The 72,089-nt window shown below is 40.1% G+C and overlaps 1 pseudogene; it reads right to left on the bottom strand.

Annotated features, from left to right (window-relative positions):
- Positions 1–16,101: 16,101 nt before the first annotated feature.
- Positions 16,102–58,716, bottom strand: Cdk4-ps4 (cyclin-dependent kinase 4, pseudogene 4; annotated as a pseudogene).
- Between the last annotated feature and the right edge of the window lie 13,373 nt (positions 58,717–72,089).

The raw sequence follows: 72,089 nt of genomic DNA, 5'->3' as shown, positions 1-72,089 counted from the left end.
CCTGTGGAATGAAGGCCATTATGGTTAGAATGGCTAAATGGAAGACTTTAGAGTTGCCCCTATCAAGGAAAGTAGTGAATAAAATCCCATTCTAGCATTCTTGGAGGAATTGCCACAATTAGTACCACCATCAAGGACTTGAATGATGCAGAGGTGATGATTCCCACCACTTCTCCCTTTAACTCTCCTCTCTGATCAGAGCAGAAGATAATGAATCATGGAGAATGACAGTTGACTACCAAAATCTCAGTCAAGTAGTGACTCCAATTATGGCTGTGGTGCCAGATGTGGAGTGTTTACTTGAGCAGAGAAATACATCTACAGATAAATGGTATGCAGCTATTGATCTAGCAAATACCCCTTTCTTGGTACCAGTTCATAAGGACCACTAGAAGCAATTTATTTTCAGTTGGCAAGGCCAGAAGTATAACTTTATAATTTTAACTTAAGACTATATTAACTTTCCAGCCATGTGTCATAACTTAGTTTGAAGGGATCTTTATTATCTGCCTCTTCCATAAAATATCACATTGGTCCACTATATTGACAATGCAATGCTGATTGGATCAAATGAGCAGGAGGTAGCAACCACCTATGTGCTTCAGATGACAGGTAATAAATCCTTAAAGGGCCTTCTAGCTCCATAACATTCTTAAAAATCTAGTGCTGTAGGGCATGCAGAGATATTTCTTCTAAGGTGAAGGGGAAGGTATTGTACCTTCAAGGTAGAAGTACAATGTTTAGTTGGCCTATTTGGATTTAGGAGACAACACATTCTTCACTTGGGTGTGATATTCTAGCCCATAAACCAAGTGATTCAGAATACTACAAGCTTTGGGCTAGTTCTGGAACAGGAAAGGTTTTTCAACAGGTCCAGGCTGCTGTGTAGCTCTACCACTTGGGAACCTATGACATGATTTTACTTAAGTTTTCAATGGAAGATGTGAAATGCTTTTTGGAGCCTTTAACAGGCCCCTACACACAAATCAAAGAAGTGATATTTGGAATTTTAGAAGAAGGATCTACCATCATCTACAAACAACTATTCTTCCTTTGAAAGATAGCTCTTAGACTGCCACTGGGCCTTAGTGAAAACTAAACTTTTGACAATGGGCCACCAAGTTACCATGCAATCTAAGCTGCTCATCGTGAGCTAAGTGTTATCAGACACATGAAGTCATAAAGTAGGACATGCATAGCAGTGATCCATTATAAAATGAAAATGTGTTTTGCCAAAGCAGGCCCTGAAGGCACAATCAAGTTACATAAAAAAAATTTGCCCAAATAGATTCTATTCCCATTATAATGTCTCTGCAACCAAACATGTACCTATAGCCTCAAGGTTATACCCAAAGATCAGTTGACTAAGATAAGACTAGGACCTAGTTTACTGATTGTTCTGTGCTTCATGCAGGTACTGCCCAGAAGTGGACATCTGTAACCCCTGTCTGAGACAATCCAGACACAACTAAAACAAGCAAAGAGAAACCCCCACAGTGGGCAGAACTTTTGGCAGTACACATGGACATACATTTTATTTGGAAGGATAAATGACCAAATATATAATTGTTTACTGACTCATAGACTGTGGCCAAAGGTTTGGTTGGATGGTTAGGAACATGTAAAGAGCATGATTGGAAAATGGTGAGAAAGACATCTGAGGGAGAAATATGTGAATAGATCTCTGAAATGACTGAGGATGTAAAGGCTGCACAGTTCCAGAGACGGGTTAGAGTGTGCACTAGAGAGAACTAGGTGACTGGAAGACATGGCACTGTAGGTCCTGTGTATTTGGCACATGTCATTCTGCAGACTGATTCCCACCCCATCCCCTATTCTATCTCACCTCCCCTACACCCCATTCCAACCCCGACTCCTCACACCCACCCCTGCTACCCCACCTCCCTCATGCACAAGGTGCATCTGCACATTGGAGCTGACAGCAGGTGTGGGGTTGGGAGAGACTGCATGTTTGCCCAGATCTGGGGCAGTCAGAGCAGCTTGGCATGTAGGCCACAAGCAGAGTGCTGATTCTAGAATCAGGTTGAACTGACCCAAGGTGGTGGAGCTAGCCACTGCCAGTTGCTAAACATCAGGGGGAGCATTGGAGACAACACAAATGAAATTCAAGGCCTGAGCACAGATGATCCTCTGATCGGGTTTGGAATTGTGCTTAAGTACTGGAAAAAGAAAAGAAACTGGGTATACAAGTCATAGACAGAAATAAATAGTTAAAAAGTAATAAAATAAAGTACTAAAAATGAATCAATTAAAATTAAAAAGAATAAGACACATAAGGATGAAAAAACCAAATAACACCCATATAGAAACCCAAATATTTGGACCCTACAAAATGCTATCTTAGATGGTTTAAAAACAGAGATAGAAAATGAAAAGACAGATGAGGTAACTGAGTTTGGCTCAATACCAATTATAATTACTATCATTCTGGTCTTTCATATTTTATTCTTTTTTTTTAATTTTTTTTTATTTTTTTTCAGCAACAACAGCAACAACAACAATTTTTTTTTTATTAACTTGAGTATTTCTTATATACATTTCGAGTGTTATTCCCTTTCCCGGTTTCCGGGCAAACATCCCCCTCCCCCCTCCCCTTCCTTATGGGTGTTCCCCTCCCAACCCTCCCCCCATTGCCGCTCTCCCCCCATAGACTAGTTCACTGGGGGTTCAGTCTTAGCAGGACCCAGGGCTTCCCCTTCCACTGGTGCTCTTACTAGGATATTCATTGCTACCTATGGGGTCAGAGTCCAGGGTCAGTCCATGTATAGTCTTTAGGTAGTGGCTTAGTCCCTGGAAGCTCTGGTTGCTTGGCATTGTTGTACTTTTGGGGTCTCGAGCCCCTTCAAGCTCTTCCAGTTCTTTCTCTGATTCCTTCAATAGGGGACCTATTCTCAGTTGAGTGGTTTGCTGCTGGCATTCGCCTCTATATTTGCTGTATTCTGGCTGTGTCTCTCAGGAGCGATCTACATCCGGCTCCTGTCGGTCTGCACTTCTTTGCTTCATCCATCTTGTCTAATTGGGTGGCTGTATATGTATGGGCCACATGTGGGGCAGGCTCTGAATGGGTGTTCCTTCAGTCTCTGTTTTAATCTTTGCCTCTCCCTTCCCTGCCAAGGGTATTCTTTTTCCTCATTTAAAGAAGGAGTGAAGCATTCACATTTTGATCATCCGTCTTGAGTTTCGTTTGTTCTAGGGATCTAGGGTAATTCAAGCATTTGGGCTAATAGCCACTTATCAATGAGTGCATACCATGTATGTCTTTCTGTGATTGGGTTAGCTCACTCAGGATGATATTTTCCAGTTCCAACCATTTGCCTACGAATTTCATAAACTCGTTGTTTTTGATAGCTGAGTAATATTCCATTGTGTAGATGTACCACATTTTCTATCCATTCCTCTGTTGAAGGGCATCTGGGTTCTTTCCATTTTCTGGCTATTATAAATAAGGCTGCGATGAACATAGTGGAGCACGTGTCTCTTTTATATGTTGAGGCATCTTTTGGGTATATGCCCAAGAGAGGTATAGCTGGATCCTCAGGCAGTTCAATGTCCAATTTTCTGAGGAACCTCCAGACTGATTTCCAGAATGGTTTTACCAGTCTGCAATCCCACCAACAATGGAGGAGTGTTCCTCTTTCTCCACATCCTCGCCAGCATCTGCTGTCACCTGAGTTTTTGATCTTAGCCAATCGCACTGGTGTGAGGTGAAATCTCAGGGTTGTTTTGATTTGCATTTCCCTTATGACTAAAGATGTTGAACATTTCTTTAGGTGTTTCTCAGCCATTCGGCATTCCTCAGCTGTGAATTCTTTGTTTAGCTCTGAACCCCATTTTTTAATAGGGTTATTTGTTTCCCTGCGGTCTAACTTCTTGAGTTCTTTGTATATTTTGGATATAAGGCCTCTATCTGTTGTAGGATTGGTAAAGATCTTTTCCCAATCTGTTGGTTGCCGTTTTGTCCTAACCACAGTGTCCTTTGCCTTACAGAAGCTTTGCAGTTTTATGAGATCCCATTTGTCGATTCTTGATCTTAGAGCATAAGCCATTGGTGTTTTGTTCAGGAAATTTTTTCCAGTGCCCATGTGTTCCAGATGCTTCCCTAGTTTTTCTTCTATTAGTTTGAGTGTGTCTGGTTTGATGTGGAGGTCCTTGATCCACTTGGACTTAAGCTTTGTACAAGGTGATAAGCATGGATCGATCTGCATTCTTCTACATGTTGCCCTCCAGTTGAACCAGCACCATTTGCTGAAAATGCTATCTTTTTTCCATTGGATGGTTTTGGCTCCTTTGTCAAAAATCAAGTGACCATAGGTGTGTGGGTTCATTTCTGGGTCTTCAATTCTATTCCATTGGTCTATCTGTCTGTCTCTGTACCAATACCATGCAGTTTTTATCACTATTGCTCTGTAATACTGCTTGAGTTCAGGGATAGTGATTCCCCCTGAAGTCCTTTTATTGTTGAGGATAGCTTTAGCTATCCTGGGTTTTTTGTTATTCCAGATGAATTTGCAAATTGTTCTGTCTAACTCTTTAAAGAATTGGAGTGGTATTTTGATGGGGATTGCATTGAATCTGTAGATTGCTTTTGGTAAAATGGCCATTTTTACCATATTAATCCTGCCAATCCATGAGCATGGGAGATCTTTCCATCTTCTGAGGTCTTCTTCAATTTCTTTCCTCAGTGTCTTGAAGTTCTTATTGTACAGATCTTTTACTTGCTTGGTTAAAGTCACACCGAGGTACTTTATATTATTTGGGTCTATTATGAAGGGTGTCGTTTCCCTAATTTCTTTCTCGGCTTGTTTCTCTTTTGTATAGAGGAAGGCAACTGATTTATTTGAGTTAATTTTATACCCAGCCACTTTGCTGCAGTTGTTTATCAGCTTTAGTAGTTTTCTGGTGGAACTTTTGGGATCACTTAAATATACTATCATGTCATCTGCAAATAGTGATATTTTGACCTCTTCTTTTCCGATCTGTATCCCTTTGATCTCCTTTTGTTGTCTGATTGCTCTGGCTAGAACTTCAAGAACTATATTGAATAAGTAGGGAGAGAGTGGGCAGCCTTGTCTAGTCCCTGATTTTAGTGGGATTGCTTCAAGTTTCTCTCCATTTAGTTTAATGTTAGCAACTGGTTTGCTGTATATGGCTTTTACTATGTTTAGGTATGGGCCTTGAATTCCTATTCTTTCCAGGACTTTTATCATGAAGGGGTGTTGAATTATGTCAAATGCTTTCTCAGCATCTAATGAAATGATCATGTGGTTCTGTTCTTTCAGTTTGTTTATATAATGGATCACGTTGATGGTTTTCCGTATATTAAACCATCCCTGCATGCCTGGGATGAAGCCTACTTGATCATGGTGGAAGATGGTTTTGATGTGCTCTTGAATTCGGTTTGCCAGAATTTTATTGAGTATTTTTGCGTCGATATTCATAAGGGAAATTGGTCTGAAGTTCTCTTTCTTTGTTGTGTCTTTGTGTGGTTTAGGTATAAGAGTAATTGTGGCTTCGTAGAAGGAATTCGGTAGGGCTCCATCTGTTTCAATTTTGTGGAATAGTTTGGATAATATTGGTATGAGGTCTTCTATGAAGGTTTGATAGAATTCTGCACTAAACCCGTCTGGACCTGGGCTCTTTTTGGTTGGGAGACCTTTAATGACTGCTTCTATTTCCTTAGGAGTTATGGGGTTGTTTAACTGGTTTATCTGTTCCTGATTTAACTTCGATACCTGGTATCTGTCTAGGAAATTGTCCATTTCCTGAAGATTTTCAAATTTTGTTGAATATAGGTTTTTATAGTAAGATCTGATGATTTTTTGAATTTCCTCCGAATCTGTAGTTATGTCTCCCTTTTCATTTCTGATTTTGTTAATTTGGACACACTCTCTGTGTCCTCTCATTAGTCTGGCTAAGGGTTTATCTATCTTGTTGATTTTCTCAAAGAACCAACTTTTGGTTCTGTTGATTCTTTCTATGGTCCTTTTTGTTTCTACGTGGTTGATTTCAGCTCTGAGTTTGATTATTTCCTGCCTTCTACTCCTCCTGGGTGTATTTGCTTCTTTTTGTTCTAGAGCTTTTAGGTGTGCTGTCAAGCTGCTGACATATGCTCTTTCCTGTTTCTTTCTGCAGGCACTCAGCGCTATGAGTTTTCCTCTTAGCACAGCTTTCATTGTGTCCCATAAGTTTGAGTATGTTGTATCTTCATTTTCATTAAATTCTAAAAAGTTTTTAATTTCTTTCTTTATTTCTTCCTTGACCAGGTTATCATTGAGTAGAGCATTGTTCAATTTCCACGTATATGTGGGCATTCTTCCTTTATTGTTATTGAAGACCAGTTTTAGGCCGTGGTGGTCCGATAGCACGCATGGGATTATTTCTATCTTTCTGTACCTGTTGAGGCCCGTTTTTTGACCAATTATATGGTCAATTTTGGAGAAAGTACCATGAGGAGCCGAGAAGAAGGTATATCCTTTTGCTTTAGGATAGAATGTTCTATAAATATCCGTTAAGTCCATTTGGCTCATGACTTCTCTTAGTCTGTCTACATCACTGTTTAATTTCTGTTTCCATGATCTGTCCATTGATGAGAGTGGGGTGTTGAAGTCTCCCACTATTATTGTGTGAGGTGCAATGTGTGTTTTGAGCTTTAGTAAGGTTTCTTTTACGTATGTAGGTGCCCTTGTATTTGGGGCATAGATATTTAGGATTGAGAGTTCATCTTGGTGGATTTTTCCTTTGATGAATATGAAGTGTCCTTCCTTATCTTTTTTGATGACTTTTAGTTGGAAATTGATTTTATTTGATATTAGAATGGCTACTCCAGCTTGCTTCTTCTGACCATTTGCTTGGAAAGTTGTTTTCCAGCCTTTCACTCTGAGGTAGTGTCTGTCTTTGTCTCTGAGGTGTGTTTCCTGTAGGCAGCAGAATGCAGGGTCCTCGTTGCGTATCCAGTTTGTTAATCTATGTCTTTTTATTGGGGAGTTGAGGCCATTGATATTGAGAGATATTAAGGAATAGTGATTATTGCTTCCCGTTATATTCATATTTGGATGTGAGGTTATGTTTGTGTGCTTTCATTCTCTTTGTTTTGTTGCCAAGACGATTAGTTTCTTGCTTCTTCTAGGATATAGCTTGCCTCCTTATGTTGGGCTTTACCATTTATTATCCTTTGTAGTGCTGGATTTGTAGAAAGATATTGTGTAAATTTGGTTTTGTCATGGAATATCTTGGTTTCTCCATCAATGTTAATTGAGAGTTTTGCTGGATACAGTAATCTGGGCTGGCATTTGTGTTCTCTTAGGGTCTGTATAACATCAGTCCAGGATCTTTTGGCCTTCATAGTTTCTGGCGAGAAGTCTGGTGTGATTCTGATAGGTCTCCCTTTATATGTTACTTGACCTTTTTCCCTTACTGCTTTTAATATTCTTTCTTAATTTTGTGCGTTTGGTGTTTTGACAATTATGTGACGGGAGGTGTTTCTTTTCTGGTCCAATCTATTTGGAGTTCTGTAGGCTTCTTGTATGTCTATGGGTATCTCTTTTTTTAGGTTAGGGAAGTTTTCTTCTATGATTTTGTTGAAGATATTTACTGGTCCTTTGAGCTGGGGGCCTTCACTCTCTTCTATACCTATTATCCTTAGGTTTGATCTTCTCATTGAGTCCTGGATTTCCTGTATGTTTTGGACCAGTAGCCTTTTCCGCTTTACATTATCTTTGACAGTTGAGTCAATGATTTCTATGGAATCTTCTGCTCCTGAGATTCTCTCTTCCATCTCTTGTATTCTGTTGGTGAAGCTTGTATCTACAGCTCCTTGTCTCTTCTTTTGGTTTTCTATATCCAGGGTTGTTTCCATGTGTTCTTTCTTGATTGCTTCTATTTCCATTTTTAATTCCTTCAACTGTTTGATTGTGTTTTCCTGGAATTCTTTCAGGGATTTTTGCGATTCCTCTCTGTAGGCTTTTACTTGTTTATTAATGTTTTCCTGTGCTTCCCTAAGTGTGTTCAGGTCTTTCTTGAAGTCCTCCAGCATCATGATCAAATATGATTTTGAAACTAGATCTTGCTTTTCTGGTGTGTTTGGATATTCCATGTTTGTTTTGGTGGGAGAATTGGGCTCCGATGATGGCATGTAGTCTTGGTTTCTGTTGCTTGGGTTCCTGCGCTTGCCTCTCGCCATCAGATTATCTCTAGTGTTACTTTGTTCTGCTATTTCTGACAGTGGCTAGACTGTCCTATAAGCCTGTGTGTCAGGAGTGCTGTAGACCTGTTTTCCTCTCTTTCAGTCAGTTATGGGGACAGAGTGTTCTTCTTTCGGGCGTGTAGTTTTTCCTCTCTACAGGTCTTCAGCTGTTCCTGTGGGCCTGTGTCTTGAGTTCACCAGGCAGCTTTCTTGCAGCAGAAAATTTGGTCTTACCTGTGGTCCCGAGGCTCAGGTTTGCTCGTGGGGTGCTGCCCAGGGGCTCTCTGCAGCGGCAGCAACCAGGAAGACCTGTGCCGCCCCTTCCAGGAGCTTCAGTGCACCAGGGTTCCAGATGGTCTTTGGCTTTTTCCTCTGGCGTCCGAGATGTGTGTGCAGGGAGCAGTCTCTTCTGGTTTCCCAGGCTTGTCTGCCTCTCTGAAGGTTTAGCTCTCCCTCCCACGGGATTTGGGTGCAGAGAACTGTTTATCCGGTCTGTTTCCTTCAGGGTCCGGCGGTGTCTCTGGCAGGGGTCCTGCCGCTCCTGGGCCCTCCCCCACGGGAGCCCAGAGGCCTTATACAGTTTCCTCTTGGGCCAGGGATGTGGGCACGGGTGAGCAGTGTTGGTGGTCTCTTCTGCTGTGCAGCCTCAGGAGTGCCCACCTGACCAGGCGGTTGGGTCTCTCTCACCGGGTCTGGGAGCAGAGAGCTGCTCTTCATATTTTATTCTTAAAAGTCATAGTGGCTTTCAATGCCTTCTTAAACAAAAGGATTTAAAGATTTAGAGACACAGGGAAAGGAAAAATGTGAAAAAATGGGAACATGCCTTAGGAAGAAAGTATTAGAAAAAGTTATAAATAAAATGAGAAAGATACTTAGAGACAGAGAAATTAAGACAGGAGCCTACTGTACCAGCATATAATGAAATAAAAGAAGGTCAATCAAAACTAACCTTAGCTTATGCGGTTACTATATGACAAATACTGACAGGCAATATTCACCCCAAAGGTTTTTAAAGAATTTGCATGACATCCTATAGATGTGCTAGATCTTAAAAAAAAACAATCTGTTGCTTAATATGGTATGCATATACCATTTGTGAGGCAGATATTAAATTCTTGGACAATTCAAAATAGAATAATACCCCAAGATTGGAAAGATGTGACAAAAGGAATATTAGAAGCTGGTCTTCAATTACAATACATCATGATGGAAAGAAGAAGCTAAAGAGACAAAAAAAAAAAAAAAAAAAAGAGAAGTACGACAAGAAGCATCAATATTTCCCAAGATCAATTATTTGGTGAAGGTCAATATACTGAGGTACAGATGCCAATTGAATATGAGAAAGCCACTTTGGCATTATGTTGTTTTATGGTAGCTTTAAGTGCTTGTAACTGTTGAAGAAATCGGAAAAAGATTTGAACCATTTACTCAGATTATACAAGGCCCTAAAGAAACATTCACTGACTTTTAACAAAGATTGACTTCATTTGTAAATATCAGATCCAGAAGATAGGAAAGCACTGATTGAATCTTTAGCTTTCTAAAATGCCAGTGTTGAATGCAAAAAGGTTATCAAGTCCTAAAAGACCTAATACTGATAGCAATAGATGAATGGAATAGAAATACAGCTGATACTGGTGTTCATTCACATGATGTAATTTTAATAGAAGAGACCTCCAAAGGTTTTGAGAAACTTTTGAGAAAACTGTCAAATGTCTTAATTGTGGTAAGCAAGATCATTCAAAAGGAATTGTAGGCAAAGCCAACCTAATTCTAAAAGAAGGCCTGAGGCTTCTGGAGTGTGCAGTAAGGTGTGGTAAAAGCCAACCCTGGTCTGTTGTGGATTAGTTCTAATGCTGTTTGTGTTAATTTGGTTCCCCAAATCACTCAGAAACTGGTATGCCTGCCTGTAAGATGCTGAAGGTCCCTGACCCCATCTAGCTCTAATTGGTAAATAAAGTTTCTGGTGGTCAATGGCTGGGTAGAGAGACAGAGGCAAGACTTTAGATTTCCTGGTCAAGGGGTCACAGGAAGCAGTTATTAGAATCGTCATTGCAACAAAAAAATAGGATGCAAGCATGAGAGCTGCAGAAGACAGAACGAGCCCTGTAAGAATTGTGGAAAAGCAGCCCCAGGGGCCAAATCTCCTATTGGGCCTAGGGTAGCAGAGATGAAATATAGAGTTTAAAAAGTAAGAACTCAGGAATATTGGAGGGGGGAGTGAATTAGGCACAAGGAGGTTTGGAAGTACCCAATCATTGAACTGCTTAGGGCACCTTAAAAATAAGCCAGCATGTGCATGTGCATGTGCGTGTGTGCATGTGTATGTGTGTGTTTCTGTGTTTCAGTTTCAAAGATAGAGCATTTTGGTGGGTGATGAGAAGGGTACTTGTACCTGCTGGGGAGTTAACATATAACCACATCACTGGACAAATGAATGCTGATCAACAAAGAACAAACAGGGTAACCCCTTGTCAGGAAATGCTGAAGGGGGTCACTTGTACACCCCGATACCAAATTCAAATTGGCTATTTCAGGTCAGGAGTGGAGAAACTCATCTGCAGAGCAATTAGAGAACACTGTAACAGATATAGACATTAATAAACCAGGTATTTTTCCATCTTTATTGAGTATTTCTTATTTACATTTCGATTATTATTCCCCTTCCCAGTTTCTGGGCCAACGTCCCCCTAACCCCTCCCTCTCCCCTTCTCTATGGGTGTTCCCCTCCCCATCCTTCCCCCATTACTACCCTCCCCCCAACAATCACAATCACTGGGGTTCAGTCTTGGCAGGACCCAGGGCTTCCCCTTCCACTGGTAATCTTACTAGCCTATTCATTGCTACCTATGTGGTTGGAGCCCAGGGTCAGTTCATGTATAGTCTTTGGGTAGTGGCTTAGTCCTGGAAGCTCTGGTTGGTTGGCATTGTTGTTCATATGAGGTCTCAAGCCCCTTCAAGCTCTTTCAGTCCTTTCTAAGATTCCATCAACAGGGGCCCCGTTCTCAGTTCAGTGGATTGTTGCTGGCATTTGCCTATGTATTTGTGTCTCTCCGGAGAGATCTACATCCAGTTCCTGTCAGCCTGCACTTCTTTGCTTCATTCACCTTATCTAATGGGTGGCTGTATATGTATGGGCCACATGTGGGGCAGGCTCTGAGTGGTTCCTTCTGCCTCTGTTCTAAACTTTGCCTCCCTATTCCCTCCCAAGGGTAGTCTTTTTCCCCTTTTAAAGAAGCAGTGAAGCATTCGCATTTTGGTCATCCTTCTTGAGTTTCATGTGTTCTGTGCATCTAGGGTAATTCAGGCATTTGGGCTAATAGCCACTTATCAATGAGTGCATACCGTGTGTGTTTTTATGTGATTGGGTTACCTTACTCAGGATGATATTTTCCAGTTTCATCCATTTGTCTATGAATTTCATAAAGTCATTGAATAAACCAGGTATTAAGGTCAGAGCAACTTCAATAGACAAAACAGAAAATCTGGAAAAAAACCAAAACCAAGAATTTGGCAAACTGCCATAGACAGAGGGTAAAACTATAAGTATTTATAAATAATTTTGAAGTTGAAGGTATTGTAGACATAGGAGCTGATGTAAAAAAATTATATCCAAAATCCCAGCCTCCAGACTGCCAGTTTAGGAGACAGACATTCGATTCTAGGGTTTAGAACTTTATTCCAAATAAAACAGATTGTAAAGTGACTTAAATGTATAGTTCCTGAAGGCCAAATAGGAAAATTAAAGCCATATGAGTCTACTATAGCTATGAATTTATGGGGAAGAATTTATCTATAGCAACAATGATTTAGCCTTGCTCCAACTTCAGGGACAAGCTATATGATAGGAGTTGTTTCTGATGAAAGTATTGAAAAAATTATCAAGAATGGTTATGGACAGTCCATGTTGTCCATAAGCAGGAGACAGAAGAAGCTGACTCCAATTTTATATGGGGGGGGGGGGGCACTGCTGGCAGAACTCTAACATCCCTAACACTAATGTGGTTGACTGATGAGCCTGTTTGGATAGAACAATGGCCCATAGCAAAAGAAAAATTATAGGCACTAGAGTAGTCCAAGTGCTGCTAGAGCCCAACAGGTAGAAGAGTCTACCAGTCCTTGGATTTCTCCTATATTTATCATGAAAAAGAATCTGGAAAATGGAGGATATGAGAACAATCAATAAAATCATCCAGTCAACGGGCTCTTTATAGGATGAAATCCCATTGCCTTCTTTGATATCTAAGGCATAGCTTATTATAGTGATTGATTTAAATGACTACCGTTTCATAATTTGCTTTCTCAATACCTACTTATAATTGTTGTCCAATAAAAATGTACCATTGGGGTTTGATATGTAATTTAAGCTCTAACAATATTTCTTTTACAAATGTGGGTGCTCTTGTGTTTCGGGAATAGATGTTCAGAATTAAGGTATCATCTTGATAGTTTTTTTTTCTTTGATGAAGTGTCCTTTGTGAAGTGTCCTTCCCTGTCTATTTTAATTTTGGTTAAAAGTGTATTTTATTAGATATGTGACTGTCCCAGTTCGCTTCATGAGTCTGTTAGTTGGAAAAACTTTTTCCAGCCCTTTTCTCTAAGGTATTGACTATTTCTTTTGCTGATGTGTATTTCTTTTATGCAGCATAATGATGGATCCTGTTTTCACACCCATTCTCTTTGCCTATTTCTTCTTATTGGGGAATTCAGTCCACTAATGTTGAGAGATATTAACGACCAGTGATTATTAGTTCTTGTTATTTTGATGCTGGTGGTGGTGGTGGTGGTGGTGGTGGTGGTGTGTGTGTGTGTGTGTGTGTGTGTCTGTGTGTGTGTGTGTGTGTGTGTGTGTGTGTGTGTGTTTCCTTTATTTTTCTGGTATGGAATTACTTATTTATTGTGTTTTCTTGGATGTAGTTTTCTCCTTGGGGTGGAGTTTTCCTTCTAGTATCTTTTGTAGAGTAGGATTTGTGGATACTCTTTAATTTAGGTTTTGTCTTAAAATATCTTGTTTTCTCCATCTATAGTCACTGAGAGTTTGGCAGAGTATAATAGTCTTCATTGGCATCTGTGGTTTTGGTGGTTGTTGTTGTTGTTGTTTTTCTTTTTTTTTTTTAGAGGTTTAATGACACAAATGTCTCTTGACTGTCACTTCTAAAGCAAACAGTTGTGTCTACTGTCCTGTGGGCAGTCTGTGAATAGGGTAGTATGTAATGTACCACAGGAAGGGCACTAGAAGAGGAGGTGCAAAATAGGGGATCATAAGTTTAATGAAAGACATTGTACTCCACTGGAAAAATACAGTGCAATTCTGCTTACTGGAAGCTGGAAGAAAAGGGGAATCTCAGCTAGAGAAATACAGATAAATGTGAGGATTTAATTAAATCATTGATAAAATGTTCTGCAGTTTTAGGTCAGGATCTTGACAATGCTAGGACTTAGAGTTTAAAAATCTCTGAATATACCATAGGGAAATCTCTGGTTCATTTCATAGTGCCATCACAGATTCACCTTGATATGCATTTAATGCCAACATTTGTAACATTTATTTTTCTATATTTATTTTTAATGATGGCAAGGATCAAACTAGAGCCACAGACATTCCAAGTAAGGATTCACAAGTGAACTACACCCCCAGGTTGTGTTTATTTAAAGAATATGTATTTTTTATTTAATTTAAAAACCTGTCTTTGTATGTGTGATATGTTGGTAGTTTATGTACACATGTGTGTAATTTTTTATTTTGTTGTCTTTTGTATTCCTGACCTCTCCAGGACTTTTCTTATCAAGGGATGTTAGATTTTGTCAAAGTCTGTTTTTTTATCTAGTGAGATGAATGTGTGTGTGTGTTTGTGTATGTGTGTGTGTGTGTGTGTGTGTGTGTGTGTGTTTCCTCTTGGTTTGTTTATCTGGTGAATTATGTTTATTAATTTTCATATATTGAACCATCTCTGTATTTCTAAGGTGAAATCAACTTGATTGTGGTAAATAATTTTTATGTGTTCCTCGACCCAGTTTATAAAGATAGTTACATATTTTTGCATCTATATTCACAAAAGAAATTGGTCAGTAATTCTTTTTCCTGGTTAGCCTTTATATGACTTGGGTTATCAGGGTTAAGTGTGGCCTCATATTTTGTCCTGTTCCTTCTGTATATATTTTGTGGGACAATTTGAGAAGGTTTGGCATTGACTTTTGTCTAAAAGTCTTATAGACTTCTGTGCTAAAACCATCCGGCCCTGTCCTTTTAAAAATTAATTAATATATTCACTTTATATAATGATTAAAACCCCCCCACTACTTCCAGTCCTCCCTTACATAGTCATCTTCCATTCCCCTCCTCTTTTCTTCTGATAGGAAGAGGTTCCCCTGGGCACCAACCCACCCTGCATATCAAGTCACTGCCCACTGAGGTCATACAAGGCAGGCAATATAGTCATGGACAGTCCCAGCTTTACTTTTGAACACACATAAAGACAAAGCTGCACATCTGCTACATGTATGCAGGGGTGGGCAGCTAAGGTCCAGCCCTCATATGCTCTTTGTTTGATGGTTCAGTTTCTGGGAGCTCACAAGGGACCAGGTTAGTTGAGTCTCTTGGCCTTCTTGTAGAGTCCCTATCCCCTCTGAATTCTTCAATCCTTCCTCTAACTGTTCCATGGTAATGAAAGGTTTCTAACTAAACCCTGAGCTGTTTCGCTGTGGGTCTCTGCATCTGTTTCTGTTAGCTACCAAGTGGAGCCTCTCAGAGGACAGTTATGCTAGACTCCTGTCTGTAAGCACGACAGAATATTTTTAACACTGTCAGTGATTGGTTTTTACTCAAAGGATGGGTCTCAAGTTGGGCCAGCCACTGTTTGGTTGTTCCCTCAGCATCTGCTCCAACTTTGCCCCTGTACTTCTGGTAGGCAGGACAAATTTCAGGTCAAAGTTTTGTGGGTGGGTTGGTGTCCTTATCCCTTCCACTAGGAGTCCTTCCTGGCTACAGGAGATAGCCACTGAGGTTCCAAATCCCTCACTATTAGGAATCTCATCTAGAGTTACTCTTATAGATTACCTGGAGCCTCCCCCATCCCAGGTCTCTGCTGACAATTTTCAGTTTACTCTCCAGTCCTTCTCTCACTGGCTCTTTACCTGATCCACCATCCCTTTCCCTTCTCCATACTTTCTTATAGCCTGTTCCCTCCCTCCATCTATTTTTTGTGGTGGCATTTAATAGCTGCTTCAATTTCCTTAGGGGATATATTTTTAATTGCTTATCTGATCCTGTTTTAACTATGGTAAATGGTATGTATCAAGAAAATTATCCAGCTCTTCTGAAGAGCTAGATACATTTGTCCCAAAGCACTCAAGTTAGAGGAAAGATTGGTGCTGACCAATAAAGCTTCTGTGATGCTCTTTATGAAAGGAAACAAACAGGAAGCAAAATGTAGATTAAGCAAACAAATTCAGAAAATACTGAATAGTACTGGGGTTGAACTTTTGATATACTGGAGGATGAAGAAATGCGTTAGGGATTAAAAGCATTTTCAAATTGGCCAACCCACTCTCAGCTATATGTGAGAGGGGATCTTGTTGGAAGATTAGATATTGTCAAGGAACTAAAAGATAACAGTGAATTGCTGCCTGTACTGAAAGGAGAAAATTAGTGAACATTAAGCATGTTATCCAAGACTGCAATAAGTATTTAATTACCATGGAACAGTTGATAACTTGAGAAGTTACTGAAAAGTGGACTGAGAGTACAAATATGACACACTCAGTTGTGCTCAATGTGCGTCACAGAGTTGTGCTGAAGAAACAAGTTACATTTTCCATGAAGCATAGAAGGCAATAAACTCTTCAGATTCATCTAGAAATGAAAAAAAGTAAATTATTCATTTCTTTTAGATTATCAAATTTGATAGAATACAGAGCTTTAAAGTATGTCCTAAAGATTCTCTGCATTTCCTTTCATTGTAGTTTATTGTTTGTGTTCCCTTTATCTCTAATTTTGTTAATTTTGATGTTTGCGCTCTGCCTTTTACTGAAATTGGATAAGGATTTGTCAGTCTTACTGATTTTTTTCAAAAACCAATCCATTGTTTCATTGATTAGTTGCATTTTTCTACTTTATTGATTTCAGCCCCAAGCTTGATCATTTCTTACAGTCTACTCCATTATATTGTAATTTCTTCTTTCATTCTATAACTTTAGATGTCCTGCTATTTCTGCTATAAACTGCCTCTAAGAACTTTTGGTCCTTGTGTTCCATTAACTTGAGTGTATAGTGATTAATTTTTATTCGATTATAGAAAGTCTTTAGTTCATTTCTTGATTAATACATTAAACAATTTTTCACTTAATAGAAAGTTGTTCAGTTTCTGTGATTTTGCAACCATTCTACAGTTTGTGTTGTTGATATACAGCTTTAATATGTGGTGTTCTGGTAGGAGGCAGGGTGCTATATAAATTTTCTTGTATTTATTGAGACTTGCCTTGTGTCATAAAATATCAATTTTGGGGAAAGTTTCATTAATTACAGAGAAATAATGTATATTATTTTGTGTTTGGATGAAATGTTCTATAATTATCTATTAGGTCCATTTGATCTATAGCATCAATTTCTTCCAGTATTTCTCTGTGTAATTTGCCTGTGTTACCTGTTTATAGTTTAGAGTGGGTTATTAAAGTCTTCCACTCTCAGTGCGTGAGGGTCAATATGAAATTTAAGCTGTAGTCATGTTTCTTTTATAGACTTTGGAGCAGTTCTGTTTGGCATAGATGTTAAGAATTGAAATGTCATTTGCCCTTTGATGGATATGTAGTGTTCCTCGCTATTTCTTCTGGTTAGTTTTTGTTTGGTCTATTTTGTTAGTTATTAAAATTATTTCCCAGTTTTTTCCTTAAGTCCACTTACTTGGGATACATTTTTCAAATCCTTCATCCTGAAATAATGTCTACCTTTGATGTTAAGGTATGTTTCTTGGATGCAAAAAAGGATGGGTGCTTTCCCCCCATTCACTCTGTTAGTCTATGTCTTTTTATTGGGAGTTGAGACCACTGATATTGAAAGATTCCAATGACCAATGATTGTTTGCTGAATCTTGTTATTTTGTTATTGCTTTTTGTGGTAGTGTATGTGTGTGCACATGTGTTTCCCTCCCTTTAGTTTTGGTGGTTTGGAATTATTTATTTATTTCTTGTTTCAAGGTTTTCTTGAAGTTCTTTGAGTAAGAAACTTTTAGCATCTTTTCTAGGACTGGATTTATAGATATATATTCCTTAAATTTTATTTTCATCATGGAGTATCTTATTTTCACCATATATGTTTTGAATTTTTTTCAGGGTATAGTAGTGTGGCCTAGCATGTATGGTCTCTTAGCATCTGTAGCACACCTGTCCAGGACTTTCTGGCTTTAGAGTTTCCATTGTGAAGTCAAGTGAACTTCTGAAATGTTTGCTTTTAGATGTTACTTGGTATTTTTCCCTTGCAGTTTTTAATATTTGTCCTTTGTTCTGTATATTTAGTTTTTTCATTATTATGTGCTAAGGAGACTTTGTTTTCTTGTCCAATCTATTTGTTGTTCTGAATGTTTCTTGTACCTTTTATAGGCATCTCTTTCTTTAGGTTAAAAAATGCTCTTCTATGATTTTGTTGAAGATATTTTCTGATCATTTAATCTGATTTTTTTCCTTTATTCTTATTACTCTTAGATTTGTTCTTTTCACAGTGTACCATATTTCCTGGGGTTTTATGTTATAAAAGTTTTAGACCTAACAGTTTCTTTAACCAATATATCTATTTTTTTTCCAATAGTGTCTTGAATGAATGAAATTCTGCCTTAAGTCTCTTTTATATTCTGTAGTTTCTTTTCAAATATGCAAATTTTTTATTTCCATAATTTGCTCGGTTTGGTTTTTTCTCATTACTTGTACTTCCTTCTTTAAATCTTGAGCAGTTCTATTTCTCTCTTTTCCTGCATGGTTTGTTGTGGCTTTCTGGATTTCTTTAAAGGATTTATTAATTCCTTCACATGGTAAATTTTTGTTTTCCTAGATTTCTTTAAGCAATTAAAAAAAAGTCTTGTTTAAATATCTCTAGGATCCTCATGAATGCTGTTTTCATATGTGTGTCTTGGGCTTCAGCACTTGCTATTGTATTGTTACTGGACTCCAATGGAGATACATTATGCTGGCTGTTACTCTTTGTGTTTTTATGCTGATGTCTAGGCCTGTGGGATTGGGATTATTACAGGACTGGGTGATGGTATCTTCAGTTTCTGTTGGGTGTTGTTGTTTTCCTTGGTTTCTCCTTTTTTCCTGTACTTTAGGAGAGTGTGGTGGCTGTATGCTACCTAGCAGAAAAGTTTCTGTGGACCTGTTTCCATGACCTGCTCACCTGGTGGCTTCCTAGTTTATACCTGCTGGTGTTGGAGGCTGGACAATGGGGTGAGGTGGGGGAAGAAAGGTTGAAAATTTGGGACCTGTTGGAAATGGGGTAAGAGAGACCACAGACCACAGAGCTGGATATAAGCCTGGGAGAATTGGAAGCTGGAGGAGCAGAAGTAGAGATATAGATCTGCCATCAGTTACTTGATACCCTGGCAGGAGGGGCCCTTGAGTTGGCAGGAGTGCTGGGGGCTGGGACTGATCCAAGTGTAATGGGAAGGAGGTTAGAAGTGGAAGATTGGTGAGATCAACAGGAGGGTTGCAGGGAAGGCTGACAGAGGTGTTCTACTGAAGCGCTAGGGGCGAGACTGGAGGATTGGATCTGGAGAAAGAGTTATTAAAACTTAATTAACTGAACAGAAACTTGAAATAGGAACATGCTCAGATTTATTGCAGCTGTTCAGTGTAACCAAGTAGCCTGTGGTTGTTTTTGCATCTATAGACTTTACATGTGAACTACCACCTAATAATCCAGACACTGACAAATGCCCCTAGGACATGTAGCTATCTGGACTACAGTTAATCATGCTGATACCCCAGTGATCAGGAAGCTTGCTTCCACATCTCACTTTTCTTTCTTTTCCTAGTTGCTACTTCTGCTCACTCTAGGCCTGGGCCAGGGGTCTGCTCTGAAGGCTACCAAATCTGTGAGCAGATCATTGTTTAAACCCTGTGAAATATAGGTTGGTAGTTTCAACATGACTGGGAGAATTTTGCCCTTTCACAATGGACTCTTAGGTGATCCCATACTATACGGTCATCTTGTCTTTGGACAGAGTTCACATGTCCTAGGAGTTTTGTCAGGGATTTTGCTGGAATATGAGAACTCTGGCCACTCATTTGGTCTACATTCACTTCTCAGACACAAATTCTTCACATTTGACTAAGATCATCATTTAGATGTTTTTTAACCTGGCAGTTTTGCTTGGTACTTTGGGAATTTTTTCTAGACTAATGAGACTTCGTGGGCTCATTGTCAATCTATGTGTCTAAATATGCAACTGCTTCCCAGGGAGTATACTTCTACAGAAAGATTCTAAAACCAGCCCTGGATTCTTAATGCTTTCCCAGCTCCAGAGTTGAGGAATTGGAACTTTGGGAAGTAGTTATGTCATGAGAGCAGTACCCGGATTAAGAAGATAAGTAATCCAATAAAAGAACATCTAGGGAAGTATCCATTCATGAGTCACAAAATAACCCTCAGCAGTCACAGAAAGTACAAGGGCCTTGAACTCAGACTTCTTGTCTTTAGAACTGTGAGCAAACAGTATCTTCTGATGAGAAGCTACGGGCCTGAGATATAGCAGCTCACATGGCTCATGTAGTCCCAGGAATGAGTATCATTGGAGACACTGGTGAATTCCAGGGAAACAGCACTGAGGGAAGTACCACTCGAGCAGCTAGCCCTGCAGAAGCACCAAGCTTCTGTGATCCTACAATCTTGTAGCTAGAGATGACTGTCAGTATACTTGATTTCCTGTTAGAACAGCTAATCCTTTAAATCGAGGAGGCAGGAGGCAAACTTTCATGGTTTTGAACTACTTTGTAGATGCATGTGTATCCTTGCATGTGTGATCTCTTGGGCCCATATATCCACAAGTAGGCAATTGTTTATCGTTTGTTCACCAGGGCAGTAGCAGTGAGAGGGAAAAAATTAGAGAGATGATCGTCTTCTCATCCTCATGGAGTACTTGTTTCATTACCATAGGGGTGAATTTGCTGCCTTTATGCCATATAACAACATGGTGTTTATTGCTCACTTCTGAGCTACAATTCACCATGTAAGAGAAAAACAGCAAGTATTTGGGAAACCAGATTCCAGATGCTGGCTTCTCTTGCTTTATCTTTTCACTTGCAGAACTGAGAAAGTACATTTCTTTCTCCTCTTCCTCCTCTTCTTCTTCTTTCTTTCTTCCTCTCTCTCTCTCTCTCTCTCTCTCTCTCTCTCTCTCTCTCTCTCCATTTTTGGTAATTTCTTAGTCTGCGATGTGTTGTTGAGACTCACATCATATATATAATCTCATAACTTTATTCTGAAGTATTTAGCTGGCCTAGAGGCTATAAAATAGTTTTCAACTTTGAGTCCTACTTTTTCTAAGTGTAAGCTCCTTCATTTTTCTAGATAAGCTGATATTTTGATACACTACCTTCTAATTTTAGTAGTATAGCTATTGATTTCAAGAGATCACTGTTATAGACCACTGCCATTGATCTTGATGTTGTACCAGAACCTGAAGATAAGACCCCATTGCTGGAAACTCTACATGTTTTTGTCATAGGACATGGCAAAGTCAAATGGATCCTGAACAGATGCTTTCTCCATGCTAAATGGCTTCTATAGTACAGAAATGTTCTTTGTAGGTTGATTCATTTGTCCACTAGAACTTTCCTCCAGCTATGTACCTGTGATATGTGTGTGTGTGTGTGTATACATATGTATATATATACACATCTATAACTATCCTATACCTATAAAACTTATAGAAGAAAGATTAAAGCCTTAAAGATTCATATGAGTTCATGGGGTTATCAGGACAGAGATCACAGCAACAGATTGTCATGCATGGTACTTGAATGATAGTTGAATGCTCTTATCTTGAGACAATAAGCATGAAGCAGAGTGAAATCTCAACGTCCACCATTAATGACACATCTCTTCCTACCATGCAATATCTCCTAATAATACATTCCAACCATTGGCCCCAAGTGGTACCTGATTTTTCAAGCATGGGACCATTCTCACTGAAAACACCAGAGTGTAACCACTTTCTGGTTGGAATTAAGATCAAATTCACAGGCGAAAAAGCAAGCTTCAAACTGTCAAGCTGGAGAAGAACCTGTCTGAACCTACCACAATTTCTGTTAAACAGCCTATCAAAGTTTCCTCTGAATGCATATCTCTATGAATTCAAACCAAGTCAGAGAAGATTTTTAGTGGAAGGAACTGTGTTTAACACCACAAACTGTCCAAATGCAAAGAGAATGTCTGTGGGATTCCTAGGCATGTATGTGAGATTACGTCTTTTACTAAGTCTTAGAGACATCTTAGTTTTATGTCAGAAACCTTAGAATTAACATTTTCTTTGACAGATATATCAGTTTCTTCTATCATATCTTCAATGCTTAGATAGACTTAGATTCTCTGTTCCATCTCTTGTATTTCTCTGTTCAATTTCTTATATTCTGTTATGATTGCTTGCCTCTGTTGTTCCTGGTGTTTTTTTTTTAACCTTTGTCTCCAGGATTCCCCAGTTTGTGTTTTCTTTATTGCTATTTCCATTTCCACATCTTGAACAATTTTTGTTCATTCTTCACCTATTTGTATTTTCCTGTAGTTCTATAATATATCACTCATTTCCTGCGTAAAGGTCTATATCATCTTCATAAAATTGGATGTAATTTTTATTGTACTTTGAATGTGTAGTGGTAGCCAGGGCTTGCTGTCGTAGGATAGCTGGGTTCTTATGATGCCACATTTCCCTGGATCTTGATTGTGTTTTTTATGCTGGCCTTTAGCCAACTGGGTTTTGCAGTTATGATAGGGTAGATGTTGATTTCTGAGTTTATCTTTGGTAAGTATTTACCCAACTCTGTTCTATTTCCTCTCTGTCGTCTAGTCTGAGTGGCCTGGGGTTCTGATGACTAGTTAGTTAGTCTTCATGTCTGGTAGGGTATCTTCCCTGGGGTTTTTGTGGCCTGTGTTGCCTCTGTGCTATTGGGTGCTAACCTTGACTCCTTGGTGCCTAGTACCAGCATGGCCTAGAATCCTTGGTGCCAGAAGGGTCTGCAGAAGAGCAGTCAGATTTGTGGGCCAGAAAATAAAGTGTGAGGACAGGGTGCAGAGAGGCTTCAACCAGAAATTGATGGGAAACTGATGCAGAGCCCACAGTCAGACACTAAGTGGAAAGTAAAGCATCCTGCTGTGGAGGAGGCAGAAGGATTGAAGGAGCCAGAGAGATCAAAGACCACAAGAAAACCTACAGAATCCACTAACATGGGCCCAAGGGGCTCATAGAAAGGGAACTGCAACTAGACAGCACGCATGGGACCGACTAGGCTCGTCACATGTGTGTAACAGTTGTGCAGCTGAGTCTTCATGGAGAACTCCTTAAGTGGAAGGAGGAGCTGTTTTTGGCTACATTGCATGCCTTTGTATCCCTTTCCCCTGACTGGACTGCCTTATTTAGCCTCAATAGAAGAAGATGTGCCTATTCTTACTGCAACTTGATATGTCAAGGCTAGCAATATAAGGCGGGTCTTCTGGTTTCTTAGGGCAAGTTTAAGGGGGATGGGAGGGTGGGGGAAGAGAGCAAGAGGGACTTGGAGGAGGTAGTGGGGTGTGCTTATTGAGGTTCAGGTTCAATAAGGACCATACCAGAGCTGACAATGATCCAGAGTAGTGTCCCTCCCACTTTGGTACAAATAACTGTTTGGTTCATGAACAGTTGCAGAACTGTTCATGAACCAAACAGTTATTTGCAGAGCCTCATGTGCAATTCCTGGCCTGGTAATCATTGTGTAACCAGAAAGCGTGGGATGAATGACAGACATGTGCTCCCTTAGCCACCAAGGCTAATAAATGCTAAGCTAGTTTGCACCTAAGTCTCCAAGATGCAGGGGCTTACACAGCAGAAAGGCTGGTGTGTCCTGGGCTTACTTCAAGAATACAGATGGGCTTAATACAGATGGATCCTGAGTTTATCTCAGTACTGTGTATATTTCCATTAGTGTCCAATATTTTCATCATTGTCTTTGTTATCTTTCCTTTGCTGTGATAAACTTTTTAAGTAGCTTTTCTCAGGGTATTTTGTTTGGCTTTCCCACTTGAGGTTACAGATCATAAGGATGGAGAAGTCACAGTAGGAGGAGACTGAGGCAGGCAAGTCACATTGCATTCACGGTCTGGGTTCAGGAAGCAACAGACACTCATGCTCGGTTCTCCCTTTCTGCCCACAGGTTGGTACAATGCACCTTGGACAGGACCAGGGCAGGCTGTACTTCCCACCTCACTTCTTTAGGATGACTCCCCCATAGACTTGCCCAGATGTTTGTCTTCCAGGAGATGCTAGATATCTTAAGTTGACAATTAAAAATAGGCATCACACTGGTCTAGAGTATATGGTTGTTAGCTTTTCTGGTATAGGTATATGTGTTCTCTAGTTCCTATTGCTTGCTTGACCTCTGCATGATGGGCCTACCACTGTGCTCTTAAGATCCCTCCTCTGGTTCTCATGTCCTGGTCTTCAGTGGGTGGGGTTTTATTCCTGCTTCTGCTGCCCAAGGTTAGAGAAGAGTGATGGAAAGAGCTACTTGGCCTAACAGTTCTAGTAGCCCAGACCATAGGTATTGACTTAGTAGATAGGGACTTTTCCAAGCACTGGATTTAATGCCTGGTGACAGGTTTCAGTTGTAGAGGTGAGTCATGATTTTCCCTTCCTGAGGTAGGAGCTGTCAACATGTTACAGACTGTTTTGGGAGAAGCAATGCTGCTGGCAACTTTTTTCCTTTCTGTGTTCTTCAGCATGTCTTCTCATTATGTTACACTAAAGCAAGAATTATGGTTTTCTCTGGACTCCTCAGTTCTTGTAGAGGCACTACTCACCAGTAGTGTGGCCACAGCTTGGTTTCTCTGTGCAGAGAGGGTCATTGACAGATGTTACTCAGTTGCATCTTTCTTTGTTTCTCTCATGATTATATCAGGAAGGATGGGTAACAAAACTGCAGAGTGGGACATGATTACCTACCTTTTGCAGGCATAGCCTGAAAGTAGAAGTGGCCTCTTGTATTTAGTATAAAATATAGGTCAGAACATAAATGGTAAGGGAGAATTTTATATTAAAATAAATGTTTATAACTAAATTCATGGAGAAAACATGGAATCAATGAAGAAGTTTAGGTATCTTTAACTTTATTAAAATCCATTCCTACCTATCACCAGGATAGGGAGTCAATACAAAGAAGGAAAGATATGATAGAAGCACAGAGTAGGGAAGTAGAAATGGAGGTGGAGCCTGGGGGAGTGTTTGTGAAGCAGTCAGAGTCAGACTCCCTGATTGGTGACTGGAGTGTAGGTAGAGCAAAGCAGTCCAGCTGAGTTGGCTTACCCATCCTGGGATCTGGTCTTCCTGCTTGCATTCTACTTTTAAAAACAATTTTAATGGATTTTTTATGTTTTTACATTTCAAATGTCATCCCATTTCCCAGTTCCCCCTCTCCCATTCCTCTTCCCACTGCTTCTATGAGGATGCTCCCACTCCCTCCCACCCACTCTTACCTCACCACCCAGGAATTCCCCTAAACTGGGGACCAAGGGCTTCTCCTCCTGTTGATGCCAGACAATGCATTCCTTTGCTGCATATGCAGGTGGAGTCATGGGTACTCTTTGGTTGGTGGTTTAGTCCCTGGGCACTCAGGGGGGTTTGGTTGGTTGATATTGTTCTTCTTCCTATGGGGTTGAAAACCTCTTCAGCTTCTTCAGTCCTTTCTCCATTGGGAATCCAGTGCACAGTCTGTGAGTTACCATGCAAGTATCCTCATATGTATCGATAAGGATCTGGCAGGAGCCTATCAGGAAACATCCATATCAAATTCCTGTTAGCAAGCACTTCTTGGCATCAGCAATAGTAACTGGGTTTGGTGGCTGTGTATGAAATGGATCCAGAGGTGGGGCACTCTATTGATGGCCTTTCCTAAAGTCTCTGCTCCACTCTTTGTGCCTGTATTTCTTCCCATGAATATTTTGTTCCCTTTCTAAGAAGGAATGAAGTATCCACATTTTGGTCTTCCTTCTTCTTGAGCTTCATTTGGTCTGTGAATTGTATCTTGGGTATTATAAGCTTTGGGCTAATAGCAACTTATCAATGAGTAATACCATGTATGTTCTATTGCAACTGGGTACCTCACTCTGGATATTTTCTAGTTTCATCCACTTGCCTATGAATTTCATGAAGTCATTGCTTTTAATAGCTGGGAAGTACTACATTGTATAAATGAACCACATTTTCTGTATCCATTCCTCTGTTGAAGGACATCTGGGTTCTTTCTAGCTTCTGGCTATTATAAATAAGGCTGCTATGAATATAGTGGAGTATGTGTCCTTGTTATATGTTGGAGTATCTTTTGGTTATACATCCAGAAGTGGTATAGCTTGGTCCTCAGATAGTACTATTTCCAATTTTCTGAGGAACCTCCAGACTGATTTCCAGAGTGGTTGTACCAGTTTGCAATCCCACCAACTCTGGAGGAGTGTTCCTATTTCTCCACATCCTCACCAGCATGTGCTTTCACCTGAGTTTTTGATCTTAGCTATTCTGACTGGTATGAGGTGGAATCTCAGGGTTGTTTTGGTTTTCATTTCCCTGATGACTAAGGATGTTGAACATTTCTTTAGGTGCTTCTCAGTTGTTCAATATTATTCAGTTTAGAATTCTTTGTTTAGCTTTGTACTCCATTTTTAATAGGGTTGTTTGGTTGTCTGGAGTCAAACTTCTTGAGTTCTTTGTATATGTTAGGTATCAGCCCTCTGTCAGATGTAGGATTAGTAAAGATCTTTTCCCAATCTGTTGGTTGCCTTTTTGTCCTAATGACAGTGTCCTTTGCTTTACAGAAGCTTTGCAGTTTTATGAGGTCTCATTTGTTGATTCTTGATCTTAGAGCATAAGCCATTGGTGTTCTTTTCAGGAAATTTCCCCCTGTGCCCATGTTTTCCAGGCTCTTGCCCACTTTCTCTTGTATTAGTTTGAGTCTACCTGGTTTTATGTGGAGGTCCTTGATTCACTTGGACTTGAGTTATGTACAAGGAGATAAGAATGGATCAATATGCATTCTTCTATTTGTTGATTGCCAGTTGAAGCAGGACCATTTTTAAAAATGCTTTCTTTTTTTTTACTGGATGGTTTTAGCTCCTTTGTCAAAGATCAAGGGACCACAGGTGTGTGAGTTCATTTCTGGGTCTTCAATTCTATCACATTGATCTACCTGCCTGTCTCTGTACTAATACCATACAGTTTTTTTTAAAATCAATATTGCTCTGTGATACAGCTTTAGGTCAGAGATGGTGATTTCCCCCCAAAATTCTTTTATGTTGAGAGTAGTTTTCACAATCCTGAGTATTTTGTTACACCAAATGAATTTGCAGAATGCTCTCCCTAACTCTATAAAGAATTGAATTGGAAGTTTGATGGGGATTGAATTGAATCTGTAGATTGTTTGAGGCAAGATGGCCATTTTTACTATATTAATCTTGCCAATCCATGAGCATGGGAGATCTTTCCATCTTCCGAGATCTTCTTCGATTTCTTTCTTCAAAGACTTGAAGTTTTTGGCATACAGAACTTTTATTTGCTCGGTTAGAGTCGCACCAAGGTATTTTATGTTTGCGACTATTGTGAAGGGTGTCCTTTCCCTAATTTCTTTCTCAGTCTGTTTATCTTTTGAGTAGAGGAAGGCTACTCTATTTTATAGCCAGTCACTTTGCTGAATTTTTTTTTATCAAGTTTAGGAGTTCTCTGGTGAACTGTGGGGATCACTTAAGTATACTATCATATTATTTGCCAATAGTGATATTTTGACTTCTTCTTTTCCAATATGTATCCCTTTGACCCCGTTTTTTTTGTCTAATTGCACTGGCTAAGACTTCAAATGCTATATTGAATAGGTGGGGAGAGAGTAGGCAGCCTTGTCTCATCCCTGATTTTAGTGGGATTGCTTCAAGTTTCTCTCCATTTACTTTGATGCTGGCTACTGGTTTGCTGAATATTGCTTTTACTATGTTCAGGTATAGACCTTGAATTCCTGATCTTGAAGGGGTGTTGAATTTTGTGAAATGCTTTCTCAGCATCTAATGAGATGATCATGTGAGTTTTTTCTTTGAGTTTATTTGTATAGTGGATTAAGTTGACAGATTTATCTATATTGAACCATTCTTGCATCCCTGGGATGAATCCTATTTCTTCATTCTAAATGATCATTTTGATGTGTTCTTGTATTTGGTTTGTCGGAATTTTTATTGAATATTTTGCATTGATATTCATAAGGGAAATTGATCTGATGTTCTCTTTGTTAGGTCTTTGTGTAGTTTAGGTGTAAGTGTAATTGTGGCTTCATAGAAAGAATTAGGTAGTGTTCCTTTTGTTTCTATTTTGTGGAGTAGTTTGAAGAGTATTGGTATTAGTGCTTCTTTGAAGGTCTAATAGAATTATGCATTAAACCCATCTCTTCCTGGGAATTTTACAGTTGGGAGACTTTTAATGACTGTTTTTACTTCTTTAGGGATATGGAATTGGTTAGATGGTTTATCTGATCCTGATTTAACTTTGATAGCTGGTATCTGTCTAGAAATCATCCAAATTTTCTAGTAGTTTTTTTTTTTTGAGTATAGGCTTTTGTAGTAGGATCTGATAATTTTTTTGAATTTGCTCAGTTTCTGTTGTTATGTCTTCCTTTTCATTTCCAATCTTGTTAATTTGGATACTGTCTCTGTGCCCTCTGATTAGTCTGGCTAAGGGTTTATCTTGTTGATTTTCTCAAAGAATCAGCTCCTGGTTTTGTTGATTCTCTGTATAGTTCTTTTCACTTCTACTTGGTTGATTTCAGCTCTGAGTTTGATTATTTCCTGCCATTTACTCCTTTTGGGTGTATTTTCTTCTTTTTGTTCTAGAGCTTTCAGATGTGCTGTCAAGCTCTTAGTGTAGGTGGTATCCAGTTTCTGTTTGGAGGCACTCAGAGCTATGAGTTTTCCTCTTGCCACTGCTTTCATTGTGTCCCATAAATTTGGGTATGTTGTGCATTCTTTCTCATTAAAATTTAAAAGTCTGTAATTTTTCTTTATTTCTTCCCTGACCAAGTTATCATAGAGTAGAGAGATGTTCAGCTTCCATGTATATGTGGGCTTTCTGATGTTTTTGTTGTTATTTAAGACCAGCCTTAGTCTGAGGTGATCTGGTAAGATACATGGGATTATCTTCAATATGTTCAAGCCTGCTTTGTGACCAGTTATATGGTCAATTTTGGAGAAAGTACTATGAGGTGCTGAGAATGAATATATATATATATATATATACATATATATATATGTATATATATTCATTTATATATGTATATGTATGTGTATATGTATATGTATATATAGTTTTAGGATGAACTGTTCTATAGAAAACTGTTAAATCCATTTGGTTCATAACTTTTGCTAGTTTCCCTGTGTCTCTGCTTATTTTCTGTTTCCTTGATCTGTCCTTTGCTGAGAGTGGGTTGTTGAAGTCTCACCCTATTATTGTATGTGGTGCAATGTATGATTTGAGCTTTAGTAAAGTTTCTTTTATGAATGTGGGTACCCTTGCATTTGGAGTATAGATGTTCAGAATTGACAGTTCATCTTGGTAGATTTTTTTTCCTTTGATGAGTATAAAGTGTCCTTTCTTAACTTTTTTTTATAACTTTTGGCTGAAAGTTGATTTTATTCGATATTAGAATGGCTACTCCACCTTGTTTCTTGTGATCATTTGCTTGGAAAAATTTTTCCAGCTGTTTACTCTGAGGTAGTGTCTTTCTTTGTTATTGAGGTGTGTTTCCTGTATGCAACAAAATGCTGGGTCCTATTTATGTATCCAGTTTGTTAATCTATGTTGTTTTACTAGGGAATTGAGTTCATTGATGTTAAGAGATTAAGATTAAGGAAAAGTGATTGTTGTCTTCTGTTATTTTTGTTGTTAGAGGTAGAATTATGTTTGTGTGACTCTCTTCTTTTGGGTTTGTTGAAAGATTACTTTATTGCTTTTTCTAGGGTGTAGTTTCCCTCATTGTTTAAATTTGGCTTTGTTGTGGAATATCTTGGTTTCTCCATTTATGTTAATTGAGAGTTTTGCTGGGTAAAGTAGCCTGGGCTGTCATTTGTGTTCTCTTAGGGTCTATATGACATTTGCCAAGGATATTCTGGCTTTCATAATCTCTGTTGAGAAGTCTGGTGTAATTGTGATAGGTCTGCCTTTATTTGTTACTTGACCTTTTTCCCTTACTGCTTTTAATATTCTTTCTTTGTTTTCTGCATTTGGTGTTTTGACTATTATGTGACAGTAGAAATTTCTTTTCTGGTCCAATCTATTTGGAGTTCTGTAGGCTTCTTTATGTTCATGGACATGTCTTTCTTTAGGTTAGGGACATTTTCTTTTATAATTTTGTTCAAGGTATTTACTTGTCCTTTAATCTTTACTCTCGTCTATTTTTTTTTTTTTATCCTTAGTTTGGTCTTCTCATTGTGTCCTGAATTTCCTGGATGGTTTGGGTTAGGAATTTTTTTGCATTTTCTCTTACTATTGTGTCAATATTTTCTATGGTATCTTCTGCCCCTGAGATTTACTCTTCTATCTCGTGTATTCTGTTGGTGTTCCTTGCATCTATGACTCCTGATCTCTTTCCCAGGTTTTCTATCTTCAAGGTTGTCTTTTTTTGTGTGATTTCTTTATTGTTTCTATTTCCATTTTTAGATCTGGGATGCTTTTGTTCAATTCCTTACCCTGTTTGGTTGTGTTCTCCTATAAATCTTTAAGGAATTTCTGTGTTTCATCTTTAAGGGCTTGTACCTGTTTACCTGTGTTCTCCTATATTTATTTTTCTTTATTTTTCCTGTATAAAAAAGATATCAACATAAATTAGGTAGTGAAGAAGACAGATAAGCCTGCTCTTTAATGTAGAGAAATGGGAGGGTAAGGGGGTAAAACCTTGTAAGGAGAGGTCGGAAATTGTCATTTAAGGCTCAAAATATTCTCTATAAAGAAAAACAAAACAAAAAAACCCCAACAAAAAAACAAACAAACAAAAACAAACAAACAAACAAACAAACAAACAAACAAACCTGGAGGGCTTTCCACAGCCTCAGGGTAAGGCAGTGGCTGCTTCTTCAATGAGCTTCTCCCACTGAGTGTTCAAAACTGGAAAAGGCAGCCCCTCTTTTCACTCTGGGCCACTTTCCTTCTTGTTCAGGTAAGAGTGCTGACAGACTCAGAAGGCAGAGGAGATTCACTCATGTGGCCTAAAGGTTCGTATTTCAGCAGCAGCTGCTCTCCATGTTCCTCCATCTCTGGCACCACTAGCAGCACTGACCAAGGCCCTCTAGGGGCAAAAGCTCCTTGAGGTAGAGATACCTCCCAGGGGCAGTCACCTTCTGGAGGCAATCCAATGAAATCAGAGATTTTGCCCAACTGGTCAGCTTCATAGTTTCTACAGAAGAGCAGCTTCTGACCAAACACCTCTTTGAAAATACAGCCAATGCTCCATATGTCTACAGGTGTTGGCTGTGTAGACTACAGAAGAACTTCAGGAGCCCAGTACCAGATTGTAACAACCACAGGAATGAAGGTCATCTGGCTAGTTCAAAGGCAGCTCTCTTGACCGTCCCATTACTTGTCACTAGAATGAATGTTCTCTGGTCCCAGTGAATAATGCAGTTTGCATGAAGAAAATCTTAGGGCACCTAGAAACTGATGCATCAGATCCCTAGTGGTTTCAACTGGCAAGCCTGTCAGAGGTGCTTTGTCCAGGAATGTCCTCAGGTCCTAGTCTATACTCTCAAACACTAGGGAGTCCTTGATATCCAAATCAGTTCAGGAAGTAGCACAGATATCCATCAGCTGCACAACAGTGGTATGTTCCAAGGCCTCCAGCCTCCTTAACAAGGCTACCTCATGAACTGTGTGGATGGGAAGGCCCCCTCCAGTTGCTGCTCCATTAGGAACTCTCACACTCCATAGGCATCATCACCAATTTCAGCCATTGGTTCATATCGAGTGGTAGCCATTCTTGGACCAGGGGATCTTATGCTCAGCAAAGAGCTGTGGAGTTGACCCTTTATCTGGATCCAGGAGCTGGTTCTTGCAGCACCAACACCGGGGTTCAGTCCTGGGGAGCTGGATGCTTCAGGACAGACCATAGACACAGGCTGCAAGCTAGAGAGGCCTTCTCACTCCACCCTGACCATATGACTATCTCTTTCCTGTATTTCTTTAAGGGAAGTTATTTATGTTAGTTATTTATTGGTCATCATCATGAAATGTGATTTTAAATCCAAATCTTGCTTTTCCTGTGTGTTGAAGTATCCAGGACTTGCTGTGTTAGGAGAACTGGGTTTTGATGATGCCGAGTAGCCTTGGTTTCTGTTGCTTAGGTTCTTGTGCTTGCTTCTCACCATCTGGTTATCTCTGGTGTTAGATGGTCTTGTTGTCTCTGACTGGAGCTTGTCCCTCCTGAGTGCCTGTGAGCCTGTAATCTTAGGAGTGAGAGAGCAATCCTGTAAGAACATCTCTCTTCAGGTGGGATTTGGGTATGGAGGGCTGTGGGACAGCCTTAGCTCTGGGTGCAGATGAAGACCAGAAGGATCCTGTCCCAGGTTGTTTACCACTTCTTGTGCCCTATGTGCTCCTGAAGGGTCCCTCTTTGGACAGGTATTCAAGCAAAAGTTATAGTCTCTCCTGTGAGCTGTGGGCTTAGGAGTGAGAGCACTCCTGGGAGACCAGCTCTTTCTGGCAGGATTTGGGTACAGAAGTATGTGGGACAGCCTTAGCTCTGGGGACAGATGGAGACCAGAAGGATCTTGTCCCCACCCTGTCTACATTCTTAATAGACCTCATCAGTTGTCTTGTGCAGCAGTGCATTGGGGATTCTAGTATAGCTCTCATTAATATAGAAGGTTTGATTGAGTCCATACAGTTGTTCTTAGAAGGAGCAGATATGCATCTTGGAGAGAGGATCTTGCCATCCCAGGGTCCTGCTGCTGCTGCATCTTCTAGGCCACTGCTGTGCTGCTGGTTCACCACCACCTGCTGGCTCCTATGGGACTCACAGACTTCCACCACACAAGTTGCTGTTGCAGCCTTGCAGGACATACAGACTTCTACGTGAGCTGCTGCTTGCCATGGTCCACCACATGGTGCTAGCTCTTGCCACAAAGGTCACTTAGACAGGCCCTCACCAACCATACCATTTCATGTTTCCTGCTACCAGACCACTAAAATCTCACACAAACACCAGCAGTTTGGTAGGTTTTTTTCCTCCAGTTGGCAAGGACCACCCCTAATTTCCCAGACAGGGCTTGGCCAGCGTTTATGAGCCAGGGCTTGGTCCTCCACAGCCAAGGTCCAAGATAAGACTTCGAACATTGGGTGAATATTCCCTCGAAAGCAGTTCCTCTCTTCCTTCCCACTCCAGGCTCTTGCAGCCGATTAACTGATTACATCCCAGGCCTGGGTAGGGATGCTTTCTGGTGGGTCCAGGACTTGCCATTCATAGCCTCCAGGAATCTAAGTGGTGACTCAGACACCCGGCCTGGCAGAGTGCTGTTATTGAATTTCTCACTGGGATGCACGAATAATTCAATAAGTCCTCAATAGTTAATTCATTGTCTCTGAATATGCCTTCAGGGTCTGCACTGGGATATCTCCTAGAAAATTTCAAATCTCTGAAATTAATGCCCCTCCTTCAGGGTATCAAAACTGATATACCTTTGCAATAAGGTCTGGACCCAGTACCCATTAGACAATGTCTCTAAATGGCCACTTAATGGCACACTAGTTCCTATAATCTTAAGGGATCTTCATATATACTGCCAGCGATCTGGTAATGGAAGGAGGTCCTTTATGTTCAAACATTCATCTACCTTCGCTCCAACCCCTCTCTGTGCTCCTCCTGCAGCCCCACTCAATTTCTCTTAGCTATGAGACACTCACCAGATGACAATATAATCCTTGATCAGCTAATGAATAGTCTCCTCTCCATTGCAGACCTGTTTTCATGCCTCTGTAAAACCAAGCCACAACTCAGTTTCTCTTTCTCACCAGGCTATCCCAGAGCCTCCTTGCTCGACCTCTTCAGACTCTTCTCCTCCTGTGCTAGCTGCAGGATGCTCCAATCACCCTGCATTGGCACTCCTCCAATCAACCTCCCCAAGGCCACAGCCAAATCCTCCAGTCCTTCCCCAACAGGGACACTTGACCCAGCACTGGTCCTTCCACTAAGGGAAGTTGCTGGGCTAGATGGTCTTGTCAGGGTACATGTTCCTTTTTCACTAAATGAACTTTCTCAGACAGAAAGCAGACTGGGTTCCCATACCTCTAACTCATCTGCCTTTACTAAAGAGTTTCAGTACATTAGTCAGTCTTACAGTTTGACTTTCTACCATGTACATATACATATGATCCTTATTAATTTACTTCCTGAGGAATGCCAGGGAGTTTGGGAGCAGGCAAGAATACATGCAGACAAGAACCATCAAACAGATGGAACAAATCCAATTGGATCTGAGGCAGTACTTGACTAAGATCCCTGATGGATTTATCATTCACAGGTGGTATTTTAGCCAGAGATAGATTCATAACCTGCCTCCTTCTGGTCTTCACCATCCAGTCTTACAACCAGTAAAAATGTAAAAACTCCAGGAGGTCATCCAGGAAAACTCATCTCAATTTTTTAGAAAGCCTCACAAAGGCTTTATTGTAGTACACTAATCTGGACCCTGAAAACCCAGAAGGCAAGCAACTTCTGATGACCTATTTTTTTCTTCAGTGCTACCCTGACATAAAAGACAAACTTAAAAAGCTAGAGAGGTGGTCCCTAACTCCACAGGCAGAAGTTTTGGTGGTGGCCACTTCACAAAAGGGATGAGAAGACTCACAGACAAAAATACCATATGCTGACAAAGGCTGTCCAAGCAGCCCCAGCCACTGCCCCAAACTCCTGTTCTTCTAAGGCTAAGAGACCACCAGGCTCCTGCCACAAATGTGGTCAACAAGGTCATTGGGTGAGGGCTTTCCCTAACTTTCGCAAGCCAGAGGCCATGTCCTAGGTACTATCAGGAGGGACACTGGGCTGTTGATTGACTGCCCTTGTGTTGCACAGGACAGAGGCACATCACTCCCAGATAATTCTCCAGCTAATCTCCTAGGTTTGGCTATGAACAACTGAAGGATCCCAAGCTCTCTTGACCCAACCACCACCATCACCAGCAGGGAGCCCCTGGTAGCCATCATGGTATGTGGGCAACCCATCTCCTTCCTGTTGGACACTGGGGGCATCTACTCAGCCCTAATGGAGTTTTGGGGACCCACCTCTCTCTCCCATTCTATTGTCAGGGTAGGACGACAACCTTACCTTCCTCACCAAACCCCACAACTTAGTTGGATTTTTAGGGGTGTACCTCTCACTCATTCCTTTTTGGTAGTGCCAACATGCCTGGTCCCCATATTGGGAAGGGATCTTCTATAGTTGGGAGCCTCTATTTCCTTTGCTCCACCCATTCACCTAAACCCAAGCTCACCAGCAGCCCCTCTGCTCCTTCTTCTAGCCAGCCAACCTACTAACATGAATATGTTGTTTCCTTTACCAGCTTCTCAGGTAGACCCTGAGTCTGGAACGTCCAGAGCCCCCCTGCTGCTAAACATCATTCTCCTGTTGCCATACAATTACTGGACCCTGCCAGGTACATAGCCGAAGCTCATTGGGATTGTCCACAACAGATACCACCAGGCAGATGACTCTATTGTGTCCAAGGGAAACAACCAAGCCAACTAAACAGCAAGAGCTGCAGTCCTTAGGAGCCTAGACTTGTCTCACCCTCCCCAGGACATTCTTATCCTGCAACCCAAAACTCCAATTTCACCCCTGACACTTGCCAAACTCTGTCCTATCTTCACCAACCCTTTCATCCTAACAACCAAGCAATGTCTATTTGGTTAAGATCCACCTACAGCCCACTCCTGGGGATTTAAGTTTTTTAAAAACTATCATTGCTTCTTGCAAAATCTGCCGGATATCAGACTCCAACTCAAGGTATCATAGCGCCCCTTTCTCTACCCATCAGGCCAGGGGTTCTTTCCCTGGAACCAACTGACAACTTGACTTTATCCACATGCCCACTGTTAAACCTGCCAAGTACCTCCTGGTCTTGGTAGACACCTTCTTGGGGTAGTAGAGGCATTTCCCACAACTAACAAAAGGGCTTAGCCTCTGATCTTCTCTTCCGAGAGATCATTCCCAATTTGGTGTCCCAGCTTCCCTTCAGTCAGAGAAGGTCCTAAATTTACCTCCCAAATCTCTCAAATTCTGTCTAAGGCCCTAGACATCCCTTGGCATTTTCATATTTCCCACCATCCTCAATCTTCAGGAAAGGTAGAATTAATGGCTCTTTAAAAACCACTTTTGTCAAGCTGTCACAGGAACTTTACCTTGATTGGGTAAAACTTCTACCCCTGGCTCTCTTCAGACTATGAGCTCTTCCTAAGCCACCTCTCCAAGTCTCACTTTTTGAACTCATATATGGACACCCAGTCCTACCTCCTGGTCTTTCACCTAAATGCTCTCCCTCTCAGACCATCTACTCACCCCATTACTTTGACACCCTCTCTCTATCCTATGGAACTTTGCTGACCACCATCTACCTCGGCCACACTGTCCCTTGTCCACTGCCTATCAACATTGGAGACTAAGTTCTTCTGTCTCTTCCAAACCATGGACCCTCACTCCTCTCCTCTAAATGGCAGGGCCTTTTAAGGTGATTCTCATGACAGCTACAGCTGTTAACAAGAGGGACTCTCTGATTGTGTCCACCTGTCTCACCTCAAACCATTTATTCCTCTATGAAAACATTGTTCATATACATCGACACTAACAGGACCATGCTCTGTTAAGCCCCAGAAGATGTCTAGACCACCCATCTTGTCTCCAATTCCAGAAAATGAGACTCCACTCCAACAGTTGCTCTCAACACCACTGGATTAGACATGGACTTCTCATCCTCCCCCTGCTGTTTGTTTCCATCCAGGGTAGCCCTTTTATCTGGAGATTCAAGGTTCAAGAAACCCCCACAGATAACAGTCTTTCCAAATAGGGTCTCAAAACTGTTCCATGGCCAGATGCCAGGAACCGATCCAAATTGCTGTCATCTCTGTATTGGTTATCCCATCTAAGTATTATGATCTCTTTATTTGCTTTCTCTTTGACCAGACCAAAAAATTGTAAAAAAAATGGCCAGACAAATATGGGGGTTGTCCATATTGGTCTTGTCAGATACATTGATCATGGACCAATCACTTCTATCAACACTCGAGACACTCTTTTTCTATATACAAGACCCATGGAATCCCATGTGGTAAGCTCTACCATAAAAATCAAGCAGGGTCTCCAATAAGTACTATTCACATTCAGAGAAAATGTCTCAATTGCCCAACCTCTAGATATCAGAAAAGTAGGAGAAGTAATCAAACACTCTTCTGAGGTCTTTATCTCTTTGACATCCCCCCTCATAAGTGGCACTAACTTGCCATTTCACCTTTTGCTTCAGACCCTTACTTCAGCATACCAACTCCTTCCTTTATGTCACTGTACCTGGTCTTTTTAAAGATTGCTGGCTATATGTACCCCCAGGAACTAATGCATGGCTGCTGCTTACAGACTCTCCAGTGATACTGCCCAATAACCTCATCTCACCTTTTGTCAGCTGCCCTGACTCTGATGTTGCCATGACTCTATAGCTTTTCTCTATACCTCTTTTTCACATGGCAAACTGTTTTAAGACATCTAGGACACATTCTGTAGGAATGTTAGGCTCCCTAACCTGCAATAGATCCATAACCCTTGATACCCATCTCTTGCATGATGCCTGGCAATCCAGAACACATCAATCCTTTGTGGTACTCAGGTATAACATCTTCTACCTGAGGCTGGTCAGGAGTTTACAAATTGGTACTCCTTTTCCCTGAACTAGGAGTAATCCAGGGAAAGGAACCCTGCCAATCTCAATTGTAGATATGTTAGCTGCCCAATATAAGAAGACAGTTCACATTGTGCCACCCTTCGTCACTGCAGGAATAGCCATAAGCACTGGCACTGGGATAATTACTTCAATGACCCAATATAATAAGTTCACTTACGAGATTAACAATGGTTTTCAAAACAATGTCTGAAAACATGCTTACTACCCAAAAACAGATCGATTCTCTGGCAGCTGTGGTGCTTCAGAACCAACAGGGTCTGGATGTCCTGACAGCTAAAGAAGGTGGTCTTTGATTGTTCCTCCAAGAAGAATGATGTTTCTATGTCAACCAATCTGGGATAGTGAGAAATAAAATCCAGGAGCTACAATCAGACACACAAAATTTCAAGGACTGCCAGGCCTCCAATTTCTAGATTTTTGAAAATCCTACATGGAAGTGGATGCTCCCTTTCATAACGCCTTTCCTAGTCATCTTCCTGGCATTACTATTCGCTCCCTGCCTCATTAATTTTAACGACAGATATAGAACATTTCTAACCAAACTATTAATCAGTTCCTGTTACAGGATTACTGTCTACTGTCCACAGAAGAGCCTGTTATGAATGTTTACCAAATAAAGCCTGATGGTGAAAGTCAGCTATACCCTGAAATTGACAATGTCCCAAGATAGCAGGAAGTAGCCTAAGAGACATGGCGCCCCTATTCCCCTTTCACCATTGGCTTCCCCCTCACCTTTTCCTTCTTTTTTTGATAAGAAAAAAGAGGTATGTTGGTATCAAGAGCTGCTTTCACCTCCAGCAGTGACATCACCTGGTCACCTGTACATCTGTTGCCATGGCAAGAGCCATATATTCCCAGCATACTTTTGGTTCAGCTCCCACCTTCACTTGGGAGCAGTTACATAACATTTTAAATAAAAGGCAGACCTATGTTGCCCATTTCCTCTTTCTCTCTCTTCTCCCTCTCTTACCCACCACGCTGTTGTCTTTGCCATGCCAATAAACCTCTCCATGTGGAACTGTGTTGACCTGGTGTAGTTTGTCCAAACTTGAGTTGTGATTTCCATCCCAACTTCTATGCTAGCAACTTAACAGCACACCTGAAAGCTCTAGAACAAAAAGAAGCAAACACACCCAAGAGGAGGAGAAGGCAGGAAATAGTCAAACTCAGGGCCAAAATCAGCCAAATAAAAAGAAAGAAAGGGAACTCTATAAAGGAGCAACAAAATCAAAAGCTGGTTCTTTAAGAAAATCAGCATAATAGACAAACCCATTAGCCAAACTAAAGGGCACAGAGATAGTAATCAAATTTACAAAATCAGAAATGAAAAGAACAGAACTGAGGAAATTAAAAAATTCTCATATACCAGCACAAAAGCCTATACTCAACAAAACTGGAAAATCTAGATGAAATGGCTGACTTTCTAGACAGATCCAATGTACCAAAGTTAAATCAAGAGCAGGTAACTATCTAAATAGTCCCATATCCCATAAGGAAATAGAAGTCATTACCTCCAGACCCCCAACCAAAAACCAAGACCCAGATGGGTTTGGGGCAGAATTCTACCAGACCATCAAAGAAGAGCTAAAACCAACACTCTACAAACTATTTGATAATATAGAAACAGAGGAAACACTACCTAATTCAATCTGTGAAGCCACAGTTACTCTGATACCTAAACTACACAAAGACCCAACAAAGAAAGAGAACTTCAGACCAAAATGCAAAAATACTCGATAAAATTCTAGTGAACCAAATCCAAGAACACATCAAAACCAGCATTCACTACCATCAAGTAGGCTTCATCATAGGGATGCAGGGTTGGTTCAATATATGAAAATCCATTAATGTATTCCACTATATAAACAAAATCAAAAAATCACATGATCATCCCATTAGATGATGAAAAAGCATTTGACAAAATACAAGACCTCTTCATCTTAAAAGTATTGGAGAGATCAGGAATTCAAGGCCCATATCTAAACATAATAAAAACAATATACAGCAAAACAAAAGCCAATATCAAATGAAGAAATACTTGAAGCAATTCCATTAAAATCATGGACAAGACTGCCAGCTCTCTCCATATTTATTCAATATAGTACATAAAGTTTTAGCTAGAGAAATAAGACAACAATAGGAGATAAAGGGGATACAAATTGTCAAAGAAGAAGTCAAGGTATCACTATTTGCAGATGATATAGTAGTGTACAGAAGCAACCCCAAAATTCTACCAGAGAACTTCTACAGCTGATAAACAACTTCAGCAAAGTGGCTGGATATAAAGTTAACTCAAGCAAATCAGTAGCCTTTCTTTATACAAATGATAAATGGAATGAGAAAGAAAATAGAGAAACAACACCCTACACAATAAACACAAATAAAATAAAATATCTTCGTGTGACTCTAACTAAACAAGTGAAAGATCTGTATGACAAGAACCTCAAGTCCCTGAAGAAAGAAACTGAAGAAGCCCCTCAGAAAATTGAGAGCTCTCCCATGCTCATGGATTGGTAGGATTAACATAGTAAACAATGGCCATTCTATCAAAAGCAATCTACAGATTTAATGCAATCTCAATCAAAATTCCAACACAATTCTTCACAAACATGGAAAGAAAATACTCAAATTCATATGGAAAAACAAAAAGCCCAGAATAGCAAAAACAATTCTCAACAATAAAAGAACTTCTTGAGAAATCACCATCCCTGATCTCAAGCTGTACTACAGAGCAATAGTGGTAAAAACTGCATGATATTTGATAAAGAGACAGACTGGTTGTTTAATAGAATAGAATTGAAGAACCAGAAGTAAATCCATATACTTACAGACACTTGATCTTTGACAAAGAAGCCAAAAATGTACACTGGAAAAAAGGAAAGCATCTCCAATAAAGAATGCTGGTCTAATTGACAGTCTGCATGTAGAAAATGAAAATAAATCCATATTTGTCACCTTGCACAAAGCTCAAGTCCAAGTGAATTGAGGAGTTCAACATAAAATTAGATATGCTGAATCTGATTGAAGAGAAATTATGAAAGAGCCTTGAACTCATTGGCACAGGATAGAGAGCGGGGGGGGGGGGGATTTCCTAAACAGAACTCCAATTGCTTATGCTCTAAGATCAAAAATTGACAAATGGGACCTCATGAAACTAAAAAGCTTCTGTAAGGCAAAAGACATAGTCAATGGAACAAATTGGCAACCTAGAAATTGGGGGAAAAATCTTCACTAACCTTACATCCCATAGAAGGCTATTATCCTAAATATATGAAGAACTCAAGAAGCTCACCTCTAAAGAACCAAACAACCCAATCAAAAATGGAGTATAGAGCTAAACAGAGAATTCACAACAGAGGATCTCAGATGGCTGAGAAGCACTTAAATGTTCAACATCCTCAGACATCAGGGTAAATGCAAGTCAAATGTCCCTGAGATTCCACCTTACACCAATCAGAATGACTAAGATAAAAAACTCAGGTGACAGTACATGTTGGTGAGGATATGGAGAAAGAGGAATACTCTTCCATTGCTGGTGAGATTGTAAACTGTTACACCCATTCTGGAAATCAATCTGGAAGTTCATCAGTAAATTTGAAATAGATCTACCTGAAGACCCAGCAATACCACTCTTGGGCATATACCCAAAGATGCCCCACCATACTACAGGGGCACATGTTCCACTATGTTCATAGCAGCTTGATCTGTGATATCCAGAAGCTGGAAATGATCCAGATGTACCACACCAGAAGAATGGATACAGAACATATGGTTCATTTACATGATGGAATACTATTCCACTATTAAGAATGAAGACATTGTGAGTTTTGTAGGCAAATGGATGGAACTAGATGAGTTACCTCATCCTGGGCCCTCGCTCAAACCCAATAGGACATGCATTGTATGTACTTACTAAGTAATAAGTGGATATTAGCCAAAAAGTGCAGAATGTCTAGGATACAATCCATAGAACTCAAGTACTTTAACAAGAAGAAAAACCCAAGTGAGGATGGTTCAATCCCACTTAGAAGGGAGGAAAAAATTATCATGGGAGGCAGAGAGATGGAGGGGCCTAAGTGAGAGAGAGGAGGGGGAGGGGAAAAGGTAAAATAACCAAGTATTGGGGGGGGGGCAGGAGAGAAGCTCTAAAGGCCTGCGGAATTAATGGAAATATTTAACCTTGGAGGAGGGAGAAGGAAGAGGTACCCTTTAGAAAGTACCAGAGATCTGGGAAGTGAAAGACTATCAGGACACAAAGGGAGGAACCTTAGATGAAATGCCCAACAATAGGGAGAGGGAACTCAGAGTCCACCTCCAGTAGAAACATGGGGCATTAAGTGGAGGGATGGGGTTGCCATCCCACAGTCAAAAACTCTGACCCAGAATTGTTCCTTTCTAAAAGAACTGTAGGACAAAAATGGAAAAGAGACTGACGGAAAGGCAGTCCAGTGACCGGCCCAAATTGGGATCCATCTAAATTCCTTTAGTATTAGGCTCCAATTGGGGCCTAATACTATTACTGGTGATATGGTGTGTTTACAGACAGGAACCTGGCATGACTGTCCCCTGAGAGGCACAACAAGTAGCTGACTGAGACAGACCATTGCATTGAGGTTGAGGACCCCCGTGGTTGAATTAGAGAAAGGCTGGAAGAAGTGAAGATGAGGGTGGCCCCACTGAGAGACCAACAGTCTCAACTAACCTGGACCCCTGAGATGTCTCAGACCCTGAGCCACCAATCAGATAGAATACATGAATTAGTCCGAGGACCCCACACATATATAGAAGAGGACTGCCTAGTCTGGCCTCAGTGGGAGAAGGCAAGCGTAACCCTTTAGGAACTTGAGGCCCTAGGGAGTAGGGAGGCCTGATGGTGGGCACTATCCTCTTGGAAACAGGAGAGGAGAAATGGGATGAGGAACTGTGGGAGGGAGGACCAGGAGGACGACAATGGCTCGACTGTAAAAAAAATATAAGTAATAACAATAACCAAAACAAACAAAAAAACTAAGTCTATTAAATAAAAGATGAATAAACACTAACAGACACAGATGGAGTGAGTTTGGGCAGAGGGTAGTGAATGTACTAAGTAAGATTAGGGTTTCTCATGTCTCTGGTACTCTGGAGTTGCTGTACATAATGCACTAACCATTTTCTTTAAAAGTTTTGTCCTGGTTTGCTTTTCTTTTGCTTTGACAAAGGACAGATCAAAACAAACTTAGGTGGAGCATTTTATTTTATCTTACAACTTTCAGGACATACTATACCATTGAGTCTACTCAGTGAAGGAACTCCAGCTGGAACAGAGGCAGAACCCATGGAGGAAAGCTGCATGCTGGCTAGCTCAGCTTCCCTCTCCACACAACCCAATTAGGTAGGGGTGATACCACTGACAGGGGCCCGAGGTCACCATATCAATCACCAATTAAGAAAATATCACTACAGACAGGTCCACAGCAATGAGGCAGTTCCTCAATTGAGGATCTCTCTTCCCAGATGACTCCACATTAGTTGTTTTTATTCAAACATGTCCTGCACTAGTTTCAAGGGAAATTTGAATGTTTGATTGTAAAGAAACAGTAACATTTGAGGAGATACATCCACACTTGAACATTATGCAATGTGTACTTGTGTCAAAACATGGCATCCATAAATATGCAAAAGTTTTAGGTAGCAGTTAAAATTAATTAAGAGGCTATACATAGTGGCATAGTCAAGCCACTTATCCTTTTGACTTATTTAGTACAAAGTAAATTTACTTACTTTGCTGCTAAAGGTACAGGATAGGATCAAAGGAAAATTTCATAATTAAATGGAACAAGAATAGGTCTTTACTATGTCACCATCAATTAAAGAATGAGACCATCATTTCTGTAGTGTGTTGTGATGAATACTCCTTGGAATGTGCAGCACAAAGCCTTTGGTTTGATGGGAAATGATGAATGCTAATTTGAGAGTGAGGATCAGAAAGGGAAGCTTCTAAAAATTCCATAGGAGAGAAGCCTGTTTAATTTGATTTAGCTTAAGTCTTTCCTAAAAGGTGAGTTTCCCCACACTCTACTTAGCTATTTATCTCTCTCGAAAATTATGACAGAAAACAATTTTTGTGAGATACTAAGTGGTGTAGTGTTATAAATGTATTGAAATGTCAATATTAATGAGTAGCAAAATGTAATCTCTATTGAAATTTATCCGTTTGATGACACAAATGACTCATGACTGTCATTCAAAGGCAAACAGATGTTTTCACTATCATATCTGCCAGTGATGTAGAGTGAAAGCCACCATAGGAAGGACACCAGGAGAGACAGGATGGAAGAGGGACCTAAGCTTAAGGAAAGACATACTAATCCACGGGAGGAACTCAGTGAAATTCTGCTTTTGAAGCTAGAAGAAAAGAAAAAAAGTATTGCAGGCTGAGGAAATAAAACTCAATGTGAAGATTTTATTAAACTCATTGATGTGAATTTTAGGTCATGTTTTGAAGATGAGAGGACTGGCTTCCAGTTCCTGCCTGTGCTGAGTTGACCTGCTCTCTTGGCAAGAATATATCAAAACAACCATCCATCATGATCAAGTAGGTTTCATCGCAGGGATGCAGGGATGGTATAATATAAAGACATCCATCAAAGTAATCCGCTAGGTAAAAAACACAAAGAAATGAAAAAACATGATCACCTCATTAGATGCTGAGAAAGCATTTAACAAAATTCAACACCCCTTCATGTTAAAAGTCTTGGAAAGATCAGGAATTCAAGGACCGTACCTAAACATAGTAAAAAGCAATGTATAGCAAACCAGTAGCCAACATCAACCTAAATGCAGAGAAACCTGAAGCAATTCCACTAAAATCAGGGACTAGACAAAGCTGCCCACTCTGTCCTTACTTATTCAATATAGTACTCGAAGTCCTAGCCAGAGCAGACAACAAAGGGAAGTTAAAGGAATACAAATTGGAAAGGAAGAAGTAAAAATAGCATTATTTGCAGATGATATGATAGTATACTTAAGTGACCCCAAAAGTTCCACCAGAGAAATACTCAGCCTGGTAAACAACTTCAGCAAAGTGACTGGATATAAAATTAACTCAAACAAATCAGTAGCCTTGCTCTACTTAAAGGATAAACAGGCTGAGAAAGAAATTAGGGAAAGGACACCCTTCACAATAGTCACAAATATCATAAGGTACCTTGGTGTGACTCTAATCAAGCAAGTGAAAAGATCTGTATGACAAGAACTTCAAGTTTCTGAAGAAAGAAATTGAAGAAGACCTCAGAAGATGGAAATTTCTTCCATGCTCATGGATTGACAGGATAATATAGTGAAAATCACCATTTTGCCAAAAGCAATCTACAGATTCAGTGCAATACCCATGAAAATCCCAACTCAATTCTTCATAGAATTAGAAAGAGCAATTTGCAAATTCATTTGTAATAACAAAAAACTTAGGATATTAAAAACTATTCTCAACAATAAAAGAACTTCTGGGGGAACCATCATCCCTGACTTCAAGCTGTATTAAAGAGCAATAGAGATTATTGGTACAGAGACAGGCAGGTAGATTAATGGAATAGAATTGAAGACCCAGAAATGAATGCACATACCTATGGTCACTTGATCTTTGACAAAGGAGCTAAACCATCCAGTGAAATATAGATAGCATTTTCAACAATTAGTGCTGGTTCAACTGACATTCAGCATGTAGAAGAATGCAAATTGATCCATTCTTATTGCCCTGTAGAAAACTTAAGCCCAAGTGGATCAAGGACCTCCACATAAAACCAGATACACTAACACTTATAGAAGAAAAAGGGGGAAGAGCCTTGAATACATGGACATTGGGGGAAAATTTCCTCAATAGAACACCAATGGCTTATGCTCTAAGATCAAGAATCAACAAATGAGACCTCAAAAAATTGCAAAGCTTCTGTAAGGAAAAGGACACTCTAATTAGGACAAAATGGCAACCAACAGATTGGGAAAAGATCTTTACCAATCCTATATCTGATAGAGGGCTACTATCCAATATATATAAAGAACTAAAGAAGTTAGACTCCAGAAAGCCAAATATCCTTATCAAAAATGTGGATAGAGCTAAACCAAGAATTCTCAGATGAGGAATATTGAGTGACTGAGAAGCACCTAAAGAAATGTTCAATCCCCATCAAAATACCAATCCAATTCTTCAAAGAGTTAGACAGAACAATTTGCAAATTCATCTGGAATAACAAAAAACCCAGGACAGCTAAAACTATCCTCAACAATAAAAGGACTTCAGGGGGAATCACTATCCCTGAACTCAAGCAGTATTACAGAGCAATCATGATGAAAACTGGATGGTATTGGTACAGAGACAGACAGATAGACCAATGGAACAGAATTGAAGACCCAGAAATGAACCCACACACCTATGGGCACTTGATTTTTGACAAAGGAGCCAAAACCATCCAATGGAAAAAAGATAGCATTTTCAGCAAATGGTGCTGGTTCAACTGGAGGTCAACATGTAGAAGAATGCAGATCGATCCATGCTTATCACCCTGTACAAAGCTTAAGTCCAAGTGGATCAAGGACCTCCACATCAAACCAGATACACTCAAACTAATAGAAGAAAAACGAGGGAAGCATCTGGAACACATGGGCACTGGAAAAAATTTCCTGAACAAAACACCAATGGCTTATGCTCTAAGATCAAGAATCGACAAATGGGATCTCATAAAACTGCAAAGCTTCTGTAAGGCAAAGGATACTGTGGTTAGGACAAAACGGCATCCAACACATGGGAAAAGATCTTTACCAATCCTACAACAGATAGAGGCCTTATATCCAAAATATACAAAGAACTCAAGAAGTTAGAGTGCAGGGAGACAAATAACCCTATTAAAAAATGGGGTTCAGAGCTAAACAAAGAATTCACAGCTGAGGAATGCCGAATGGCTGAGAAACACCTAAAGTAATGTTCAACATCTTTAGTTATAAGGGAAATGCAAATCAAAACAACCCTGAGATTTCACCTCACACCAGTGAGAATGGCTAAGATCAAAAACTCAGGGGACAGCAGATGCTGGCGAGGATGCGGAGAAAGAGGAACACTCATCCATTGTTGGTGGGATTGCAGAGTGGTACAACCATTCTGGAAATCAGTCTGGAGGTTCCTCAGAAAATTGGACATTGAACTGCCTGAGAATCCAGCTATACCTCTCTTGGGCATATACCCAAAAGATACCCCAACATATAAAAAAGACACGTGCTCCACTATGTTCATCACAGCCTTATTTATAATAGCCAGAAGCTGGAAAGAACCCAGATGCCCTTTAACAGAGGAATGGATACAGAAAATGTGGTACATCTACACAATGGAATATTACTCAGCTATCAAAAACAATGACTTTATGAAATTCGTAGGCATGGTCAGAACTGGAAAATATCATCCTGAGTGAGGTAACCCAATCACAGAAAAACACACATGGTATGCACTCATTGATAAGTGGCTATTAGTCCAAATGCTTGAATTACCCTAGATGCCTAGAACAAATGAAACTCAAGACGGATGATCAAAATGTGAATGCTTCACTCCTTCTTTAAAAGGGGAACAAGAATACCCTTGGGAGGGAATAAGGAGGCAAAGTTTAGAATAGAGGCAGAAGGAACACCGATTCAGAGCCTGCCCCACATGTGGCCCATGCATATACATCCATCCAATTAGACAAGATGGATGAAGCAAAGAAGTTCAGGCCAACAGGAGCCGGATGTAGATCTCTCCCGAGAGACACAGCCAGAATACAGCAAACACAGAGGCGTATGCCAGCAGCAAACCACTGAATTGAGAATAGGACCCCCGTTGAAGGAATCAGAGAAAGAACTGGAAGAGCTTGAAGGGGCTCGAGACCCCATATGTACAACAATGCCAAGCAACCAGAGCTTCCAGGGACTAAGCCACTACCTAAAGACTATACATGGACTGACCCTGGACTCTGACCCCATAGGTAGCAATGAGTATCCTAGTAAAAGCACCAGTGGAAGGGGAAGCCCTGGGTCCTGCTAAGACTGAACCCCCAGTGAACGTGATTGTTGGGGGGAGGGCGGCAAGGGGGGGAGGATGGGGAGGGGAACACCCATAAAGAAGGGGAGGGGGGAGTGGGATGTTTGCCCAGAAACGGGGAAAGGGAATAACACTTGAAATGTATATAAGAAATACTCAAGTTAATAAAAAAAATAAAAAAAAGAATGTTCAACATCTTTAGTCATCAGGGAAATGCAGATCAAAACATCCCTAAGATTCAATCTCATATCAGTCAGAATGGCTAAGATAAGAAACTCAGGTGACAGCACATGGTGGTGAGGATGTGGAGAAAGAGGAACACTCCTCCCGAGTTGGTGGGATTGCAAACTGGTACAGCTACTCTGAAAATCAGTCTGGACATAGTACTACCTGAGGACCCAGCTATACCACTCCTGGGCATATACTCAAATGATGCTCCAACATATAACAAGGACACATGCTACACTATGTTCGTAGCAGCCTTATTTCTAATAGCCAGAAGCTGGAAAGAACTCAGATGACCTTCAACAGAGGAATGGATACAGAAAACATACATGTATACAATAGAGTACTACTCAACTATCAAAAACAATGACTTCATGGAATTCATAGGCAAATTCATGGAGCTAGAAAATATCATCCTGAGTAAGGTAACATAGTCACAGAAGAACACACGTGGTATGCACTCACTGATAAGTAGATATTAGCCCAAAAGCTCAAATTACCCAAGATATAATCCATAAACCACATGAAGATCAAGAAGAAGGATGACCAAAGTGCAAATGTTTCAGTCATTTTTAAAAGGCAGAACAAAAGTATTCATAGGAGCTCTCTGCTCCCAGACCCCGTGGGAGAGAGACCCGACCGCCTGGTCAGGTGGGCACTCCTGAGGCTGCAGAGCAGAAGAGACCACCAACACTGCCCACCCCTGCCCACATCCCTGGCCCAAGAGGCAACTGTATAAGGCCTCTGGGTTCCCGTGGGGGAGGGCCCAGGAGCGGCAGGACCGCTGCCTCTGAGACACCGCCGCCGGAACCTGAGGGAAACAGACCGGATAAACAGTTCTCTGCACCCAAATCCCGTGGGAGGGAGAGCTAAACCTTCAGAGAGGCAGACACACCTGGGAAACCAGAAGAGACTGCACTCTGCATACACATCTCAGACGCCAGAGGAAAACACCAAACGCCATCTGGAACCCTGGTGCACTGAAGCTCCCGGAAACGGCGGCACCTTCCTGGTTGCTGCTGCCGCGGAGAGCTCTTGGGCAGCACCCCGCGAGCAAACTTGAGCCTCGGGACCACAGCTAAGACCAACTTTTCTGCTGCAAGTGACCTGTCTGGTGAACTCAAGACACAGGCCCACAGGAACAGCTGAAGACCTGTAGAGAGGGAAAACTACACGCCCAAAAGCAGAACACTCTGTCGTCATAACAGGCTGAAAGAAACCAGGAAAACAGGTCTACAGCACTCCTGACACACAGGCAAAGATTAAATCAGACACAGAAGGAACACCCATTCAGAGCCTGCCCCACATGTGGCCCATACATATACAGCCACCCAATTAGACAAGATGGATGAAGCAAAGAAGTGCAGACAGACAGGAGCCGGATGTAGATCGCTCCTGAGAGACACAGCCAGAATACAGCAAATACAGAGGCGAATGCCAGCAGCAAACCACTGAATTGAGAATAGGACCCCCACTGAAGGAATCAGAGAAAGAACTGGAAGAGCTTGAAGGAGCTCGAGGCGCCATATGTACAACAATGCCAAGCAACCAGAGCTTCCAGGGACTAAGCCACTACCTAAAGACTATACATGGACTGACCCTGGACTCTGACCCCATAGGTAGCAATGAATATCCTAGTAAGAGCACCAGTGGAAGGGGAAGCCCTGGGTCCTGCTAAGACTGAACCCCCAGTGAACGTGATTGTTGCGGGGAGGGCGGCAAGGGGGGGAGGATGGGGAGGGGAACACCCATAAAGAAGGGGAGGGGGGAGGTGGATGTTTGCCCGGAAACCGGGAAAGGGAATAACACTCGAAATGTATATAAGAAATACTCAAGTTAATAAAAAAAAAGAGAATTAAGAAGCCATCTATTTGTCTATATAGCATCACTGCAAGACAGTACATCCACAAAGTACTGGAGAGATCTTTGCAAAAGGGTGGACTAATACCTAGTGATTGTTATATGTGTTTAATAAAAACAGGAAAAGCATATTAATCGCAGGAACTTTTCCTACAATGATTTTCTCCTGGGCCTTGCCTATTAAAGCTTCATTGAATATTTTTAATCCAAGGACAAGTCATCTCAGGCAGATCACTTGCTAGTTAGTAGCTTGTCTTATGATAGCTTCTTACAAAGGGGCTTTTGCATTTTCTCAAAGCTTTTTTGGCAGCCTAATTAGATGAGACAATCACATTTTATTTTCAGTTTTTTTATACAGTGGAATACATTTATTGATATTTGTATATTAAACTATGCCTGCATCTCTGGGACAATGCCTACTTGTTCATGGTGGATGATCTTTCTTATGTGCTCTTCAAGGTACTTCACGATTATCATGTTGAATATTTTCACGTCTGTCCATAAGAAACATTGTTTTGTAATTTTCTTTTTTTGGTTGGTCTTTTCTGGTTTAGGGATCAGGAAAACTTGTCCTCATAAAATAAACTGTGCAATGTTCCTTCTGTTGGTACTTTGTGGAATAAATTGAGTAGTGTTGGCATTAACTGTTTAAAAGTCTGGTAGAATTCTTTGTCAAAAATCATCTTTTCTGGGCTTTTTTTTAAAAGAGACTTTTAATGTCTGCTTCCTTTCCCCTATGGATTATTGGCTTTTTTCAATTGCTTATGTGACCTTAGTTTAACTTTGGATAATCTATGTATCTAGAAAGGGAGGCATTTGTTTTAGATTTTCTAGTTTGGTAGAGTACAGGTTTTTAAGGCATGTCCTTACTATTCTGTTTCCTTGGTATCTATTGTTATGTGCCACTTTTCATCCATAACTTTTTTAGTTTCAGTCTTCTTTCTTTGCCTTTTAATGAAATTGGCTGATAGTTTGTCAGTCTTACTGAGATTCTCAAACAACCAACTAACAGTTTCATTGATGCTTTGTATTATTTTATTGATTTCAACCTGAGCTTGATCATTTCTTGCAGTCTTCTTCTTTGTGTTGTGATTCCCCCAGGTTTGTTTTAGAGTTGGCTAGTGCTGTTAAGTAGCATGAAATAACTCCAATTTTTTAAAAAATATTGTCCGTGAGTACTGTGAACTGCCTCTTAGGCCTTTCTTCATTTCTCCATGGATTTGGATATGTTTTGCTTCCATTATTATTCAGTCTTAGAAAGCGTTTATTTTTCATTTCTGCCTTGACATACCTTATTTGATACAGAGTTTTTCAGTTTCTATTAGTTTGCAAGTTTTATATTGTTTTTGGTGGTGGTGGTGTCCAGCATTAGTCCCTGGTGGTCAGGCAGGATGAAGACTGTTATTTCAATTTGTATGGGTTGATTCAAAAATCTGGTTGTTACCAATATTGAGGAATTTCTATAAGTTTCTGAGAAGATGGTAGAGTATTTTGTATTTGGGTAAACTCTTCTGTAAATATTTTTTAGGTCCACCTCATTTTGCTATGTTTGCTGCAGTACTTCTCAGTTTAGTTTTTGTCTGGATGATATATCTACAGGTACTTGAAGTCTCCCACTGTTAGAGTGTGAGGGTCACTCTGATTTTTCCTCGTGGACTGTTTCTTTTAATGTTGGATACCTATGTGTTAAGAATTGAATTGTCCTTTGATTGATTTTTCCTTTGATGGCTATGTAGTGTTCTTCTGTATCTCCTTTTATTAGTTTTGAGGTGAAGTCTAAATTGTTAGATATTAAAATGGCATTGGGAGCTTGAATGTTAGCTCCATTTACATGGAATATCTTTTTCCTACCCTTCACCCTGAGGTAATATCTATCCTTAATGTGAAGGTGTGTTTCTTGAATACAGTAAAAGGATATGTCCTGTTTTTGCATGCAGTCTATTAGTCTGTGTCTTTTATTCAATAATTGAGACTATTGATATCAAGACATCAATGAGCAATTACTTTGTTGATTTCTGTCATTTCTTGTTTCATTTGATGGCAGTGATGGTGGTGGTGATGATGGTGATACCTGTCTGTGTGTTGTGGTTTCATTCCTTTGATTTTGGTAGTCTGGAATTATTCATTCCCTGTGGTTTCATAGTTGTAATTTATTTCCTAGTTTAGAATTTTCCTTTTAGCATATTCTATTTATGATCTTCTATTTCTTCTGTAGATTCATAGATAAATATTGCTTAAATTTGTTTTTACCATGGACTATCTTATTTCCCTATCAATGGTGACTAAAAGTTTTGGTGCATTTTTATAGGATACATATATAATACATTTTTATAGGATATATATAATAATTCCTGGCTTTCTGGAAACTGGCAGTTTCGACTACCTGCATACATCTGAAACAAAAGGCAGATGACAGATCTGCTGATCCTTTCAGAAGCTAGGTGTGCTTGTAGCCTTCTCTTCTGTGTTGCCTTCCTTACAGGTGAAGGCAGCATAGTAGGGATGGATTTTAATATATGAGATGGGGCTTGGACATATGTATACATATTATGGAAGATGTAAAATTATTTTCCTTTATTTGTAGTATTCCAGATCAGACTTGGACACAGAGGATCCCTTGGGTGCAACCCACACTCCCTTGATCCCATGGTGTGCCCATGCTCTTTGATATTCATGGGTGGTACAGATTACTTAAATGTATTGATGTTGTCTTGACACACTTGAGGTGAGTTGGTAGAATGGTGGATACAGCCCACAGATCACAGGTGTACCAAAAGGATCTTGTAGATTGGTTTCATTTGGAGATTACAGGCTGTGATATGATCAACATTGAGTCCAAATTTCTTAACAATGGCATGGAGTGGGTCATAATTTGTTGAAGAAATTAAATTTATGTGAGACAATGCCTGGTTTCTGATCATGGCAGGGTCATAGTTGTATCTATTTCATATGATCATTCAATTGAGGCTTGGCCCCTTTAAGGCCTGGCTCCTTTGTGGTGGAATTGTGTCCAGTGGTGGATAGAGGATGTGACTCAAATACCCTTGTTGACAGTCAGAGTCCAGGGTACTTGGTATTCAAGGAGGTTCAATGTCCCCGTCAGCGGGGACCCAGTTATTCAGGGTCCCGAAGGGGCGCTACCCTTGGGCCTAAATGGGGGGTGAGAGAAGAAGGAGACCAAGCAAGATTCTGTTGTCAAGGTCTCGTTTATTGGGGTGAATGTTACAGCTTTTAAGGCTTTCAGGTAGGGGGAGTGTCCTTTGTGAAACACAGAGGAGGGGGAGGTGCGGATATAGGTAGTGATAGCTGGAGGCAAAGAGGTCAGGCGGTAGATGATGAGGTCAGGTGGTGGAGACACTGGGTGTTGATTCAGGAGGTAACAGGTATCTGCTAAGGGAGCTGAGGCATCCCTTGAATGTTATCTTCCTGTGCCATAAATTCATGGGAGAGGCTTTCATTCAACAATCTTAAGACTTAATGCAGTCATCTTAGGGGTGAGTCTCTGTGGCCAAACAGCCCAAAGTCACCTAGCCACTTTGAGCCATGCAGTCAAAAAGCGGCTAGGCCCAAATCCAATATGGCTCCGTGCAGTTCAAGATTTTCTTTGAGGCCTATTCATGGCCTTGTACCTCATTTGATCACCATCAAATCTGCTTCCTGGAGAAAAAAAGTGTCCATATGTCAGTTACTCAGAAGACCAATCTTATGTTAGTCAGAGATTCTTGCTGAAGAAGCTGTGGCCTGAGTTATATTTGAAAATTAATTGTTCCTAAAGAACAGTTGAAGTCAAGATAAGTTCTTGCCTCAGAAAGGTACACAGTGAAGTATAACAAGCCTTTTTTACATGGTAAGTCCATATTGATAGGTGATTGGCACATTATAGTAATTGTGTCACTCTAGCTTGTATGCACTGAGGATGTGGTTGAGCGAAGTAGTATGTGATTCATATCCCTTGTACTCAGGACGACAGCTTACATCAGTCATCAGTATAGATAGGGAGCACCTTATGTGAGTCAGTCCATGATTATGGAGGGACAACTGGGAGTGTCTGCATCGATGCCTCGATTGGTTGTAAAATGAGAATTTAAATTAAGGTCATGAACCAGAGTGCTCAAACTGCAATGATGTTTCTTAGTTTTGGCCTGGGCACAGCTCTTTGTTTGGGATGGTGAACCTGGACTAACTTTATATTAGCATTTTGGCATGGGCATCCTGAATTTCAGTGATTCATTCAGCCATCGTACAGATTTTTGGTTCTGCTGGGGTCTCTCATTTTAGGATTTTTCCCTTCTTGTTTGTTTTCCCTTCTTGTTTCCCTTCTTGGTTAGGATTTATCTTCTTGTTTGGGGCCCTGGATAGGCGCATTCCACATTTATTTTGCTTTTGGTCCAGGATTCTTCTGTTTCAGCTTTGGCTTAGACATGCTCCTGTTTTGTGATTGTCCTGGTCCTCTTTATTCAGTAGTTTACCCATCCACAGATCTTCTGTTACTGAGCTCGAGGTTCTTCAGCGTCAGAGTTGTTCTGCATATACCACTTTCCTAGGATTTTATTTTTAAGTCATGTTTGAGGCCTTGGCACGAAGCCAAGTATTTTCTCTTTTTTGGGGGCTGGGCTTTTTCAGGCTCAGAAATTGGCCCAGGCCTGCACTTTTTTTTTTTTTTTGAGGTGGGGATTCTTTAGGGGCAAGCTCTGCCTTAACACACTTTAGGGGTGTGTGTGTGTGAGGGTGTGGTGGCCTGGGCCTCTTTCATATGAAGGGATGGCCCAAGCCCATGTATTTTCAATATTTGGACATGGCCAGTTCAGGGTTTTTCACTTCTTGATTTGGGCCTGGGCACCTGAGGGTTAGAAATTGTCTCAGGTACAAATCCATTCTTGGTGGGAGCAGACATCTTAAGGGTCAGGTGTTGGCCCAGGTCCACATATCTATGTCTTTCAGCCTAGGCCTTGTCATTTTTAAAGATAGGCTCAAGCCCATATTTCTTCTTACTTTAGACCCAGGCTTCTTCAGTGGTAGGGATTGGCCCAGGCCCACATCTCTTCTTGCTTTGGGCCTGGGCTTCTTCATGATCAGGGATTTGTCTAGGCCCACATCTCTTTCTCGTTGGGCCCAGGCCCATACTTTTTCTTCTTTGGGCCTAAGCCGCTTCAGGGTTTAGGATAGGCCTAAGTCCACATATCTTATTGCTTTGAGCCCAGGCTATGTCTGGGTTAGGTTTAGGCCTAGTCCCATGTTTATTTTTTCTTGTCCTGGGCTTCTTCAGGGTCAGTGATTGGTCTAGTTCCACATCTATTCTTCTTTGGACCTGGGCCTCTCCAGGTTTTAGGGATAAGCCCAGGCCCACATCTCTTTTGGCTTTGGGCCTGGGCCTCTTCATCAGGGTAGAGAGTGACCCAGGCAAATCCTTCCCTTAATTTTCCTAGGGCCTCTTTCATTTGAGGCACTGTTGCAGGCCCATATATCTTATCCTCAGGGGCGGAATTTCTGGTTTTCTTTAGGTTGATGTAGTGAATCCTTTTGAATTCATGCAAGTGGAAACTTTTACTTTCAAATATGATCACCATTGGAAAAAACATTTTTTTAAAAAAAAGCAACAAAACTAGACTTGTGAATTTGTATACAGCAAAATACTTGGTAACCTAAATGTACTCAGAATATCATTGACCTTTCCTCAGGGAAACATGGACAGACAACTAAAGCCCAGAATCCAGATGAAACAAATTATACATCAAATATTTAGGGGAATGGTGAGGAAAAGACTCTCTCGTTGCCCAGGTGACTGTGCCTGTGGTTGATTAGGCCCATGAACTGATGTGGAAAGATTGATGTTTTTAAGTTATGAGACCCACAAGAGAGTCCCTATATGATGGCACCATGATGCATTTTTTACCTTTTGTGTTGAAGTATCGTGGTGAAATATCACAAGTAGGCAAGAGAAAAAATAGAAATTAGTCCTCCAAAGTCTAAAGGGTGCCTTGCTAAAGTGTTGAATGCTTAAATGGAGATCTTCACACGACCCTTTTTACCCTGTGTGCAAGTGGTTTCTGTGCTCCCTAAGTTTGCCTGGCCATGGTGTTTGAAAGTGTCTCTGAGGTTTTTGTTACTGCAATTCTTCTCAAGATAACATCTGTCTTGTATATCAAAAACCCCTAGACACTGAATTTTACCTCTCTCACCCATTTTATAAAGCCCCTTAGCAAGTACTTATACTGACGTGAGATCACATCTTTACCCAAAGAATTCTCTGCACTGACTTAACTGAAAGGCATCCTTGACTACCTTCTCCTGGTTTCAAGTCCTAGCCATAGCCAACTCAAGTAGACTATGCTGCTTGTAGAACTAGGACATGTAATAACCATGACAATGATTTGTATGTGAAGTCATAGAAGACAGGCCTCAGTTGGTTTGGGAAAGCTGAAAGTTTGTCCAGGCACACAGGTGTCTTTTGGACTGGGATTTAAGGGCAGAACCTGATGTCTTATGGCCATTTTATGGAAACAGGTTCACTTCCAGTCTTTCACTGTGGGGAACTTCACCCCTAGTGCCAGAGCACAAAAACATGATTGAAGGAGTGAAGGTGATTATACGAAAGGTTAAAAGAAGGTGCAAGAGATGGATATGGGAGGGCTGCTGGTCAATACAATGCCAACAACAGGTGTATTTTCTCAGTGTCTTTTAAAGACTGGAAACAGAAAGCATGACCAATTCCAGGAAGATAAACAATGGCCACAAATGCTTTATGTGGTAAGTTTATGATATACAATTTTGATGTTTAACTAAGGTCATTTCTTTTAGGCTCGGACAATCTTTCAATGAAGTATGAGTAAGTTGATAAACTTAGCAGGGTATACTGTAAGTCTTAATTAAAAACAAAAATGTATATCAGCACACTCATTCATAATTAACCACAGCAAGAAGTCGGCCACAGTTAACTCCGTAGGTGTTCTCCACATGACCCCTTTATGTATACAAGCCAACGCTGTCTCAGCTATTGACACAGGATGACTGTGCTTGTTTTAGGCATCCACTCAAGAAGTGTGGACCTTACCCATCATCAGTACATGAGTCCTAGCATTCATTTCATGTCTTAGGTTGATCCATCTCTGAGAGAATCTTATCTGTCTTTTTTATCTATAAGAGCCACACACTATTGGTCATGGAGCAGAAAGTTGTGACTGTCTTAGGTTGTCATCTGAAAACACAGCTCTTAACTGTCATTGGCATTTGAATAATCTTGTATTTACTCTTTCTTAAGTCGAAAAGGTTTTTAAGATGATCTTATCTGTCATTGGCGAATAATTTCTGCTAAGGAAGACATTGAAGCTTGAACTTATGTATCTCTGCTTTGACATCTGTAAAAGTTTTGATGATTTCTCTTAAAGGAACAGGTAATAGACAAGCTATAGAAAGGATCATAAAGTCAAGTCCTGCTATACACAATGAGAAATGTAAATGAGTAGCATGAAGGAAAAATGACCTTTAATTTTTTCAGAATATCGTTTGTAAGGTTAGCAGCATAAAAAGACAAAGGCTTTTCATTTTTAAACTTACAACCTCCTTATTCAGGGCTAATAAATCTAAATAAGCATTAGTATTATGCCATATACCTTGAAGGTGCCTTTTTACTTTGGTCCAATTATGCTGAACTCATTATACATTTTTGGAGTTTAACAAATCTGTAGGTGTTAAGTCTGACATTCCAAATGGTTTCTGACTTACATTCCTTGTATCTCGTCTCCCGTGATCTTCACTATATCATATAATGTGTCAATTCTTTGTTCTAGCTCTATCCAAATCCTCTTGAATGCTCAGGGCATTGATTACATTTTCTGCAAAACGATTAACTAGTTGTTTGTATCTCTTGTACTAAAACTAATACAGAAGAAATAGCTATAAGTGTTAGGAAAGAAACAACACCATCAATGATCAGCCCAACCATAAATGCTTCTTGCCAGAGCGTGATCTAATTCCTCTAATATTTGTAAGCCTTTTTAAGAATACCAGGATTCAGATAAATTTACAGGATAAAAGCTGGTTGATCAACTATCATTAATAATTGACCATCATACAGTGCAGAAATGTAATTGGACAAAAGACAATTAAAACAAGAAACACTGAATTCACTAACAGAGCCTACAACAGGTAAAATAACCAATTAGTAAAAAATTGGGTAGGGTAACACAGGATGTCACATTTACCTAAACCCCAGAGCCTGTTCCATTTTATCCACAACAAGCATTATACAAGGCAGCTGTCAATTTCCAAATATGTCTCTGAAAATGTCCAGAACCAAACTTCCAAATGCCCACTGTCATTTTGTTTTGTCCAATATTGGATTGATTTCCAGACTAGTTCATGATTCTGTCAGAATAACTGGTCACATTAAAGGAAAGAGGAGAGTCATTATAACAACTTCTCAATTTGATTGACTTCTTGAAGGCAGGTTCCACAGTTTCTGTGTTCATTGTCTCACAAGGTCTAAAAGCCCAAGACAAGACAGCTTTTCCAGTCTGAGAGATAGGCCTTCCCATTTTCATGCTTTGCACTGCAGTCTTAGAAATATTCTTTTAAGTTTGAGGGTTCACAGAAATACATCCAGCATTGGTAGTATTTCTAGTAAAGCAAATAGGTAGGCCCTGGCCCATAGCAGTGTAATTCATTAATTTGAAATACTTTTTACTCTCAGACCAAGGAAATCCTAACAGCTGAACATTATTAGAGGTCACAAGTACTTCTGGCCTTGACCCACTATTAATTCCATAAGGATTAATGAATTTGAGGCCAGTCTCTTCTATGGAGCAAGTTCCAGGGTAGACCTGGCTACACAGAGAAACCCTTTCTAGAAAAACAAAACAGAAAAAAACAGAAAAAAGTAATTGTACATAGTCTCCAGGGTTAGGTAGAGTACTAGAATGCTCTTTCCTATTGAGTTCTTTACTTTAGTCATGATGGGGACTACTCAAGGATTGCTACTTTGAAGAAGTCCCTCAGTATGTTTCAGTCTCCTTATCCCATAAAGAACCTAATGAAAAATTGCCTCACACTAAGTGAGTTACTCACATGATGAATTTTGGGTAATGTTCATCCCAGAAAACAGCCAAACCTGTGTAAATCGATGTACTTGCTGTAAATCCCAGGCCTCCTTGCAGGACTCTGAGTTGTCCTCAGGGTATGAATACTGTTGTTACTAGGGCAGCGATTTACTCTGTGAGATCACAGAGGCCTCATCCCCCACTTCACTCTGAGAATCACAAGGAGCATCCAGACATCAGTTATCTCCCAGCTCTGCCCATGGTTTCAATCATGCATGGAAACATTAGATTTGAGGAAGTATCTGGAAATGCTTCTCAGAGACATGTCCCTCAAATCACCTGCATTCATCTTATGGAATGCTTCTATCTTCTTAGAATTAACTTCATCCTTGAGAGAACAACGAAGCTTCCTCATCTCAAATGTCTGACCTCGTACTCTGCCTCATTATCTCAGATTCTCTCATGGTTTATTGCTGCCCCTCAGCTAATGGGGCTGTAAAAGAAACATTGCTAAAGCTTAAATCACATATTGAACCTCACACATAAATAGTGGGAGACTTCGCCACCACACTCTCACCAATAGACAGGTCATCCTGATAAAAACTAAACAAATAATGGAACTTTCTGACATTATGAACCAAATGGACCTAATAGATATCTATAGAACATTTTACCCAAACACAAACCAGTATACCTTGTTTTCAGCACCTCATGGAACCTTGTCCTAACTTGACAATATAGTCTGTCACAAAGCAAGCCTCAGCTGATCCAAGAAAATTGAAATAATACAACAACAGAAACAGTGGAAAGCCTACACACTCATGGAAACTGAATAACTCTCTACTCAGTGATACTTTCTGGGTCAGGGAAGAAATAAAGAAATTAAGACTTTCTAGTATTCAATGAAAATAAAGACATAACATACACAAAATTATGGGACACAGAGCAGTGCTAAGAGGAAAGTTCATAGCACTAAATGCTTCCATAAGGAAATTAGAAAGTTCTCATAATCTGAAAGCTGGAAAGAAAAAGAGAGAGAAAGAAAGAAAGAAAGAAAGAAAGAAAGAAAGAAAGAAAGGAAAAGAGCAAACACACCGAGGAGGAGTAGACAGCAGGAAATAAGCAAAGTAAGGGTTGAAATCAATCAATTAAGTAAAAACAAAGAAAACAATACAAAGAATCAAGAAAACAAAGGGATGGTTCATTGATTAAATAAGTACGATACACAAATTCTTAGCCAAACTAACTAAAAGACAGAGAGAATATCCAAATAAAGAAAATCAGAAAGGAAAAGGTAACATAACAGATGATGAGGAACTTCAAAGTATCATTAGGTCTTACTTCAAAAGCCTGTACTCCAAAAAATTGGAAAATATAAATGAAATAGATGATTTTTTACACAGGTACCACTGACCCAAAGTTAAATCAAGGTCAGGTAAACTATCTAAATAATCATATAACCCGGAAATAGAAGCATTCATTAAAAGTCTTAAAAAATAAAAGCCCAGGGCCAGATGATTTTAGCACAGTATTCTAACAGACTTTCAAAGAAGACCTAATACCAACACTCCTCAAATTACTTCATAAAATAGCAATAGAAAGAACATTGCCAAACTCATTCCGTGAGGCCATAGTCACTCTGATAACTAAACCACACAAAGACTCAACAAAGAAAGAGAATTTCAGACCAATTGCTCTTATAAACATTGATGCAAAAATACTCAAGAAAATACTTGCAAATCAAGTAGACTTCATCCCAGAGATATAGATATGGTTCCATATAAGAAAATCCATGACCACAAAAAATACAGACCAGGAGAGAACCATTATAAACACTTAATGATTTTCAAAATTTGTTGGGAGATATTAATTGACTAAGGTCCATAATTGGATTAACTACTTAAGAACTAAGTAATTTATTTCAAACCTTACAATATGATAAGGATTTAAATAGTCTAAGAAAATTATCAGTTGAGGTTGAGAGAGAATTGCCTTTGGTACAAAAGAAATTACAAGATGCACATGTGGACCATTTAGGGCTAAAGTTAAACTGTATTTTATGTTTGTCTTCTAGTTATTCTCCCACAGCAATTCTTATGCAGAGAGATTATATTTTAGAATGGATATTTTTAGCACACAGAGTAAAATATTGAATACCTGCATAGAAAAAGTTTAAAATTGATTCTGAAAGAAAAAGTGAGACCTCATCAATTAACAGGAATAGACCCAGTAGCAACTGTAATTTTTACTAATGCTGAGATTGTCTCATTATGGGCAGAAAAATGAAGATTAGCAAAGAGCTTATAGTATTCTGGTGAGATTGACAGCAAATACCCCAAAAGCTAGTGACTTCAGTTCATAAAAAGAACTAATTGTATTGTCCCACATATAATTAAAGGAACACCAATTTCTGGAGCCTCTACATTCTATAATAATGCAAGTAAATCAGGAAAGACAGTTTCTGAGTCAGAAAAATATGTAAAATGGCACTGAGTCCTTGTGATTCAGTTAAAAAAATCAGGGTTGTATTTCATTCTTATGGTATTATTAATCTAATATAGTTAATATTAATATGATATATTATATAATCTCTTAATATAGCTACTTATTCTTAATATGGAGAAAGAGTTGTTTTGCAAATAGAAACCACCGAACTTATTCAGGATTACCCAGAATTAGCTTCATTATTTATTCAATTACAATAAGTAATCAGAAATAGAAATCTTCCATTGTATATAACATATATTAGAACCCATACTGGTCTATGAGGTTTTTTGGCGCAAGATAGTGATACAATTGATCAGTTATTAATATGAAATATGCAAGAAGTCTCAGAATTTTATAAGAAACACCATGTTGAGATCTATCATGACTGCCCTCCGAAAGACCCAACAAGCAGTTGAAATAGTCAGATACAGATTTTTACACCCAATCAATGGACAGAAGCTGCTGAACCCTGTGATTGAATTAGGGAAAACCTGGGAGAAGCTGAGGAGGAGAGTGAGCCTGTAGAAGGACCAGTAATCTCAACTAATCTGGACCCCTGAGATCTCTCAGACACTCGATCACTAACCAGGAAGCACACACCAGCTGACATGAGGCCCCCAACACATATACAGCAGAGGAATGCAGGGTCTGGACTCAAGTCAGAGAAGATGCACCTAACCCTCAAGTCACTGGAGGCTCCAGAGAGTGGGGAGGTCTGGTGGGGTGGGAGGTGGGGACATCTTCATGAAGACGGGAACGGGGGGGTTGGGAAGGAGGTATATCTTGTGGAACAGTCAGAGGGTGGATCAGGAGGGGGACAAAATATGGATTGTAAAAAAAAGATTAAATAAAATTAAAAAAGGAAACACCATGTTAACAGCAATGATTTGAAGAAAGATTTTTATATCACTTAGCATCAAGCCAATGAAATGATAAAGAAACATCCCACCTGTACTTTCTATAACAAAATTCTATTACATACTAGAAATAAACCAAAAGCTACCTGAAGAAATTATTTGGAAAATTAATGTGTTTCATTTTGAAGAATTTGGAAAATTAAACTTATGTGTACCATACCACAGATGCACATTCAGGATTTCATTGGTAATGAAAGTTTCTGTATATTATAATATAAAGAATGTTATAGACATAGCATACAGTCCTACAAGACCAACAGTTGTAGAAAGATCGAACTATACTCTAGAAGAGATGCTTAATAAACATAAATGGGTAACAATGATCCCCAGAGATAGATTACATTGTGCTTTATTAACTTAAAAAATTTAAATTCTAATGAGCAAAAGATAACAGCCCCTGAGAGACATTGAATTGTGGGAAAAACTGCTGATTTAGACCAACCTATTTATTTTAAAAGTGTCTCAATTTCAGAACGTAAAGCAGAAACTATGTTGCATTAGGGGAGAGGTTTTGTCTTTGCTTCAACATCAGAAGAGCTATGGATTCCATCAAAATTAATAAAGATTAGAGTTGACCAGGGGAGACCTGAAAATCTTGGCTGCAGAAACAAAAGAAGAAACCAAGAAGATGAACAAAACAGGCACATATATGCTGATCCTTCTACATGGGAGCAGCCCTGAGACTGGCTGAGACATGAATGTTTCTGCATAGCCAATAAATCTTATTGGCTACAGAGTCTTTAGGACTTATCATGCCATACTTTCACACGGCATGAATGGAAATATTACATTACACTTTGGTTATACAGTTTAAACTGACTTAAAATTTCCTACTGGAATATGGAAGAGAGAATCATTTCGCTGAATTGTGCATACCAAAAATTCCATACATGTATTAATGCTGGAATGTGCATTATTTTTAAAAGTGTATTTGTATATAGAGCAAAAGGACCAAACAACAAATGAAAAAGCACAAGTAGCTCACATGACCCAATCTCATAGACTGCTTCAATATTTTCAATATATTGATTCCTCAGTAGTCTGCATCCAGAACAACTTCACAATGGCTAGCTAAGATTATCTTAGCCTCACAGTCTGTTCCAGCCAGGAATGCACCTAAGCCCTCTATTTTCCATCACACAGAGACTGGACAGCAGATGTTAAAGCTTTCTTAGGACTTGGCCAATATTCCAATTTTTGTAGGAAACCCAAAAGATGTCATCACTCCTAGACAACAGGAAGCAATTTTAAGAGAATGATGCCTCATTCTCAAGAGGTGTCATGGGTGAGTTTTGATAGTTTAGTGAGTGATGGGTGTTTGCCATCATTTTAAGGGGGTTGGTTATAAGTTGTTAATGATCTTGGTCAGGGATGAACAAAGTAAAGGAGGTTAGATTCAGGGATCTTTTTCTTTGTTTTCCTTTCCTTTATTCTTCTTCCATACCCAGTGTTAGGAGAGAATGGGGGAGAGATGATCAAAAGAAAAAGGGGGGATACAGGAATAATAGGATAAAGTGGTAGATTATTGAATTTATGTTTAGACTAAAGAGCATTAACAAGCCAAATATTTTATACTAGATTATTGTACAAATTTCAGGTTATTTTTTTTTTAAATACTGTATATGTTTCAACTGTTCTTTAAGACATTATACCCATGGAACAAATTTTTAAAATGTAAAGTTCCACTACTTGAAATCTGGTATTAAAAACTGTTTAGGATAATTAAGAAATGCAAGTTGGTATTTAGTCAATCAAACTTGTGGTCATGTTAGGTAGTAGCTAATTACATATATAAGCTTTATTTAGCCTCTTTTAGATGTTTTCAGAGTTAATCAGATAGTAAATAGCTAAAAGCAAGCAAAATTTGCCTCTTCAGATATATGATAGATAGAAAGATAGAAAAAAGATAGATGGATAGATAGATCGATGTTCTTCAAAACCTCAGAGATTTACAGAATATGGCATTTAAAAGTATTCTGCTAATTAAAGCCTTTTTATGACAGTGAGACATGTCAGCTCCTGTCAGCATCCAAATTCTACTTCAAAGAATATGGTCTCCATCAAAGAGTCTCCATACAAAGTTTGCTTCAAGTGTGACAAAACAAACTACCAGGCCAAACACTGCTTTGCTTCAACTGCTGACAGTTGCTGTCCAGCCCATGAACAAGCAGAACATGGAAGAAGCCAACTACTGAGCTTCGTTAAGACAAGGTATACAAGTCCTCCAATATTCCTGCTTCCAAAAGAGTCTGTCATATCCTGCGCCACACAGCTGAAGACGGATATCTAAAATTGCAGAGAATCCATGGGTGGCTATCCAGGTAGCTGGAAACCTCTGTCATCTGTACAGTTTGGAAATTGCTTTCTCGGTACTTCCTGTTTGTTGAGATAATATGTGTCCTTCTCAGGTCTCTGACAGGGTTGAAGACTGAATAGTTATAATCTCACAATTAAGCATAAGTTATTTAGGATTTAAGAAAACATTTTAAGCTCTAAAAAGATATTTATAGGTTGATAAATACAAGTTATGATAAAAATGATTTAAGTAGAGAACTGTGGACTCACCAAGATAGGATAGTAATTTCTCCAAGGTTTCCAGATAGAAATAGACTGCAGATTGCAGGTGTTATTCTTATATGGTTTTCATAATTGTTTTTATTGCATATAGTTTGTTGATATTAGAAAAAGAACCATTTATTTGACTAAAGGGGAGATGTAGGGATAATCTTTGTATATTCTGTGTAAAGATTATTATTTTTTTATTCAAGTGCTGACTTCAGAACCATCAGAGATCTGATTACAGGCCAGATTTTGCTACTGTTTAGTATCACCCTCCTCAGAGTTTTGTAAATGTCTTCTCCATAACCTTCTGGTTAGTCAGATAAAGAGCTGAAAGGATAGCTGGACTGCAGAGTTAAAATGGGACTTCTGTGCTGAAAGCGTCTCAGGTGTGAAATGGCAGTCAGAGTAACCAGACAGACCTGGAGGAAAAATCAGATGACATGAAAATACTAAGATGGACAGGTGGTGGACACAGGTCAGGTCAGTATTGTCAAGTTATAATAGTTGAGCATCTCCCCAGCTATAATACTTAAAGCTTACAATAAATGTAATACGTCTCTATGTCATTATTTGGGAGTTGGGGCAGTCGTAGAAAGGCTGAATGATCACAAACCTCATTCCATTTCACTGGAAGACAGTCTCACACTTCTGTTGCTCCTGAATATCAAGGCTCCATGGGTGCTGCCTGTCATGAATGACATAGACCTAATTATAAGATAACCCAATACATATCTTCAGGCAACTCATGCCATTAAATCACCCACAGATTTTCTAACCCATAGAAAATGTTATGGGTGTGAGGAGGGAAGGATACAAGCAGAGGTTGATCTATGACCCAGTTATAGAACAGTCTCAGAAGTTTCTCCAGGAGGTAGAGAATTGTTCTAGAGTTGTCTGGAACTTAATATAGAGGAACAGTAGTAACAGCATATCGTCTGTCCTTGAAAAAGACCTGGCTATAATTGTGGAGACTGTACATTTAGAGAAATTTCCAGAGAGGGCCCTGCTGGGAACTATCAACAACCTACATTTCCAAGGCTGGGTGAGTTAATTCTTCAGTCCTAAAGTGAACAAACCAGAGATTGTACCTCAGAATTCAGTGTATAATTTAGCAGAGCAGTCACGAAGGAGAGTTCATGGATTCTAATGAGGTATTTTTTTAATGGATGGAATAAAGGGATCGATATAATAAGATTCATGTCACTCTTGGTGGAGTTTATAGATTCCAGTTCAACTTGGTAAGTATGATGTCTGAGCTGAAGAATTAAATATGTTCGTGTTTAGTTCTTAGGTAGGAACGATTTGACACCATGTGGGAAAGTAGCTCACCATAATAAACACGAAGCATTTGCTGCAGTGAGTAGGTTAATACATAAATGTAAAAAACATTTCTCAATTAAAAATTCTATAAACAATGGTCAAGTTTTAAAATAAAAATTAGTATTTTATATGATCTATGCTTCAGAAACAGTTTTAGGCCTTCAGCTAAATCAAAATAATTGCCAGAAAACTTGATCTTAAACACCAATGTTTGACTTAGTGAAGAGAATCAAAGAGGTTTGCAGATTAAAGGGTATTCTCCAAAGTTCTTATCTTTGAAGAACATGGACAGAAGGGAATGAACACTTGGAGAGTTTTCAGTTCTGTAGAAAGGGAAAACCACAAGGGGCCATCTAAGGTCTCACAGGACTGTATCAATGGTCAGCTCTTGTATTATCTCCAATTTGTTTGGCGGCATCTACATGATGCACCCCACAACTGCCTTTGCCTCCAGCTCAGAGATCCAATACTCTCTTCTGGCATCCTTAGGCTTGTGTACTCGTGTGTGTGTGTGTGTGTGTGTGTGTGTGTGTGTGTGTGTGCGTGCGCGCGCGCGGGTACGTGTATTTGTGTACACATACTAAAAAACTAATTTGTTAAAAAATAATTTTAATTTTATGTTAATTTCTTGATACACATAAAAAGTCTTTTAAACAGATTGAAATCAGCCATCCAACCTCTCAAGTAGCCATTGCCAGAATCTTTTCCATTCCTGCATTGGTTAAAGAACTGTCAGTCATAACTTTTGGCCAATAATGGACTTCCCCTAAGATAGACTGCCTGTCTTAAAACCTTATTACCAGACAGGGAATATTCCACTCTATTCCTCAGACATCTAGAGCTAAATGTGCTTCCTACCACAAAATGTCCCATGCTAGACATGGCCACTCCAGAAAGCTGTCTTTGACTTTGGAAAGCATCACTCATAGAGATACCTTGGAGAACTCTATATGACCCCAACAACTTAAGCCACCTTCCCCAGCAGCTCAGCAGAAAATCTGTGGTTGGTAAAGTCTACAATTGATACTTCTGCAAGGCCTATGAATGGTGGACATAGAAATTATGCAGTGTCTCATGCCTTACAGCCCATGCATGCCATAGCCCTACCACTATAACCAAGTAACTCGGCTCCTGCTTAAAAGCAATAGGGATGACCCCCACCCATGTTGCCTTATGGCATTATAACACTGGGCAAGATAAAAGAATTATCTTGAGTGGTATTTTCTTGCCTTCTAGTGATCATTGTCATGGGTAGAGCAAGCTGAGTCACTAACATTGGAGATGGTAGCAGCAGCAGCAGTGGCCATTGAAGAATTACAAAGAGAAACTGGGGGTGGACTGAAGGGAGCAGAGTCAGCCGAGAGGATAAAGAATATCAGAGGTTGAAGGAGTCAACCAAGTCTGTGGAAGGAAAAATTCTTGAAGAGTCAAAGACAGACTCCAGATTCTGATCACTGAATAGGTTCCAGGATCTGTCGAGTCCAAAAAAACTGAGATTCAGAGACTCAAGGGCCAAGAAATGAGAATTAGTCATTGTTGTGAACAGAGAATTCTGAGACCCAAGGACTGGGCACTGTAACACTGCCCATGACCATCTGCAAGTGCTTCAGTTCATCATTCTATAGTTTGTATAACATAAAAATATGCTCTAGAGAGTCATTAATTATTGTTCTCCAACTATATATAAAAAAGTCAAAAACAGCACCAAGAATGGAGCACCAATGAAAAACACAGCAAGACAAACAAAGAGAAAGTGGCCCAAACTTAGGTAAGAAATAAGGCTGAAGAGATACTCAGTGGTTAAGAGCACTGGCAGCTCATCCAGGGGACCTGTTCAGTTTCCAGCACCCACAGGCCAGGAAGATCACAGCCATCTGTAACTCCAGTTCCAGGAAAACTAGTGCTCTCCTAAGGCTCCTGCAGAACTAACTCCTGATGGCACCTGTTCACACAGGTAGGCTTATGCGCATAAAATAAAAATGTTTCAAAAAGAAAAAGGACAGAATCTTTTTAATTTTAATAGCAAATGACACTTAGCCTTTAAAAGTTAATGGGGATCATGGAAGAAAGCAAGAAAACAAAAATGAGGCAAAAATCCATGTCTCAATCGTAGAAAAGTAAAGTAGAAAAAGAAGATAGGTCAAATAGAAATTATATGTATGTTTTAGAATCTTCAGGGAAAACCCCAAATGTTAGTATAGGACTTAGTTTTAAAACAGTCATTTATAAAAATCCAGGAAAAATAAGTTATTTGAAAAATTTGTACTTTAAAAAGATTCTTTGGGCCCTGGAAATACTAATTTCAAATGATTAACTTCAAGACACTTTATAGTAACCCTTTTAGATTTCAAAGCAAAAAAAAAAAAAAAAAAAAAACCGAAAACAAAACAAACAAACAAAACCCCCAAAACAAAACAAAACAAAACAAAAGAACGAAGAAACAAAACAAAAACAAAAATACTCCTCCAAGCCTCCGGCAGAAGATAACCTAATTTATAAAGATAACAGGAGCATTCTGACATCCTGTTTCCTGAAGGGAACACACAAAGAAAATGGAAGCATTTATACAGCATCCAGGCTGTTGGGAGGCAGCTGCCAACCTCTGGAAACAAGGACATCCTGAACCTGTAAGCCCTCCATGAGGAAGATGAGAAGATGAACTTTATGTGCTACAGAGACCAATTTTGGACCTGTTGTAATAACCAATTAATCTCTACTTAAGTCATTCCAGTGGTGGCAGCAGCGGTTGGGTGGCAGGGCAAGTTTCTTACTGCTCACCTCAATGTTTTGGGTTCCTGAATGAAAGGCACATGCACAGCAACCTTCTATTTTAATATGCCTTACACAGCTCAATGGTGGGTCCACTTCTTAACCATGTGGCTGGTGTCTTTCCAATAATCCCAACTCATCACTTACTAAAGCCTCTATTCATCTTGGCTGTCCTGGACCCAGCTCTGCAGCCCTCTGGGGCTGAGCTCTTCAGCACCTACATGCTGGCTGTCTCTCTCTCCTGCATTTCTCAGGTGTGACAGCTACTCCTTTTCCAGCATAGCGGCTATTTCCTACCTCTTCCTTGTTTGTTTCTTTGCCCAGGAATCCTAAAAGCCCAGCCTTTGTCTGACCTGCCTAACCACTGGCCTCCAGCAACTTTATTTACCAATCAAAACCAACTGGGAGCAGGAACCCGCAGCATCTTATGTGCTGATTCTCACACAATTTTGGAGATCCAATTAACACAATACAAGCATTAGACCAAACCATAACATCACTGACTTGAGGAAGGCAGTTGAGGTTTTAATCAATAGTTAGCTACAGAATCAAAGCCCTCATTCCAGACAAGTAGAAATGAGTAGGGGCAATGCTCAGGTGCACCTGATGGTGGGACTGTAATTAATACCTACAGGAGGGATGACAGAACGAAAACCAGCTGTAGATAAAGCCACTGTAGAAACTGCTGGGAGGAACAGTGACAGACATGACAAGCTGATGTGAAAGATGAGATGGAGAGCCTCTGGGCCACCAAGATGGCTCAGTGCCTAAAGATGTTTGCTACTAAGCCCAGTGATTTCAGTTCAATCCTCTAGTTTCATGGTAGGAGAGAATTAACTTCTACAAGTTTTCCTGTGACCTCCACATGATCACCATGGCAGATGTCCTCCATTCCCATAAATATATAAAGGCAATACACCTTTTTAATTAAAAAAATAAAAATCTTCTCTGAAGTCTGAGGAGAGGCTAAACTGTCCCAGACAGGCAGAAACATACCAATGTTCACCTGCTTCTTGGAGGTTTGGAAATGGCATAAAGACTTTGAGGGTCGATGAGCCTTGGGGGTAATGATGATTACATGTGTATGCTCAGTTGTCAAAACTCACTGAACTGTGTGCTTCAAATGAGTAACATTTGCTGAGATATATCAAAGCTTCACAGGACTGAATTGGGAACAAGCTCACCTTTGAGCTTGGTACCCAGTATGGTACTACCTCTCATCTGCATCATTTGACTTCACAGGGATAAGAAAATCAGAAAGGCTTTTTGCAAGCCAGGCTGATTTTCCAATGTTAGATTACTCCAAACTCTAGTGTTGGAAGTAAGAATATAGCGTAGTAATAGAGCACTCGACTAAGATGTGCAGGACCTTAAGTTCACTTGTTTAGTTCCTAGAATACAGGGTGGGAGTAGGCGCACATGTGTATGTATGTTCTCAGGAAATAACAAGCCACGTATTTTTGCTCCCCTAAACAAGTTTATTTGTACCAGAAGTGTTGATTGGATGTGGGCTGGAGGTACCTAGACAGGAAATATGTCAGGATGTATGCTTGCCTCTGATTGAACTTGATTGGCAATATGGTGGTCTTGTGGTTTTGCCCTTTTTAAGCTCCTACAAAACATGACTTGTTGCCATTTCCTGAGAAACCCTGAATGGACCTGGCCAGAGTTCATCATCCTGGCCAGTATTTAATTAAAGTTTGCTTCAAATTCGCTAGAAAATTGTGAAACTGCTTTTGGTTGCTTTCTCTCTCTCTCTCTCTCTCTCTCTCTCTCTCTCTCTCTCTCTCTCTCATCTCAGGATTAGCATTAGTGCAGTTGGTAGATTGTTTACCAAGCACACATGAAGCCCTGGGTTGATGTGCACCACCTTTTAAACTGGAAATACTAGAAAATATCTATACCCCCAGTATCCCAAAGGAGAATGCAGGAGGATTCATCTCCAGCTACACAGGAGACTGAAGGCCAGCCTGGGGTTCATGAGACTGAATATATGAGAGGACAGGGCAAGGTGTGGTTGAACACAGGAGGAAGGGGATAAATGATGTAAATACAGAATACAAATATGGAAACTATTTATAAATATGTATAGTTTTTAAAGGATTAAAAACGTCCTCTAAGAGACAATGAAAATACTTTGAATTTTCCCCAAGTCTTTATAATGGGACCTTTCTTAGAGATAATAGAAAATCTGTTACTTTGGGCAAAGTTACTGAGAATTGAGTCAAATCGAATTCTGTGATTGACACAGTAAAGAACTCCTTGGTGGCCAGGATCTGAGTAGAGGAAAATTTGAGGCAAAGACCAATGGGTGGAGGGTCCTTCTGGAAACCAGGCCTTTGGCTCTGTCCTGCTGTGGAGAAGAGAGGGGCTAAAGCACTGTAGAACAGCAAATATGAAGCTTGCTCCTATACTGACTAATACTCAGCTGAGGGTCACCTCTCCCATGTTAGTGGGTCATGGTCAGTTCCTTTCCCAGCCTGAGAGAGAGAGAGAGAGAGAGAGAGAGAGAGAGAGAGAGAGAGAGAGAGAGAGAGAGAGATACACAGCTCAGCCATCTGTCCCTTCTGTCCCTTGCCCCTATCATTCTGCCTTTATGTCTTTGCCTATGTCTCTCCCCTCTCCCTTAAATTTTTACAAAATAAGGCTCCCAGTTATCTACATGGCAGTTCTGAGTTTACATTTTCACCTCCACAAGGCTATAAATCATCTTCTGCTAAGGAGGGAAAAACAACATATATGCAGGCAAGCTTTCTTTGTAGTGATGAAGTCTCGTGGGTTATAAAATACAGAGTTGAGAGAAAGAGGACACAAACAGATGCTGTAGCTCTATTCATGCCTTCCTGGAGTCCCCATTAGTGGGGCCTGATCTGAATGCCCTCTGTTTTCATTTGGAAATACTTTAAGCTTCCTCAGAGAGATGGCTTTGTCACTTGTCACTGTCATTCTGTCATCTGGGCCTCAGAGGAAATCATAAAATGTTTCCCAAGAGATACAGGGCTAGGCATGACTGTGGATCTGAAGTTTTTCAACCCAGACATGCTGAACCTTCTCCAGAGCCAGTTTGTTTAGGTGAGAGAAGGCTGTGGCAAGCAATTGCTAATGCCTGGGCCAGTGATACCATGGGTGTACCATATGACCAAACTGTCCACAACTCCATTTCTGAAAGAGTAGAACTAGTCAAAAAATGTGAGATGCCGGGAAGTCCCACACCCGCGGATCCCGGCCCGCAGCAGCTCTCTGCTCCCAGACCCGGTGAGAGAGAGACCCAACCGCCTGGTCAGGTGGGCACTCCTGAGGCTGCAGAGCAGAAGAGACCACCAACACTGCTCACCCCTGCCCACATCCCTGGCCCAAGAGGAAACTGTATAAGGCCTCTGGGCTCCCGTGGGGGAGGACCCAGGAGCGGCAGGACCCCTGCCAGAGACACCGCTGGACCCTGAAGGAAACAGACCGGATAAACAGTTCTCTGCACCCAAATCCC

The sequence above is a fragment of the Rattus norvegicus genome, chromosome 4, assembly GCF_036323735.1.
Source record: "Rattus norvegicus strain BN/NHsdMcwi chromosome 4, GRCr8, whole genome shotgun sequence".
Classification (NCBI taxonomy): domain Eukaryota; kingdom Metazoa; phylum Chordata; class Mammalia; order Rodentia; family Muridae; genus Rattus; species Rattus norvegicus.
This window is presented reverse-complemented; position numbering and strand designations above follow the sequence as displayed.